At 44.1% G+C, this 72,089-nt stretch overlaps 1 protein-coding gene across 1 annotated transcript; it reads right to left on the bottom strand.

Moving 5' to 3' along the window:
• Positions 1–33,304: 33,304 nt before the first annotated feature.
• Positions 33,305–70,619, bottom strand: TNNI1 (troponin I1, slow skeletal type). The gene is made up of 6 exons (XM_086923154.1): positions 70,584–70,619; positions 44,193–44,324; positions 41,134–41,223; positions 40,574–40,750; positions 38,615–38,726; positions 33,305–34,575 (listed from the first exon to the last, which is right to left on the bottom strand). Exons 4-5 carry the CDS (start codon positions 40,733–40,735, stop codon positions 38,619–38,621), a joined length of 270 nt encoding a protein of 89 aa, XP_086779280.1. The 5' UTR covers positions 40,736–40,750; positions 41,134–41,223; positions 44,193–44,324; positions 70,584–70,619; the 3' UTR covers positions 33,305–34,575; positions 38,615–38,618.
• Positions 70,620–72,089: the final 1,470 nt, after the last annotated feature.

The raw sequence follows: 72,089 nt of genomic DNA, 5'->3' as shown, positions 1-72,089 counted from the left end.
CGCCAATATCGCGAACGAAAACATGATCGTGACGTATCGCGTAGCCGCTACCGCGTGATACGCAAGGCGTAAAAGCACCCGGAAGGACTCGAGCAAATACGATCGCGCAACGTAAACATCTGACGCGCTTACGCGACGCGACCCGGGGCGCGCCCGGGGGCGCGTCCGTAAGCGCGTCGGTCATGTGACCTGAAAATAACACTTCTCATTGGTTGAGGCCTTTTTTTTTTCCAAATGATGAAAGACCCCACCTTGTTCCTTATTCTGACTTTGTCCTTTGACTTAGGAAGACCTGTTTGTACCTCTCTGTACCTTTTTGATCTTTATAATGGCTTCAGTAGCAGCAGCAGCTGGTGCATCTGCACCACCACCACCACCACAACCACCAAGAGGACCACCACTAGATATCATTGGTGGTCTACAAGAGGAGGAAGAGGAGGAGGAGGACGAGGAAGAAGGGAGAAGATGGCTTGATGAACAAAATACCTCATACCAGCCAAGACCCCACATTATATGGGAGTTTTTTTCCATCCCACAGGGGAAGAAAAAAGTAAATGCAGCCAAGGTAACTTGCAAAATCTGTGGCATGGAACTTTCCAGGGGAAGCCCGAACAAGAAATATTCATTTGGAAACAACACGATGATACGCCACATGCAGCGCAAACATCCAATAAATTATTCTGCTGAAGAGATGAAATGAATGAAATGAATGAAACTTATATGAATGAAACTTATATAGCGCACGACTTACCCTGGGGCATCTCAGCGCTTGCTTAGGGAATGAGGGAACTGGCCAGTAACCCTCCCCAATCCACAAGCACCACCTAAAAAAAGGAAGCAACCCACTTCGTCTGCACCAGAGGAAAGTGAGACGATGCCGTGCATTCAGCCACGATTTGCAGATTTCAGAATTATCTGTAAATATTGTGGGAAGACCATCTCCTACGGAGAACAAAGCGTAAAGCTCATCGTCCTTGCTGGGGACAACCATAAATGCCCCAATAAACCCTAATTATTTATTTTCTTTTTTTTTTGCTCCAGTTGAGCCATTTTCAATTCCCTGTTTTTTCGTTTCTCCCCATGAAAAATACAAAAAAAATATAAAACTGTTCCGAAAACCCCAAAAAAGTACAAAATGTTCAAAAAAACAATAAAAAAATATAAAACAAAAAGAAAAAAAACAGTTCTTTTTAAAACTACCTCCAATTTATTAAAAAGGCTACATTTTTTTAAAACTCTATTATTCATTTTTCCCCCTGGGACGCTCCCCGGTCCGCTCCCCGGTGCGCGTACCGGGCGCTCCCCCCGCGCAAATCAAAAATAATTTTTTTTTTTATGCCCCGCTGGGCCCTTTTATGGCCCCCACATCAAACCTAGGGGGTCAGGGGGGGTCTATCCCTGCCCCCTTATGGTCATTTCCCCCTTTGATTTTTCCACCTCTTATGTCTCGATTTTACCGAGACACGAGATGGCGGCCGCTCCGGACTGTTTCGAATGTTTACAGACACCCGAGAGCCAATCAGCTTTCTGTGCGCAAGTCGCGTGGCGCGCCCGGAGCGCTCCCCGGAGCGCGTACTGGGGCGCTGCCATAGATATATATATTTTTTTGAACCTAAATTACTCAAAATCCACTGGAGCACATATCTTGAGTCATAGCAAAGGCACATCGGGCTACCAGTCCCTACAATTTTGCCAAGTTTTGTGGGAATCCATTCAGCCGTTCGGGCTAAAAGTAAGTTCGACCGCCCTATGGAAATTAACATGGGGAAAACGCGTTATGGGACCCCCCTTTTATCTCGGCCCCTGCTTGATGCATCCCCCCAAACCTTCAGGGAAGGATCGGAGCTCGACGAGGCCATTTTGAGGAAATTTTCAGGCAGATTCGTCAACCGGCGCCAAAGTTATTCCAAATAGAATTTTGAGATTTTGCATTGAAAAAAATCCTAACTATAACTACCTACTGGCGACCGCCAGTAGGTAATATATATATATGTATGTATATATATATTACCTACTGGCGGTCGCCAGTAGGTATATATAGTTAGGATTTTTTGTCTATGGAACTTTTGAAAATTCTATGTCTAATAACTTTGGCGTTTGTGGACGGAATCGGCTGAAATTTTCAGGAAAATGGCACATTTTGTTTCTGAGCAGCCCCTGAAAATTTGGGGGGTTCTGTCAAGGGGGGGCCGAGAAAAAAGGGGGGTCCCAAAACGCATTTTTCCCATTCATTTTTCCATAGGGCCTTTGGCCTCACTTTTAGCTCGAATGGCTGAATGGATTTACACGAAACTTGGCAAAATTGTAGGGACTGTTAGCCCGATGTGCCTTTGCTGGGTCTCAATATATGTGCTCCAGTGGATTTTGAGAAATTAACGTTTAAAAAAACAGATATATCTGTGACAGCGTCCCAGATAGCGCTCCAGATCGCGTACTTTTCGCGTAACGGAGCTTTGCAAAGCGAAGCTGATTGGCTCTCCGGTGTCTGTCAACATTCTAAACAGTCCGGTGCGGCCGCCATCTTGTCTCTCGGTAGGATCGAGAGACAAGAGGAGGAGAAAAACGAAGGGGGAATTTAATGAAAGGGGGCAAGGTAGACCCCTCTTGACCCCCTAGGAATGATGTTGGGGTTATTAAAGGGTCCCGTGGCGCAAATAAAAAAAATTGATTTTTGGCGGTAGAAGCGCTTCTCGGTTCGCGAACCGGGTCGCAAACTGGTAGCGAAACGTGAATTCGCCATTTTGTGTTTCGATTTAATTAAATTACTAGATGGAGGAAAAGCAATGTGATTATTGGGTATAAAGGGGTATGGGAGACATATCCTGACCCCCTATGTTTTCTGAGGGTGGTTGAGGAGGCTCATATATGTTGATACTTGTCTTCCAGCGGTTGCGCGTGAGCGTTTTTTTTTTGTTTTCTTTTGCCGCTTGACTTCTGTTAACGTTCGATTTGAAGGAAATTATTTTCTATTTTTATTTCTATTTAGGGGGTTTTGTAAAGCGCATGGTGACGCAACAACGGCGTGTCCCCGCGCTGAGGAGCTACTTTATTACTGGACCATACAAAAACGGCACACCTACTAAGCGAATAGAGCAGTTTTGAGCTTAGCTCTAAAAATTGACTCAGATGGCTCTAGTCGTAACGCCATGAGCAGCTTGTTCCATCTAGCGGCTGCAAGGCATCTAAAAGATCTTCCCCCCATCCGTGCTCTGGATACCTTAGGGACAACCAGGAGTCCAGAGCCGGAAGATCTCAGAGAACGGGGAGGCTCATAAGGTGTCAAGAGTCCTTGTAGAGGGAGAGGGGATCTCCCATTAATGATCCGATGGCACGTACAAAGTGCTTTAAATTCTACCCTGCTTCTCACCGTGAGCCAGTGCAAGGACCGGAGAGCCGCTGCAGAAGCAGCTCTTCTGGGTAATCTAAGCACCAATCGTGCAGCAGCGTTCTATAGGACCTGTAAGCGGCTGAGATTCTTCTCCAGGGTACCTAAATAGAGAAGGTTGCCATAGTCCATCCTCGATGTGACTAGTGCATGTACCAAGGTCTGTCGGGCTCTCACAGGCAAGAACTTCAGCGTCTTTCTGAGGCTTTTAAGGGTTCCAAAGCATAGTCCGACCATTAGGAAGTGTTGATCGCCATTTTGACACTGCGAGTAAATATATTGTTAAAAATAATTGTTATAAATTAATCCGTATTGATAAACATTGTGTGCGCCATCTTGCTTTTTTTCCAATGCCACACTTTTGTCGTGCACGGCAGCCATTTAAGATTCCTTGACCAGACCCACTCTCTGTACGCCGCAGATCCTCAGCATGTCTCCCCACCCTCGCAAGCATCTCCTCCACGCACTGGTCACCCCTGCTCTCTCTCTCATGCATGGGCCATAAACTTCCCCCCATCTGCGCTGCTCTTCCCTGAGTATCACACCCTGTGCCCGCCCGACACCTCCCTTTCACCCTATTCACTACCGCACCCTCTGACACTCCTCTTCCTCTGTGTCCGATTGTCCAGGCCGGTCCCAGGCTATCACCTAGCCCTGCGGATGTAGTTTATGGCCCCAACTGTAAAGAATCACGCCTGTTCAAAGGAGTTACAGTAGATCAAGGTCGCCACCTCATGAGATCCGTCACACCACACGTGTTCCTACTATCTGATAACGATCCTGTATTGTGATTGGGGAGGGGATTCTCACTGTAAGGGTGTGTGGGACCTAGCCTGAAGCGGAAGATTCCAGGGATGCCTTTTTGTACATCAAAGTCTTCACAATTATGTGTCACATTAAAAATATATAGCACTCCAACAAAGTAGTAGGATTATAACACTTTAATAACTTATAAATATATACAACGCTCCAACAAAGTAAACACGTTAAAAAAAAACTTTTTAAACAACTATTTATATGACATTGCTTTAACCAGGATAGACAAAGAAATGACACAGTGATGTAAAAGTTTCTGAAAGAAATGCCAAGAACGTCCCATGTGAAAGTGAATTTTATCTGGCAATTTTTTTCTTTTCCTTCTCATGAAAAGAAAGTTAATGCCAGGTTCGTTACCTGCCTCATCTGCAAAAAAAAAACTCTCGAGAGGGACCGAAAAAAAATATAGCTATGGTAATCAAACCATGCATCGGCACATGGAGAGGTGGCACCCTCTTAATTATTCTAAAGCACAACTTTGAGATTTGGTGGATAATCCCCTTTCGGCAAAAACATCCATCAATGACTTAGCAATAAGTGAGTCAGAGGCAAGGGAAACGGTCCCAAATCTGCAAAAGAACTTTGGGCAGATGAGATTGACTTGTGTAGCATGTTGAAAATTAATTTCATGCGGAGAGATGAGTATTACTTTAATAAATAGATCATATGAAAATCATCAATGTCCAAAACGTCCTAGAAAGTAATTTTTGTCATTTTTGAGGAAGAGAGATAACCTTTAGTGGTACGGGGTAGTTTTCGTTCGAACTAGGGGGGCCAGGTGACATTCCTTCGGGGTGGCTTAGGGGCATTTAAAACAACTTCCCTGATACAGGTAGCATATAAAGTAGAGGGTAAATACCAGGATCTTTATCGATTGCTTTATGCTGTACAAAAATGAAAAACACATACAACAAACCTGGACCATTCATATTTTCAATGTTTCTGCGTACTATACTTTTTAACCCTTAACTAATTGAGCTGCTTGATTTCACCTGCTTTTTAAAAAAAAAAAAAAAAAATCAGAAACAGTGGCTATTTCTTCGAAACTTACCAATCTACGCGTTACAACTACGTTTGCTTTTTCAAAAACCTTTAATAAAAATGTTGGTGCCCAAATACGGGCCTACAACCCAGTGGGCCGGCCACGGAGCAGGCTGGAACTGTAAATGGGGGGGTATTTATTTGTGGAAAACATAACAGAGTCAGTGGTCGTTGATTTCATAGTAAAAAGTGCGACAAGTGCAACAAAATCATATCGATAATTCATTGTGAGCAAGTACCATTAGTGTCGACAATTCCAACCTTCAATAATAAATACAGTAATCAATGATGCATTAGAACTTAATATCAATTCATTGTTCGAACGTGTAATCAGTCTTATCCCATATCAATTCATGTGCTAAAAACTGCATACATATCTCATGATATCAAGGCTGAGCAATCGGGGCACAACAAGGAGTTGAGAGTTTCATTTGTACCGGCGCCATTTTGGGTGAGGTCAGGAAGGTCCAAGTATAGTCAAAATGTCTCCACCAACTCGTGGTTGGACCGGGACCTCTTTCGGCAGTCCAAAAGTTTTCGTTGAAGGGTAGCAGAGGGGACTGCCGACATGAACCATCAGTCAAAGTGGGGTGGGAGGCAACAATCTCTCCTACCGGGTCATACTGGTGTCCCACCGGAACTGATCAAGTTGGTAGTCTTGCAGGATTTTGGTGATTTCAAGACTAAGGCCGGCGCCGGCATGAGCGCGCCGACGTCCCGCGGCTACGTCTTGGTCGTTCCGTGGGTGATCATGGCAGTCATTCCCCATCGGGGGTCGGGGGCTCCCGTGGCTCTTATAGAATCTTCAAAGTTGAGGAGAACGTTTCTGGACGCAGGAAACTACAAGCGTCGTTGCACAGCAACAGTGGACGAGACCCCCGCTGGGTGAGCGGAGCATCATTGCCTCGCAATAGTGGACGAGACCTTTTGTCGGGTGAGTGCAGCGCCGCTGCATCGCAAGAGTGGAGGAACCCTTTTGTTGGGTGAGTGGAGCGTTGGGGGTGCAGCTTGTTCGCGCCGCCTCTCCCTCCCAGCGCACCCCACGCCGACACCTGGCGTTGATATCCGTGATGTCCGGACTAGGCGATAAGAGGGGGGGGGGAGTCGGAGGCAGAGGCAAGACATCCCTCCCCGTGGCCTGCAGGGCGCCGCTTCAGGACCGAACGGGGAGCCCGGGGCCAGACCAGGAGATACGAGGGGAGGGTCGGTGGCATTTGCAAGACATTCCTCTCCAGTGTTGTCGCAGCTATAGTTCCCGTCGGCCTCGGCTCCTCTCCTGGTGCACCTTACGCGACGACCCTTTTGATGGGTGAGTGGAGCGTTGGGGGTGCAGCTGAGGGGCCCCCACCTTGGGGGGTGGGAGAGGCTCGTTCGCGCCGCCTCTCCCTCCCAGCGCACCCCATGCCGACACCTGGCGTTGATATCCGTGATGTCCGGACCAGGCGATAAGAAGGGGGGGGGTCGGAGGCAGAGGCAAGACATCCCCCCCCCGTGGCCTGCAAGGCGGAAGAAGAAGGGAATCGGGAGACCAGTACATTTCGGCCCATCCACGCCACGGCTGATGGCGGTTAGCTGGGCTCCGCCCTGCACGTGTCGAGGCCTCATCTTCCGGATGGGCGTAACCGTGGCCCTGTTGCACTTCGGGAGTTTCCGGAATGGGGGTAGGTATCTGCTGATTTGTATCTATTTCATGTTACCGTTAATGGGCGTGGCGGGCGGTGGGACAGACATGCTTGGAGCAGTGGGGGGGTGGCGGAGCCTAGCTACCTCGTGGCTGCCGTAACGTCAAGCTTGGCTTTTTTCACCACTTCCATGTTTCTTATTTCTAGCGAAGTCAAAAACTCATCAGTGGCCTACTGATTTTGTTTGATTTCTTTCCCTTTCTTTTCAAGTGTATTTCATGCTAAAGTTTCTGTTTAACAGGATATAGTGATTACTTCGTTTTTTACATATGTCTTCTTTATTAGGGGTACTCTCCGGTTGAGCCAGATGATGTACCTCTAATAAATGGTCCGGGTGGAACTAGTTTCTCAATCAGTGGGGAGTAGATGGGTATGACAGGTTACAACGGGGGAAAAAGGTCCGCATTACCCACCCTTCACTACTTGCAAAGACTAGACAGAATATTTCTATTCCACGTTATTTACAAACAAAGAATACCTCGAGAGAACTATTCCTTGAACAATAAATGTCCAGCCAATCAATCAATCAGTGGGGAGAAAAACAGGTATGACGGATTACAACGGGGGACAAAAGTCCGCATTACCTATCCTTCACTATCTGCAAAGGGAGACAGAATATTCCTATTCTTCTCTGTTTGTAGACAGGGAATATCTCAAAGAGTAATAATCAATAAAAAATTAACAACTTTAAGGTAAATACTCACAATAAGACTACTCAACGAAGTTAAAAAGTAACGGATATAGGTACTTGAGAGGTTTTCGGTGGCAGATAATCTACAATATACACTTGTACATATGAGTCTGATACAGGGCGGATCTCTGTATAACTATGGATAATTAGATATTAGGATGGCATACAAAGCTCCCAACCTTCTTACTTTTTCTCTTAAAGAGTTTCAAATTGGGGACAAATATTAGGCTGTGCTCTAGAGGTTGACGGTGTTGCTCCACTGGTACTCGGGCCTTCTCATGAAGCAGAAGGAGCCGCTCTCAATCTCCTTAACTCTTCCCTTGCAAAGTTGACCGGATTCTTAGTCTGCAACTGCTTCAGCATACTTGCAGTTCCACACAAGTCCTTTTTATTGGGGTCTCCTCTTGAAAGCAGTCTTGCATATGCGGCAAGTAACTTTTCTTGCATTCACCTTTTTTAAGACTTGTGAAAATTAATTTCAAAACATTCAATAAATACGGTGTTACTATGCATTGTGTCATATGCTTTATTAAAAATATGCAGACAATGTTCCCTTTATTTGTTGTTAAGGTCTTTACAAGAGAATTTGAAAGGAGAAAGTAGGAGATGAATAACACATGTAGGACGTTATATGTCAAACTGCAAAAATTGATAAAGAGGGTGGACCAAAGTCTGCATGTACAATGCCAGTGGAAGCTTTCCGGCACACTGCGAAGATTTAAAAAAATATAAATATTGTCAAGTTTTACTTTGACTTGTGATGTTTGATCTCATTTAGTCACTTCAATCTAAATTTAAACACTAATTTTCTTTTTGTTTTGCAGATTAACTACAAAACTTATTTTGGACTCCATATTATACGTTGTTTATTATATTGTTTTGTTACTTATAGTTCTAGTTATTTATTGTAGTGTTATATTTTAGTTATAGTTCCAGTTATTGTTTTAATAAAAGTTAATTAAAAAAGTACATACGTCTGTTTTTTGTGGGGGTAGCAGTCATCAATAGAAATTATATTTATAATTTGAAGTATAATGCTGAAGCTCACTCATTAGCAACATATTGTGGTGAAATGTTTAACCTATGTGCTGACGTAAGTGTTCCATAAACTACTACTATGGTAACAGGCAAAATACTGTTTGGGGGTAGGGTATAATGTGCAGGAATGCTGTAAAAATAAATGGGCAAGGGCTGTTTTGTTTTCCACTGTTGCAACATAAAGTGATCGATAAAAATCCGATAATCAGGCCTATCAGCGACTAAGACAGCAGGTCGAGTCTCTTTTGCTCAACGGCTCCCTCATGGGACGAAGAAACGCCCTTTTTCACGAAATAGGAATATTTTACTTGCAGGACAGTTGTTAATTTCCTGTGAAAATACATTAGCCTGGAACATTGTTAGTGATAAACGGTAAATGCATCTGGGTCCTTTGCTTAAAAAAAAAATATAAAATATATTTGTGAAATAGAATAAGAATATATGTTACAGCTATAGATATTTGCTATTAAAAAACCATTGAAATTCACTGAAAAAACCATAGGTTTTAGGCCATATATAGTTAGGGATTAGCATTTACAAAACCTTAATTTACTCGCACAAAACCATTGAAATTCGCATATATAGTAAGATGCAATAACTATATATCGCGCACCCGCAATCCACTGCTGATGATGTCACATATTACATCATTCATGACATGGTCAGTGACATCACTGATGACATCACTGATGACAACTCAAATGACATCACTGATGATAACTCAAATGACATCACTGACAACATCACTGATAACATCAATCATGTGATAATACGATCAACCTCTTCAGACTCTAATCTAACCTTAGATACACTCAGAGTAAACAGACACTCACAGACTGTCACTCATCCATGGAGTTACTCACACACCTAGTCAGTCATGCACTGAATCAATCACATCTCCATTTCCTCAACTATACAGTTATACACACCTTACTTATTCAAACATATTCTAACACATATTTACTCTCTTATACAATCACTGATACAAGTTTTCAATGATCCATTCAGCCACTCACACATTCACTGGCTCTTGTACACAGTAATTTATATATGTGAACTCTCACATGTACTGTGTTTTACATATGTACTTACTTTGACATGTAGCACTGAGATATCCATTCACTCACCAATACACTCGTACACAGTCAACCACCCATACAGCTGTTTCCACATACAGTTTTGAACCCATAGATCTAGTGAATCAACTGTTCACACATGTATGCACAGAGTCACACACCCCCCACCCACCCCCACACACACACTCACTCTCCCATACAAATACTTGGGCAACCAATCAATAACCCATATAGTTACTCATATAGCTACTGATCAACACATGCAGCAGTTCATAGAACAACAGATATAATGATGCACAAATTAAGACAGTTTAGTCACTAACCCATGCACTCAGTGAGACACATTTAATCACTCTCTCATACAGTCAGTCATGCACCTACTAAATCCTTCATCCAGACACTTATACATCCACTCATTCTTTAATATGTAAGACATATTTTAACTTTACAGAAACATACAGTCACTGGATCATGTCATCAGTGATGTCATCAGTGATGTCACTGACCATGTCATGAATGATGTAATATGTGACATCATCAGCAGTGGATTGCGGGTGCGCGATATATAGTTATTGCATCTAACTATATATGCGAATTTCAATGGTTTTGTGCGAGTAAATTAAGGTTTTGTAAATGCTAATCCCTAACTATATATGGCCTAAAACCTATGGTTTTTTCAGTGAATATATATATATATATATATATATATATATATATATATATATATATATATATATATATATATACATTTCACTCAGTTTTTATCCATCAACAGGGACCCCAAGTTTAAAAAAAAAATATATATATATATATATACATATATATATATATGATCAAGGACACCACCGGAAAAGAGATGAGGGCCAACCCAGGAAATGCAGGTGAGAATTATTTTATTTCGATTTTCAGCAGCCTGCCAGCATAACGTTTCACGTTCCCAGAGGCCTTGGTCACACAATGCCATTGGAGGAGCAGGAGGATTTTAAAGTGCAAAGTGCAAAAAAAACTGTAACATGATTGGTTTACACAAAGCCAAATGCATGGGCAATGAAGAAATACTCATAGTTTAAAAACGGACGTTAAAAACCACATAATTATAAGTATGCACTGCACATATCAAAATACCTTATTTTTAAAAAAGAGAGCAATTGGAGCAATCCTTTAAAACAATTATATAACGTATAAAAATATTACTGAATAAATTCATTGTAAATTACTTTTCTAATATGTGCAAAGTAAATACAACTGTGCAATAAATGGAGCAGCATGCATGAACAATAAGACCCAAGTGGGTCCACAACCCTAATCCTTAGAGTAAGAGACAATCATGCCCATGAGGTAATTTAGTGCAATCAAAAAAGTACAGTATGTGCAAAACATGTGCGAAGTGAATCAAAAACGTGAAAGAGCAAATTCTTGTTTATTTTTAAAAATCCATCAAAAAAACAGATGATTAAAAACACTGTACTGTGCGAAGAAGTCAGTCTAACACCATAGCCATGGGGATGTTTTTCAAAAAATTATTCAGCTCACAATGGTACTACTGTAATGGGGGGTTATCGATACTAGAGACAGGTATGAAAATCTTCGCTAGCGTTCAGGCCAAGAGGGGACTTGCAATCTAATTCCACAAAATACCTTGTTTCTAGAGCACGTAGGATGGCCTTACGATTTCCTCCCCTTCTGAGGGGGGTGGACTGCGTCTATGACAAAGTATTGTAACAAGTGACTTTTGTTCTCATGATGGTCCTTGAAATGACGTGCGAGTGGGTAGGCGGCGTCACTGGTGTTGATGTCCCTAATGTGCTAGAGTATCCATTTATGAACCTGCAACTTGGTGCTCCCAACATATTGCAGGCCACACGGACACTCCAGCACATACACCGCAAACTCAGTCTTACACATCAGCTGTTTGTGGATGGCACTGGGTATATCAGAGAAAGGTGTAGTATACTCTGTCCTGCTCACCACCGTGTAATTGTAATTGTAATTGTAAAGGCATTTGTAGAGCAGATGGCTACCCTGAGGCCTCCCAGCACTGTGGACTCTGGACTGTGAATGTTTCATTTAGCTTGATGGAAATAGCATTGTTTTCAATAGTTTGCGGAAAACCTGGTGGTCGTCCACCAGTCCGATGTGGTCTGGGAGGGTGTTCCAACTTCTGGACGCCACATAGGAGAAGCGCTGGCCTCAATCAATCAATCAATCAATCAATCAATCAAGGCATTTATAGAGCGCCCTACTCCCCCGGAGGGTCTCAAGGCGCTTGGGGGGGGGGGGTGGTGCCGCTACTGCTCGAACAGCCAGGTCTTGAGCTTCTTTCTGAAGGAGAGGTCGTCTTGGGTCAGGCGACGGTCGGGAGGGAGGGTGTTCCAGGTCTTGGCGGCCAGGTAGGAGAAGGACCTTCCTCCTGTTGTCGCTCTTCGGATGCGGGGGACGGCGGCGAGGGCGTGGTTGGTCGATCGGAGGTGGCGTTTGGGAGCGTAGAAGTTGAGGCGGTTGTTGAGGTAGCTCGGGCCTTGGCCGTGTAGGGCTTTGTGTGCGTGGGTGAGGAGACGGAAGTTGATTCTCTTGTTGACGGGGAGCCAGTGCAGGTCTCTCAGATGTCCGGAGATGTGGCTGCGTCGGGGGATGTCGAGGATGAGTCTGGCTGAGGCGTTCTGGATCCGCTGGAGTCTCTTCTGGAGCTTGGCGGTGGTTCCGGCGTAGAGGGCGTTGCCGTAGTCCAGTCGGCTGGTGACGAGGGCCTGGGTGACCGTCTTCCTGGTGTCGGTGGGGATCCACCAGAAGATCTTCCGTAGCATGCGCAGGATGTTGAAACAGGACGCGGAGACGGCTTTGACTTGTCTGGTCATGGAGAGGGAGGAGTCCAGGATGAAGCCCAGGTTGCGTGCGTGGTCTGTCGGTTTGGGTGCGGTACTCAGGGCGGGGGGCCACCAGGAGTCGTCCCAGGCGGAGGGCGAGGAGCCCAGGATGAGGACTTCTGTCTTGTCTGAGTTCAGCTTCAGGCGGCTGGTCGTCATCCACTCGGCTACGTCTTTCATCCCTTCGTGGAGGTTGGTTCTGGCGGCGGCGGGGCCTCCACTTCTTGTTTTCAAAATGTTGGGAATTATTGCAAGGCGTTTGTTGCCAGAGCGAAGAGTTCTATTAGGATGGTAAGGGAAAATCGTTGCCTGAAGTATTGGAGGGCATTTTGCAGTCAGGATCTTTTGGGTGACACAGAGGGCTTTGAACTGGATCCTTTCTGCCACAGGGAGCCAATGCAAAGAGGCTATAGCGCTTCTGGCTGATTCTCTGCGGGGGATGTTCATGAGAAGTCTAGATGCACAATTCTGCACCACCTGGAGACTCATTATTGTGGACCGTGGTGAACCAGCATAAAGAGCATTTGCGTAGTCCAGGCGTGAGAGAATTAGTGCTTGGACCACTAATTTCCTGGAATCCCGTGATAGCAGTGGGCGGACTTTCCTCTTCATTCTGATTAATCCAAAGCAGCATCCTGCAACTTTCAATGCTTGGACTTTCATATTAAGTTTTTTGTCCAGCCATACTCCCAGGGATTTAATTTGATCTTTAAGAGTTGGAGCTTTACCTAGACACTTAGGCCAAAGGGTGATGGCCCCCTCTAGAAGTGGTTTACCCAGGAGCATCAATTCGGTTTTGGTTCCATTAAGTTGTAAAAAGGAGCTTTCCATCCAGGTCGAAATTGTTTTCATACAATTGGCTAGATTATCTGGACTATTTCCTGGTTGTTTGAGGGAAGCTATCAATTGGGTGTCATCAGTGTAAGTAATTATTCGAATTTCAAAGGGTTCAACAATTTTGGCCAGAGGACTCATATAAATGTTAAAGAGTATGGGGCTCAGGGAAGAGCCCTGCGGAACCCCACATCTCAAAGGCATGCTCCTAGATGTACAGTTTCCCTCATAAACCTGGAAAGATCGGCCCTCCAGAAAGGACTTCAGCCATCCCAGTGTAACCCCCATCACCCCTGCTTCTCTAGTCCTAGAGATAAGCAGATGATGGTTAACGGTATCGAAGGCTGCATTCAGGTCCAGTAGAAGGATGGCTGCTGAACCTCCAGCATCCATGATCCTTCCAGTTTCCTCGGTCACGGCAATTAGAGCTGTTTCTGTGCCTTGTTGGGGTCTAAAACCTATTTGTGTAGGGTGAAGGTGACCGTTCTCCTCATGGAATGCTGAAAGTACAGCATTTACATGCTTTTCTGTGATTTTGGCAATACCTGGCAGTAGGGATATAGGTCTGTAGTTCGAGAGGATATCGGGGTCGGATCCTACTTTTTTCAGCAATGCCTTCACCATGGCTTGTTTCCAGGGTGAGGGGACATTGCCAGTACTTAATGACAGGTTTATGTGTTCTTGTATGGTGGGTCCCACTAGGTGAGAGACTTGATTTAGGACGTTGGGTGGAGCTGCGTCTTCTGGGAAGCCAGATTTTAAATTGTTGAGATAGGACTTTAAGGTTTCCAGATTCATAGGTTGAAAAGCCTCCAGGGCTTTTACAGTCCTACTCTCATTGGTGTCCAACTGAGTGGAGTTTGGAGGAATGGTAGGAGGAGGAAAGGTGCAATGGATGGATTTAATTTTAGTGTGGAAGAATTCCGCTAAATCATTACATCGTTTAAGTGTATTCTCTGCTGGAGGTGAGGGAGGAACCGGGGTAGTGATTGCTTTGAAAATTCTAGAAATTTCACGCAGGGCATTAGCGGCTGAGGAGATTTTAGATTCATAGTAGTTCGCTTGGGGTTTGCATATTTCTAATTTGTAAATTTTTATGGCCTCTCTGTAGATTTGTTTTTTTTCTTTTGAGAAATCTTTACTCCATTGTCTCTCTGTTTGTTTACACTTGAGTTTGAGTTCTCTAAGGGTTGGAGTGTACCAGGCTATCTTTTTTAGGCCTTTCTTCTCATTCCTAAGTTTCCTAGGGGCCGCCAGGTCCAGGGATGCTTCAAGCCAGCCATTAAAATCCTCATTGGCTGATTCTGGATCCCCTTTCAGTGATGGTCGGGAGTTACTCAGGATGTCTGACCAGGACTCGACACTAATCTTGGCCCAATTACGTCTAAATGTTTTCGTAGTCGATCGATACCTAGTTTTATATACCCAGGTAAAGGGTAAAAGATAATGATCACTCCAGGGTAAGGAAATTGGGTTATCAGCTATTACATTGGTGTTTGTAAAGATGGGATCTAATAAGTGTCCTTTAAGGTGGGTTGGGCCGTTTACTTTTAGATCAAGGGCTAGGGCTCCTAGGTTATCCACCAGTTTCTTAGTGCTGGCAGAGGAAGCATCATCGAAATGGATATTAAGGTCCCCAAATATCGAGAAGTTAGACAGGGAACTAGTTAAAGTGGCTATGTTTTCAGGGAGATCCAAGTTGAATTTTCCCGGAGGTCCAGGGGGACGATAAATTAGAACCCCGGAGAAGGTGCATATCTGTGAAAAACCAATGGCGAATACTAGGCTTTCACAGTCACGAATCAACCCCTCATTCACGCGGCAGCTAAAAGTGTCTCTATAAATAATGGCAAGACCTCCCCCTCTGTTAAGCGGGCGGTCTTGCCTTTGTATGCTGTATCCTGGTGGAAGGGCCCGGACAATATCTGGATCAGACCCGTCCCTGAGCCAGGTTTCTGTCAGGAACAGCACATCTGGGTCCCTTTCCTCCAGGATCAGCCTAATTTCTGTAGCATGTTTAGGCATTGAGCGGCAGTTCAGCATTAGCATTTTGAATTCTTGGGCGGGAGGAGGAGTTTTAATAATTGTCCTGCTAGCGTTCAGGACTACAAAGCAAAGAGGGCAATTGTTGGAAATAAAAGGAGGCCCAAGTTTGTGTTGACAGACGTGAGTATCCCTGAGGCTAGTTAATTGTGCAGCTGAGTATGGTTGAGATGGCCGCTTCGGAAAATCAGGAGTCGTGGCCCCTGGTCCCGGCCAGGCGGTATGGGTGCAGACGGGCTTGCCTTTGGCACGCCTTCAGCGTGCCAGTGGCGCGCCCACTGCGCGCTCGTTTCATGGAGGTATTAATATTCATTTCCCTGCCATCTAGCAATGAGGCATCTGATGTGCCAGGGGGTGTGTCAGGCCGTGCGTGTCCGCCCTCCACTCAATCAGCGTCAGCTGTGGTGGACCGGGGCTGGAGCACACGAGCCTGCTGCGGACTAACTAAAGTGCCAAGTGCAATAGTGAATCACAATAAGGTAAACTACAGTTTTAAAAGAGGTTTCCAAGTATTTTAAAAACAGCGCAGCGCTCGCAGCGCTCACAGATATGTCCGCTGCGCGCTCGTTCCTGCCGTCTTAATATTCGTTTCCCTGCCGTCTAGCAATGAGGCGTCTGACCTGCCAAGGGGTGTGTCAGGCCATGCGTGTCCGCCCTCCACTCAATTAGCATCAGCTGTGGTGGACCGGGGCCGGAGCACATGAGCCTGCTGCGGACTAACTAAAGTGCCAAGTGCAATAGTGAATCACAATAAGGTAAAATACAGTTTTAAAAGAGGTTTCCAAGTTTTTTAAAAACAGTGCGGCGCTCGCAGCACTCACAGTTATGTCCGCTGCACGCTCGTTCCTGCCGTCTTAATATTCGTTTCCCTGCCGACTAGCAATGAGGCATCTGACGTGCCAGGGGGTGTGTCAGGCCGTGCGTGTCCGCCCTCCACTCAATCAGCGTCAGCTGTGGTGGACCGGGGCTGGAGCACACGAGCCTGCTGCGGACTAACTAAAGTGCCAAGTGCAATAGTGAATCACAATAAGGTAAAATACAGTTTTAAAAGAGGTTTCCAAGTATTTTAAAAACAATGCGGCGCTCGCAGAACTCACAGATATGTGTTTGCAAGCTTTACAAGAAGAGCATTTTCTAAATCCCCTACTGGCCTGCAACCAAGTTGTATTCGTTGCCACCTCAGGACTAGACTTGACCAGAGAAATTTCAGGTTTAACTGACATAGAACTATATATAAAAAATATATATAAATATATATATAAAAAGCTCAGTCCATGAATATTGTTTTTAAATCACTTTTTATGCACAGGAGGACTTTACACAGGTTGGGTGAAATTCAAAAGGGAGGAAATTAGTACTGAATAGAACATACACACATAGTATACAAGATTGCTGACAAATTGACAAAGTGTTCTAATGTTTACCTTTGGGGATTTAACCCAGGAGTTTTATGTTTTCATCAAGAAGTGTGGCAATGTTTCATTGTTCGCATATGGGGATTTAACCCAGTATTTTTTGTCAATCTTTAGGGATTTATCCTGATATTTTATATGGTTCAGCATGATGTAATGATTGCATACGTCACTGTAAATAGTTGTAAATATCGTACTACCTCAACAACATAGTCCATTAACTATGTTTGCCAAAATGTTGGAAATTTTAAATGAACCAATCACAAACAAGCACTGTGCACTTTAAATACGCTTGAGAAATGTGGTTACGCTGTCATGTGATGAAGGCTTTGTGCCGAAACGTTATGGTGACAGCTGAATAAACTTTAACAACCAGCATCTAAATTTTGGTCCGTGTCTGTTTCCAGCGCGATCGAGAGCTAAGGCGATTGCGACAGGAGAACGGAGGTTGGTGTATATATATATATATAATATATTGAAACGAACACCTCCTCTCAAAGAAAGAAGCAGAAGCCACAGTGGGGATTGAAAGACAGCACCGTTTATTTCAGTAGAGTGGCGAATGCATTTCGGCCGGTATGGCCTTCGTCAGCGCCTGCGGTGAATGAAAAGGAAGTCCTGACGTTCTGCGGTTCAAATGTACCAAACCGCACTCTGATAGGTGCATAATGTCAGTTCCGCCCCTCAGCGATGATTTTCTCAGGTAGTAATCCAGCCGGTCCGAGAAAGTCTGTGGACTCCGTTTCCCAGGATGCACCAGTGGCTCCCAGGTGAGTGTTGCTGAGGGACGTTCTTGGTGTGGTCCAAGAAATTAGCGGGGGATGGGTGCTCTGCAAAACGTTGTAGAAACCCGCAAAAGAAACTGGTGGTGCTGCCTCGGGTCCCCATACCTCACCAACCGATAGTTCGAGTGACAAATTAGCATGTGCAGGAGGACAGTGCATCCCACCCTGGCAGAGGCAATGTCTCAATAAGCCGCTTCAGATTGCTCGGACTTCCGGCGAGCCTGGAGATTTTCACAAACATGAAGAAACAAGCAAGTGCCGAGGCAGGAACCAGATTCTCCAGGCCACTTGTGATGAGTGAGCTTCTGAACGCGCTTCTGGAACACGCGTGACATTAATGAAACGAACACCTCCTCTCAAAGAAAGAAGCAGAAGCCACAGTGGGGATTGAAAGACAGCACCGTTTATTTCAGTAGAGTGGCGAATGCATTTCGGCCGGTATGGCCTTCGTCAGCGCCTGCGGTGAATGAAAAGGAAGCCCTGACGTTCTGCAGTTCAAATGTACCAAACCGCACTCTGATAGGTGCATAATGTCAGCTCCGCCCCTCAGCGATGATTTTCTCAGGTAGTAATCCAGCCGGTCCGAGAAAGTCTGCGGACTCCGTTTCCCAGGATGCACCAGTGGCTCCCAGGTGAGTGTTGCTGAGGGACGTTCTTGGTGTGGTCCAAGAAATTAGCGGGGGATGGGTGCTCTGCAAAACGTTGTAGAAACCCGCAAAAGAAACTGGTGGTGCTGCCTCGGGTCCCCGTACCTCACCAACCGATAGTTCGAGTGACAAATTAGCATGGGCAGGAGGACAGTGCATCCCGCCCTGGCTGAGGCAATGTCTCAATAAGCCGCTTCAGATTGCTCGGACTGCCGGCGAGCCTGGAGATTTTCACAAACATGAAGAAAGAAGCAAGTGCCGAGGCAGGAACCAGATTCTCCAGGCCATTTGTGATGAGTGAGCTTCTGAACGCGCTTCTGGAACACACGTGACATTAATGAAACGAACACCTCCTCTCAAAGAAAAAAGCAGAAGCCACAGTGGGGATTGAAACACAGCCCCGTTTATTTCAGTAGAGTGGCGAATGCATTTTGGCCGGTATGGCCTTCGTCAGCGCCTGCGGTGAATGAAAAGGAAGTCCTGACGTTCTGCAGTTCAAATGTACCAAACCGCACTCTGATAGGTGCATAATGTCAGCTCCGCCCCTCAGCGATGATTTTCTCAGGTAGTAATCCAGCCGGTCCGAGAAAGTCTGCGGACTCCGTTTCCCAGGATGCACCAGTGGCTCCCAGGTGAGTGTTGCTGAGGGACGTTCTTGGTGTGGTCCAAGAAATTAGCGGGGGATGGGTGCTCTGCAAAACATTGTAGAAACCCGCAAAAGAAACTGGTGGTGCTGCCTCGGGTCCCCGTACCTCACCAACCGATAGTTCGAGTGACAAATTAGCATGGGCAGGAGGACAGTGCATCCCGCCCTGGCTGAGGCAATGTCTCAATAAGCCGCTTCAGATTGCTTGGACTGCCGGCGAGCCTGGAGATTTTCATAAACATGAAGAAACAAGCAAGTGCCGAAATATATATATTGCCAAATGTGTAGACCCCGGCGCTCTTTGCTGGGGCGGTGCATTTCAACCGGCAGGGTCACGCCGGTAAACATTCGAAACAGTATTCTACCTCTCAGTAGAAAAGATGAAACGCACTCACTTGTATTCAGAAGTAGTGGCGGTTTTATTTACAAAACTCTCACCATGCCCTATGCTTTTCGCCTTTTCATAAGGCTTGTTCACGGGATGTAATCACAAATTAATGAGACTTCTTTTATTTTAATAGGCACACAGTTACTTCCTGTTTGGTTATTACAGTGCATTGTGGTAGTGGTAGTGAAACGTTTGGACAAAACTTATAACTATAAGTTTATCAGTGAAACAAGTGCTCATTTTTGTGTGATTTAAAAACATTTTACATTTAGTCCTTTGATTCGGGCAATATATGCTTCTTAGCCCTTCATATTACAATTGTTCTTTGCTCTCTGGTGAGCTATTCGTCAAATACTGATTTTTACGCCATTTCTAGTAATGGTTCGCATTGTGTCACTTTATTTATCTAGACGTTCTTTCTCTCCCTGTTGACCTTCTCTCTGGTGAGATTTTATTTGGGAGATATTTGATGTTTTTATTCTTGAGTGTTGTCTTAGAGTTATACATAGAGTTCTTCATTTTGATTGAGACCTCTCGGTTCTAAAGTACGGAAAGTTAGTATGTGCTTTGATTCTCGTTGTCTCAGAGTTTTCCTACTATCTCCTCCTCTTTCCGTTGTTGGGACTCCCACTTGCCTTCATGGAATGCTTCCATATGTTTGGCTATGGCATTTGTGCGGTCCTTGTGGTTTGTGGCTCTGATGTGTTCGAGAATTCGTTTTTTGACTTCAAAGATGGTGCTGCCTATGTATCTCAATGAACAAGTGTACTCAACCATGTAGACTACAAAGCCGCTTTTGCATGTGAGATGTTGTTTAATTTGCTATTTTTTGCCCTCTGTGATGATTACGTCACGTTTATGCTTAGCGATTTTGCATACTTTGCAGTGTTTGCACGGCCAGAAGCCTTCTCTCTGCAGCCAAGTTGTTACTGGTGCTTGTTGAAAATTACTATGGACTATTTTGTCTCCTATGTTTCTCGCTCGTCGGTATGTAATGCTTGGGTGATCGCCAATGATTGCTTTCAAGGTTGGATCCAATTGTAAAATACCCCAGTGTTTTTTTATCAGTTGTCAGGCTCCCGTTTTCAGCACTGTAAGCTGTTATTAGTCTTATTGTTTTATCCAATTCTTCTAATTGTTGTTTGTTCCCCTCGTTGTTGATTTGAGGCTCTTTGTAGACTTGTTTCTTTGCTATGTTTAGAAAATTCTGCTTCAGTTGAGCAATTCCGCCTTAGTCTTAAAATTTCCCCGTATGGGATGCTCCATTTGAGTGATTGGTTATGGAAGCTTTCTCCATGTAGTACGGCATTTGTGGGTGTTTTTTTACGATGCAAGGTTGTTTGTAGGGAATTGTTTTCTACGTAGATGTTTGTGTCTAAGAATGTCACTTGTGTTTTACTGATGTCATACTTGAATTTGAGTTTTGACACATTGTTAAGTTTCTCAAATGAATTTTTGAATTCTTGTTCCGTTCCATCCCAGATGATCAAAAGATCATCTATGAACCGCAGTCATAGAATGACCTTTTGTAGAGACTTTTTGTTGGAACCATCCCATGGTTAGGTTCGCATAGTTGGGGGAAAAGGAGAAGCCCATGGCGCATCCTTTCATTTGCTTATATAGCTGTTTATTAAATTGAAAGATGTTATTATTGAGGCAGATGGAGATCATTTCATTTAGCATGATGAGATGCTCATGATATTTGCTGTTCCGTTTTCCTAAGAAGTATTTGCATGCATCTGTGCCAATAGAGTGTTCTATATTTGTGTATAACGAGATTGTGTCCATCGTTATGAGTTTGAAAGTGGGCTGCCATATGATTCCCTCCAATTTTTGTAGGAGATCAGTTGTATCTCTGAGATAGGAGCTAAGGTCTTTTACAAGTGGTGCTAAAAAATAGTCAATGTAGTTAGAAATGGGTTCTAGCAGGGAATTGTTCGCCGACACAATCGGTCTTCCTGGGGGATGTTGTTTGCTTTTGTGAATTTTCGGCAAGCAGTAAAATGTTGCTAATGTTGGATGATTTTGACTCAAGTATTTTTGTTCTTCCTCGTCTATCAATCTCTTTTTACACCAAACTTTGAGTTTCTCCATTAGATTTGCCTGAATTTCCATGGTGGGATCAGATTGCAATTCATTGTAGCATTCCTGATCTGTCAATTGTCTCCTAGCCTCAGCGACATAATCTCTTTTGTCAAGGATAATGATGTTCCCGCCTTTGTCAGCTGGTTTTATTTCAATTGGCTGGTCTTTTTGTAATTTATTCAGGGCTTCTCTTTGTTGTTTAGTTAAATATATATATATATATAATGTTCCTTAATATAGTGCACAATCTGTCAACATGTTTCTTGCCCTATTTAGTATATGACGATCTATGGAATTTTAACAGAAAGCTAGTAACCCAACCTACATAGAGTGGGACCATGATGTAAGTCATAGTGTGTACCCACAGTACTAATTACACCAAATGTGTGTTCACAAGATATTCTACCTCTTTGTAATTCAAAGAGATAATTCAAAACATAAAACCAACTACAGAAATAAAAGAAAAAGACATATAAAAGAAATATTGCATAAAAATGTGAGGAAAATATCACAGATCAGAGACCAATATAATCTTCTCACATATCGAAAGAGGGTCACTGGTCATCAGTCAAAGTTATCCCACAATAGGTATCACACCAGTGTACAACATATCACATAAATGTTATCCACGCCAATTGGCATATGCTTGAACCATATCCACAAAGTTTGTCATAAGCAAATGTGCCATACATATAGGTGAGATCCAACAAGAACATTACATTACAAAATGTCCTACCCCAATCTTCATTTTAATCAGGCCCCTTGGGACACCTGAGCTTTCACAGCCACTCTATTCTAATTTCTAGGTTAAATGATAAAACATTTGATGGCATTGAAAATACAGACTACAAATCATTCCTACGTCTTTGAGCCCCGAGAGATACTCATAGCAACCTCTCGTGTACACCTCCATTATCCTACCCCATTTCCACGGTCCCAATGTACTGGTGTAGATGGGCAAGCAGTGTTTCTACCTTTCAACACGTGGGCCACATGACACATAACTGATGTGATCACGTGACCAAGGTGTGACATCAATTCTTCAAGGCAGTAGAGATTGGTAACTCAGCATCTGCACCATATTGGAAATTCTGATTACATTAGTACCAGGGTTCATAACGCTGCAGAACGAGCCATAGTATGTTGATTCATACATATGGTTCAGTACCAAAATAAATATGAGGAATAGTCTCCTGTATGACTGATAATCCCTATATGAATATATTGAAATGCCCGCGACAGATGTTTTTTTGCCTGAAGTGTGTACAGTGTTCCAGCCAAAATCATCACAATGACATCATTAAGTGGTGATTAATATATTGTGTAATCATAACTATTATTTCTCATTTAAGAAGTAGTGTATACAATTTACATGAGAGGGTGATATATGGGGCCAATGGAAAGGATTCCTATAATAGATATCACTTACACATGACTTCGCTCATGGGATCTCATCCTTTAGCCTGTTTATATGTGGTTGTAACCAGAGCAAAACACACAATGTGATGGACGGAATGTTGCACATTGGCAAAACATTCACACCCAGTCACAGATCTGGGTTTAATCCATCGCTATTTTGCTCACCACGCCACCCCAGTTCAGACATGGCCATATGCAAATCAGTCTTGACCCTGTGCCTCATTGGAACAGTCCAGACCAAACTGCCAAGCCATGTCTTCCCTGGAAAGGAATCAAGCATCCCAGGACCGGTTTCTGGCTATCAGCCATCTTCAGCCAGGATAGCTTGACTCCAGTGGCGTAATAAGCACGGGACCCACGTCTGGGCATACCCTTCCCACATGGGGTGAACAGTAAAAGACACAAGGTGATGGACGGAATGTTGCACATTGGCAAAACATTCACCCCCAGTCACAGATCTGGGTTTAATCCATCGTTATTTTGCTCACCACGCCAACACAGTTCAGACATGGCCATATGCATTTCAGTCTTGACCCAGTGTCTCATGGGAACAGTCCAGATCGAACTGCCAAGCCATGTCTTCCCTGGAAAGGAATCAAGCATCCTAGGACCGGTTTCTGGCTATCAGCCGTCTTCAGCCAGGATAGCTTGACTCCAGTGGTGTAGTGTGTTTTGCTGTAACCAGAGCACCCTTTTTTGTTCTCTTAGTAGTAGGACCAAATGTGATTTATCAGTTTTTGTCACTACTTCCAAGATAATCCACTCCATATCATCAGGGGTGTGGTTCATTCAATGAAGTGCAAACTAATTTTTGTTTTGTAGTGGCTTTTTTACATCTGATCCCGCTCCAATGTTTATTAATGACCTGTAACTGGTAGAAGTCCCCATACATATTGCTTTTTTCTGCTTTTATGGGTGGTCTACTATGAACCAGCATGTCTTTTAGGTTCTTATAGGGAAACAACCTTTACATCGCAGATTTTACACAGCGATGCAATCATAACGCAGTAGTTACAACAACCGCGTTGTTACCATGAAGTCCCATTACTACGCAAGTCATAACATCGACTTGCAGTAGATGGCGCTCTAACATAAGGAATAGTATAGTTCACTATTCCAACATCTTCCCTACTGTTACGTAGGTTGGAGTTGGAATAATAAATTATACATTTCTAATGGTATGGCGCCATGTACTGCAAGTCAATGTATTGACTTGCGTAGTAATGGCATTTCGTGGTAACAACGCAGCCGTTGTAACAACCGCGTTGTGAAATACCCCATAGAAAAAGCATGCATTGTAAAGTGCTTAGTCATATAGCATGTGAATGCAAATCAGGGATGATCAAAATCAAGAGAGCGCAGTTCACATTGTTCTACCATTTATTAATAATCTTTTTGATCTTATTTGAATTTGGAGTCAAAGTCGTCACACCGGAAAGTTTTCTTGATGGATCTCATGGTCTGTATTCTAATAACGCATCCCAATTGTTGTTCCTCACTCTTTTACATGCCTTATTAATGATATTTCGGGGGTAATTCCTCTTCATCAATTTTTCTTTTAGTATATTGTATTGTTGTTCAAAATCCTTTAGGTCGCTGCAATTTCTTATGTTCCTTAGAAAACGGCCAAACAACCATGTATTACTTAGTGACTTAGGATGATGGTTGTCAAAAAGAAGCAGACTATTGCAGTCTTTAGGTTTTCTAAAGTTCATGGTTGTCAAGAGGCCATTATGAATGGTGATTTTTAGGTCCAAAAGGGATAGTTCTGTATCTGACACATTCTTGGCACATTTCAAGTATGGGTTTAAAGATTTAACCCATGTTACAAATTCTTCACAAACTTCCTGTTTCCCCTTCCTCACTATGAGGATATCACTACTGTATCACCACAACAAGTGGATGTTGTTCTTGTAAGGATTGCTGTCACACAAAATGAAGGTTTGTTCAAAATGGGACATTTACAAGCAGGCCCAGCGGTGTAAAGTGAGACTCACGGATGTTTGCCTAATGCGAATTTTAACCTGCTTATTTTGTTTTTAAATCGTTGCACTACTATCTAATCACTGCTCCTACCTACACACCCATGACCGCTTGCAATCCTGCATCATTCCCTGTTCCTCCACGGGATTTACCGTTTGTTGTAGAGGGAGTTTAGCGGTAACATCCATTTCCGGGCAGGATGCCGGGGAAGGTGGTGACGTACTTTCAGCAGATCAGCTGCTAAAAGTATTTAAAGCAATGCTAGATGCTCAGCACAGCAGATGCGTGCTGTAAAGTGAGACTTACGGATCTTTGCCTAATGTGAATTTTAACCTGTTTAATTTGTTTTCAAATTGTTGCACTGCCGTGTAATCACTGCTCCTACCTGCATGCTTCTGACCGCTTGCAATTCCGCATCACTCCCTGTTTCACCACCGGATTTCCCGCTTGTTGTGGAGGGAGTTCAGCGGTAACCTCCTTTTCTGGAAAGAAGGCGGGGGAAGGCGGTGATGTACTTCCAGCAGTTCAGCTGCTGAATGTATTTAAAGCAATACTAGACGCTTCGCGCAGCGTACACGCACAGCGAGCACGCCAGCAGCGCACTGAAGGCGTGCTTAAGGCAAGCCCGTCTGCGCCCGTCCGCGTCCTGCCGGGGCCAGGGTCACGACCCCTACACTTTTTACGAGGGACCAAATGATTTATCCATTAAAAGTATGACATGAGCTCCGGCCTAAGCCACAACAGGAATGTATTTCCTTCCAACCAGATACTCATGATTCTACCTGCGCCTGCTGTGGGTTTGCTGTTACCAGACTACCCAGTAGGGAGCTTATATTTAATACCACTGCTTCCACGAACTACAGTACACAGTCACCTTTCCTTGCTTAAAGTAAGGCTACTTAATCAAAGGATTTCACCTTCTATACCATAAACTGTACGTCGCACCCCAAAAATAAGGATGACATCTTTGACCTCTTGTTCAATACACAACCTGATGCTATCTTCCTTACGGAAACTTTGCTTCATGAGAGCTCTGGCCCCGATGTTGCACCGCACTGGCCCCCTAACTATACGATAATTAGAAAGGATCTTGGTGTCCAAACTGGAGGTGGCATTGTACTAATTTTTAATAATGCATACACCATCAAATCGAAGGACCTACCCTTTAAGGGCTGCGAAGTTAGCTCCTTTAAACTCTCCCTCACATCTCAATTCACTTTTTCTGGGATTTTGATTTATCGCCCACCAGGACCAGCAGGGTCATGGACCGAGATCTTTCCTGAACTTATAGCCCCTTTTATGCTCGATGCTGCAAATTTCACCAGATTTAAATATTAATTGCAATGATCCCACATGCACTACAAGTGCTTCTCTGATGGCTGATTTGCCAGCTATGAATATCTTACTCTGTAACTCAGGTCTCACCTATAGGGCTGGCCTCTTGCTAGACCCCATTTTTTCCAGTCTAGGTAGTATCTCATGGTAGGTAGCCCTCCCTATACTTTGGTCCGATCATTTTTTGGTCATATTCAAGGTGAGGTTAGATCTGCAGCGTGATAACCCATCTAGCCTACCTACCAAGTCGGGGTCGAGAAATTGGAGGAAATTAGATATAGACTGTTTTAATCAACATCTCGGGAACAACATTACTGCCATCCCGTTTATCAACTTATCAGATTCGGACACCATCCATACTTGGATTTTGGTATCTATTGATGTGTGTCTTCCAATTTCCATCAATAAAGTAAACAATCATCGACCTCCTGCCCCCTGGTTCTTAGATAGGTTAAAAACAGAGAAAACCAAATGCAAAGTACTGGAAAGACGCTGGAGGAAGGACTACGCGCCTGAACCCAGACAAAAAGGGAATACCACTCTCTCTGTAAATGTGCCCCAGCTGAATACGTAAACAACACCATTACATCGGCCTATAACAGCCCCAAGGTCTTGTTTAAATTAGTCAAAGACCTTTCAGGAGCAGCATGCTAACCTTCCCCCCGTGCTTAATGAAGCCCAATGCGAGGACGTAGCCAAGTTTTTCATTGAATTTATGCAGAAATGAATGTAGTAACAACTAATGGGGGCAGCAAAGGAGGATTTCTCTCCCCACATCAGGCTGAGTTGCTCCACAGGCAAACCAGATCACCACACCTACGAATATGCTATAAAACTGGCAGCCTTTGGACACCACCTCTTTCAGCCGCATCTTAAATAGCCTTACATCTGGTTTGCCCAGAGATCCTCTCCCCATTCCCATTCTTCAAAAACTGGAACCATCCTCACTCAAACTCATTATGGAGCTGATTAATGCGTCTTTGCAAAAAGCAGCTGTTCCAGCGGCATGGAAGCATGCCATGATTCGTCCACTCCTGAAAAAACGTGCGCTGATCCGTCGGAATTATCTAATTTCCCCCAATCTCTTTTCTTCCAGCTTTTTCCCAAAATTTTAGAAAAACATATAAATCAACAATTGACGCAATTTGTGGATTCCTTAAATGTTTGCATGCGTCACAATTGGGTTTTAGAGCTGGGTTCTCTGCAGAAACCACGCTCTTGGGAGTTACAGAAACTCTGCATCAACGCCTTGATACCGTGGATCTCATATTGCTTGATTTGAGTGCTGCCTTCGACATTGTGTCACATACTGCCCTACTTAAAGCTCTTCAATCTGTGGGCATTGTCGGGACAGCCCTCATATGGCTTACTGACTTTCTGACTGACAGGACTTTTAAGGTCTTTTCATCGTCAGCAAGCTCTAAGTCACACACTTCTCCTTATGGAGTGCCACAGGTTCCATCTTCAGCCCAATATTATTCAATATCTACGTTAGACCCCTGGCCACTATAGCAGAAGAGGCTGGGCTATCTATCTATTCATATGCGGATAATACCTAGCTAATCTTCTCTCTGTCCACCTATGAGGCATCTAAGGTATCTTCTCTTCAGGCAGGGCTGCAAAATATAGCTGGTTGGATGTTTACCAAAATGCTAAAACTTAATGGTGGAAAAACAGAGGTCTTAATTCTTGATAAAAAACAAAGACCTTTGGGGCCCCCGCATTGGCCTCCTCAAATGGGTGATTCTCCCCAGCCAATGGAACGAGTCCGCAATCCAGGCATAATCATTGATGACCAGCTATCAATGAGGATTCAAGCAGTCAGGGTCCCCTCAATCTGCTTCACCATCCTAAAATGGCTCAAAAAATACTTTGGATGTTGCCTGGTCTCATACAAAGAACTGTGGTGCAGGCCCTGATTACCTCTAGGCTGTATTATGGCAACTTTCTGTATTTAGGAGCCAAAAAGGAGGTGGGTCGAAAACTGCAGGTAGTACAGAACTCGGCGGCAGGACTGCTTTGCCAGGTGCCTAGAAAGGCATCTATTTTAGGCTCCCTCCTCGACCTCCACTGGTTTAGGATGGAGAACTGCATCAAATTCAAGGCCTTGTGTTATATGCATAAAATTGAAATGGGCACAGCTCCACAGGATTTGAGTGCTTAAGTCCATCCATACCTCCCAACACGTCTTCCCCGATCTTCCACTCAGGCCAAATTCTCAGTACCTAGAATCAGACGGTCACATATAGGTGGCCGGTCTTTTTCTTATATGGCCCACTCACTATGGAACTCACTCCCCACACCACTTCAGCATGAAACCATCGACATGAACTTTCTCAAAGGTCTCAAACATGGCTATTTAACCAATAATGCTTTCCCTCTCTTGTTGCTTTAGTCCGATGGAGACGGGATACCTCTGGGTAGCTGTGAGCCTTATAAAATTAAATTAATAATAATAATAATATTAGGGGCAAAAGTGCTCCTCATCGAAGTCCCTTATATTTGTATATATAGTCTCTTTTTGACTTGGAAGAAATTATTTTACAATGCTATTGATGCACAGTCAATGATGATGTGCATTGGTGTGCAAGGAGTTACTACTTCTCATTACGTTCTCAATTATTTCATGAGTCGTCACTTTAGGGTCGTTGGTATACAATGCCTCAACATCCAATGAAATAAGTAGGTCAGCAGGTCCACTTTGATTGTTGATAAGGTTGAGTACATCCTTTGTGTCTTTTAGAAATGAAGGAGTTCTTTCCACTAATGGTTGTAGAATATGATTGCAGAATTTGGAGAGGGGCTCCAATGAGGAGCCAATACCTGAGACAGTTGTGCGGCCTGGAGGAGGATCTAGGCCTTTTTGTACATTAGGTAATATGCAAATGTACTGTATTTTCAGATATTCAGCAACAGGAAAATGTGCTTATCTTTTCGTAATCCATACCATTACTTCAGCGGCATTCACAAAAGTAAGTTTTTATAGGGTCTTCGGTAATTACTATGTAATACCAAGCATTCCTTTTATCTCTTGATAAATTGGAAAATGGTCCTGTTTCCCTCATATTTTGTATATCATTCAGTACTGCTTCTGCAGAGGTAATGATTGTGTTGGGTATTGTGCTGGTAGGTGGAGTGAAAGTATAGGGGTTTCTCAAGCCAGAATCACCTGCTGCCTCTGGTTCAGCTTTGACTTCAAAGAAGTCCTGGGTTCGGATTTTCCTAAAAAAGTTCTTCAATACACAAAAATGTCTAAATTCATCTTCCTGTTTAAAAATGAAAGATGCCTGCTCCATGTTGAGGATCCTCATTATCACAGCCAATGCCACCATTTGCCAGACGGTAGTCATAGTAGCTTCCATATGATTCAAAGCCCTCTTAAAACCTATTGATGTTTTAAGCAGCTCCGTACTGGACCCTTGCACCACTCTCAACTGACAATTGTAATTCCATCATCCATTCTTTAGTCAAAATAAACACCATGCATCACAGAGATGGCACAAAACACCTGACATCACTTTCATTCTATTTTGTGACATCTGGATGTGGACCCTCTTCGAAATACTTAAGTCTTCAGACAGTACCGTCCTCCCAATCGTCAAAGATGTCACATTTGACAATAATATCCTCTCTATTATTGTGAAAAGCCTCACTGGAGAGGCGCCAACAAAACTTCCCACGATAATTAAAGCCTATCAGGCACAGGGCATCTTCTACAGCACATTAAAAACTGGACGCATCCTTAATATTGTGCCCCAAAGATATAACCCGTTGTAAATCAATTGACACATCTTCAGTTCCTCTGGAAGATCATCAGGAAAGCAGTCAGAATCCAATTAAAAAATCAAGTCAATGACAACTACCTCCTTCAAAGACTAATATTATACATGGTTCTGATTCCAGTGCACCACATAGGCAGCAACTATTTAAGCTGTTGAATGTCTTTCAGGACAAACAATTGTGAGCAGTGCTTTCTGTTCCTGTTTGACCTCTTTGCTGCCGGCTACACCACCCCCATTAGAATATACTGGCAGGAACCATGTGTTTGCCAACTCTGTGAGCTGCAGGATACCCAAGTCAGTCCTCTTACCAGGGGGCTTCGATCTATAATCTCTATTTCTAGTCTGGGTCAATCATGGAATTGACATCGACTAGTACAATAACAACACAGATCTCTAGCTACAAATGTCCTCAAGTGTGGCCATTGACTAACTTAGGACATACCTTAATTTCATCCAGCCCTGAATGTCCAGCACCTATCACAAACTAACCCCAGAAATTCCACATTCATCCTCATCAGCAGCAGAGCACAACAAAGCCAGATCAAAGACTGGATCTCTGAGTTCAAGATCAAAAGATTCACTTCTCATTTAAAATCATCACAAAACTCCAGGCTTCATCACAGACTCACCCACATGGAGTCAAAAGCTCAGGTACAAATTCTTACTCCTGCAAAAAGCGGATGTCAGACCAAAGTCTAACCTGCTTCCATCCAAACCCACCAGCTCCTTTCCCACCTGGTCCAAAACAATGCCCTAATTACTGAAGTTTTATACCTTTTTAGGCCTGAAAGAACAATGTTCTTTATGTCTTTGCTCGCTCATCAGAGGCCCAAGGAAATATGGCTGCAGCACTCTTACTCTAAAGAAACCTCACTGTGGCAGCCCCTACAAGTCGGCATTATTCAAAGCTTCCAGTGTTGCCTGCTAGACAGTAGCACCAAGGCACCACTATACTTAGCTAAAAAACTAGCCATGTGATGAGGGCCACACAACAAAGCCATAACATGAAGAACAGAAATCAAAAAGTGCAAATAAGTCAAGATAGTACCTTTTCTTTGGAATTTAGGGTCTTTAATTTTTTTATCTGTACTCACTAATGACTTCCCAGTCGTTTAGTTCTGTTTTATAGCAAAATAACTGAATATATGTAGAGCCTAGCTATGTGGCATTTGGCACCAAACATAAATAACGACAACAAAAAAAAGCTTGTCAAGTTGCAGAACAAATCTTTGGAGCCCCACTACCCTAACAATAAATAGGTTCTGTGGTTCAGAAAGAATATGATAATGCACCTTTTAAAGGATGATAATTTTACCTCGGATAACAAACCTCAAAATCCTTACCGCACATCATTATCTAGAAAATAAACACTCTTTCTTTCCGTGATGACAATCAAGCATCTAGGCCAGAGCTGTAGACCTTGGTCTGGGGGACCGGGGGGCATATTACCAAGGGGGGCGATAGACAATTATCGCCGATTTAGCAGCCGTTTTCAGCCGCTAAGCGGCAATAATTCTATCTCCCCATTAGCAATCTGTCGCTAACTGATGTTAGCGACAGCTTTTGGGCGATAGCGAGCGGTTTGTGGCCCGCTTTGCATGTCAGCGATGTTTATCGCTAATGACATGCAAAGTGGGCGTACCCAACTCGTTAGCGACTGAAAGCAGTCTATAACGTCGCTATCGCCTATTAACAAGGCAGGCGTAGCGTTGGAAATATTCGCGCTAAGTGCGAATATCTCCAAAAACTAACGCCTGCTCAGACCAGTTCTTAGCCATGTTATCCAATGGGAGGTGGATAACATGGCTAAGAACATTTTGTCGCTAATGCGTGAATATTGCTGTATTCTCAGCGATATTCACGCTATCGCTGGAAAATGTATCGCTTTGGAGATAAACCTTGCTAATAGCAAGTTATCTCAGCGATAATTTCTGGCGATGATTAGCGATAAACAATTTGTTGCAAAGCCTAGTTAGCGATAAATATCGCTAATTGTTGGTAATATGCCCCCAGGTTTGATTCTGGCGTTGTCTCAAAATCCATTGACTCGGGGCAAATTAGATAATCTCACCATACCTAAAGAAAGTTGAATGTGGCCTTGTGTAATGTAACTGGTGCTCATGTAAAGCTCTCCAATAATTTCAGTTCGAATTTGTGTTATATAAAAAATTTACAATATATATATATATATATATATATATATATATATATATATATATATATATATATATATATATATATATACACACACACACACAATTACACACACACACACATATGTGTTAGGCTGCAATAACTAGAATGCACAGTAGCGTAATGAAAACGTGAAAGCAAGGTCTGACTGAAGAACGCTCTCCTGTCCTGTCAGTACAGATGCGACAGGATAGGAAGAAGAGTGCTCTAAAGTACACAGTTAAAGCGGATGCGAAATAAGTCACCTCACCTTCACACTGCTCTCCTTAATAGGCTTACACTTGATGACCCAGAGAGCAGTTTGGTAACAACCGGGGCACACACAGATAATAGCCCTTTAAAAGCACCGCCTGATTGCTAGAATAATTGTTCTCACGAACCGAAGGTGGATTCTTGACAAACACTAGTTAAACATTACACACCGCACCCCCTGCAGAGACTCCTGGCTGGCTGTGGTATGTGGGATGCATGTTGTTCCAGGGAGAGCTAGTTAAGCAGACTTAGGACCTGCCAAGGAAGGGACAGCGACCTCTGCTGGGGCTGGAGTCTCCTCACACCCACGCGCTGTGCAACTCTGTTTTTAGCTGGTGTTTGCTGCGTGTATGCATTGCTGTCAAGCTGCTGCTGCATGCTCTGGGTGAGACACTTAGTCAGTCCTGGATGAACAGGCCACAGCATTTTTAATTCTACGACTCGTCGTTTTCAGTTTCCCATTATCATCACGGAGATCCAAGTGCCAACGTGATGCAGCAGCCATTCGCTAACTCCAGACTCGAAGAAGATTTTACACATGACTTGCAGCACGTGGCAAAAGAAAGCAAGCTCCAGCCCTGATCCCAGTGTGAAGGGTCATGCCGCGGACAGAGCTGCGAGGCTGTACTTATGGCTGAAGGACACACTCAGGATTACATTTAAATGCTTATGTCTAATCCACAAACGCGCTGGATGGAAAGTTATTTGTGGATCACTAAATAATGGGATGCAGGTGCAGCTGAAACTCTTAATAATTTCATGGCATGCGGCAGATCATAAATGAGGTGCATTGGTGGAGCTGTGTGTGGGTGAGGTTTCATGCGAGCCATAAAGTGCATTTCTGCAGCCGTCCCATCATTCAATCCATGTGTAAACATATAACGTATGTTCTTTGATTGTTTTTCTCTTCAGTATTTTATTAACACAGTGTAACATACACAGTTTCTCATGCCACATGCAGATTGTCCAGAATAGTAAAATGGATTGAGTGTCAAGAACAGAAAAGGATGACTGCTGCACGTGAATTTGACCCCGGCGGATGCCCCCCAGGAGAAATAAATCCAGTCCACCAAACAAATGTTTCATAGTCATGCATTTGTGACAGTCTGTCACTTTGCATCATGTGACATTGATCCGCGATTTCCTGTAGAAAAGAAATATTCCCGATTTCCTGTAGAAAAGAAATATTACCAATCCAAGCTAGAATTAAAATGGTTACAGAAAATTAAGCCTGGTTTAGTGAGCTTTGCCAATCTAAGGAGAGAGTGGGTGTACTCTTTCACAGTCTTCCATGTTGACGGATGGGTGGCTCCTGTATCGTAACCTGTAAAACTATTCTCCAGCATTAGTGTTCTTCTGATACAATCCAGTCTGTGGACAAGTGGAGTCAGAGAGAGGGAGATGGACAGCTGGCCAAGTTAGAGGTGACATATATCAAACATGAAGAAGTCCTGGACCATCTGGCTGAAGCTCCGGAGAAGGCAGATATAGCTCACACTCTGAGGGTTATAAGTCAGTTCTAGAGTGAATAAACCCAGGTCTAGCAAGAAGAGCTCCAGTCTGATCAGAAAGCACCTCAGGCCTCCCTGATGTTCTTGGACAGAGGACAATGGGGGTCACTCCCATCAAGGAGAAGCTCTGACCCCATGGTGACATTCAGGCATAGTGGGGGAAGACTGAAGCCTACGCCGTGGTTGGTCTTTGCAAGAGTAGAGGGAACCCTGGAATTGACAGTAGAAGTAACTCAAGACAAGAGGATGATAGTTCAACCCTGGGAGAAATGTCAGGCACAGAAAGGTGCACTCTATGTCAAAACGCTGGTTGAAGGGAGTGGAAAAGGAGCAGGGGGCTATCATGGGCAAAGCGTATAGCCCTGCTACACCTTACATGGGCACCAACAATTTAGGGCCGGGAGATTGACGCAGGTGAGAGCAACTGGCTCATGCTCTTTGCCACAACAGTCATAAATGAGTCCAACAATTGAAAGCTAAACAGCAGTGGAATTTCTGACACTAATTGTGGGGTGTTCTCTAGAATATAAACAACCATTGACAGCCTAGACTCAAAAACAGTCTTTAAATGGTCAGTAGGGTCGGAGTCAGAAAAGACTTGTGGAACTGGCGATTATTGGGGATTGATTGATGAAGTAGTTACGGTGTCAACACAGGCCACTTCCTCCTGAAATAAAATAAAAATAAAAATAAAACTTCAGAACATAGAACAGGTTCATACTGTTCATTTTGTGATGTCACTAAAAACACTTGAGATTTACCTCCCATGGTCTACACTAGTTATTCTGGTTCATGTTTTTGGAGCCTCAACCGACCATGCCTTTTGTGTACATTGGGCTTCCGCTGCAGAACTTTATTGTGAGCATGACACCTAGTCTGCTAATCTTCATTAATAAATATGGTTTGTCTATCTTTATTAAGCGCATTAAAACCTTGGCTTTGCACCTACATTATGAGCCCAGGACCTCTTCTACCAGTCTCAACTATGTGTCTCCATGTTCTATTTGTATTACGTCCGTAGAACCTTCCTTTCTATTACCTCATGTAGCTGTGCACTAGACCTCCACTGCAGACCCGACACCTAATCCTATGGCCCCAGGGGTCCTGGTTGATGGAGTGAGAGGTCAACATGAATGTTCATTTTGATACAGAAAAAGGAACTTTTGCGTCACCAAATTCAGTCAGACCAGTGTGGCCTTTTGCACCCTGTCTCTTCAAAAGGCTTACAACTTGTATGGAGAATCCTGTGATGGTGTATTGGAAAATGAATATTGAAGACTAAAATGTATGCACTTTCGTCAAACTCACATACTAGAGGAAACTCCATCACACAATTCGACCTTGAAAATACCAAGTAAAGCTATAGGGGTTTCACAGTGAATGATGTCCCAGTGTATATCAAAACCTCAGCTGATGTTATCAAAGGAAGGAACATGCTGGAATACTTATCGCTGGGGATAGTTAGCAATTGAGGACTAAATAAAGAGAATGGCCTTTTATTTTTACACTTGATGGCCCCTTTAACTCTCGCAACCATAGACCCCTCGGGACCAAGTGTAAAATAAATAACCTGTAAATCTTACAGAAACAGTGAAATGGAAGGTGCAGGATTCTCCGGGGGATACACAGTGTGACAAATGCAATCCCTGTTGATTGGTAAATGATAAGGGCCATTATTGTGTGTGCTACAAAATGCTTGGTCAGGGCCTATCTACCATTTAAAGATTGGTTGTGTGCAAGAACACCTTCCTGTACAAAAACAATCTTCCAGCTCAATGCAGGCACTCTTGCACTATGGTGCAAGGGCGCCTGTCTTGGAGCTAAGCTGCAAAATTTAGAGCCAGCATGGGGGGAAACGCAGGGCTGCACCATATTGTTGTAAATATGGTGCAGCCCTGTGTTTCAGAAGTGGCGGAGTGTGGTATTAAGCCAAGGAGGCTAACGCCATGCTTTGCCACTTCTCTAGTAAATATGCCCCTGAGAGTGCACCAACTTCATCTTATAACGGAATGAATTACCAAAGTAAAGAGAATGGATAGATCGGAACAAAGAAGACATATGTTTTAAAATTCTGATTTATATTTAATATAAACTAATTCTGTGAGGAAAGAGAATTCATGTTTTTGCCATTAAATTACCTCAAAGACATCTCCAAGTATCTGCTTTAGGCTATCCATAGGAGACTCACTGAGTATCTGATGGTGTGCTCTAAGCTCTTTGCCACGTGTGGATTTGTCTGCGGGCAGAAATTTGTCTTGAAAGGAGTTGAGGTGTCTCTCGTTAGACAGCATGTTAAAACCATGTGAAAGGAATGGAGCCACGCTGGGAAGCAAATTGCACGTTTTGGGAGAAGGGCAGTGATTGGACATGACAGAAAGTAAACAAGGCTCCTTGCACCCTAAGTGCCTTCTGTTCTGGTTCTCGCCTTCATGGCTACTGGCACCGGAAAGAAAGGGCTGTACCACGGCTCCACATGGCATGCACATGGCAGCAGCTCTGACCATGCCCGGCTGAAGGCCATGTGACCTGGGAGTGAGGTCGAGCATGAATCTACGCAGAATTGAATTTAATGTACTTGTAAAATGCAACAATCATCCCATGGGACATAATGGCACTAATTAGATAATAATTATCTCCCAGACATATTAGAATTAAGTTGTTGTAGGGAGCAGCAGTATTTGACAGTTACACAATGGACCACCAAAATAGGACTCAGTCTACAACACTATGTTTTGTCCCCCCTTCTTGGCTGACTGATCATAACTCAAAGATATTTGAGTTGAACTTCAGACCACAGAGATGTCTCTGGATGCTCAACTCTGATATTACATTTCGAGTGATGAGCATATTAACTTGACTGACTCAGTTATAGGATATACACCATTATTTGGTAGAGCGACAATTGCCAAGAATTTACTATTAGTTAAAATATCTGCTATCTTTCAGAAAAATCAGGAATTACAACAGAGAAAAGATGGCTAAATCTCTGGGACTCTTTAAACTGACCAGGTTTGCAGCCTGCTGCAGTCACTGGTTACACCAGCTCGAACGGGTAGATCAGTTCTTTCCCCCCACTCTCCTGTGTGTTCCTGATGGTTCCATACCCATTTCAACGTGCCGAGACGAATGTACAGGAGTAAATGGAATGTTCTGCCTATTAGAATGAATGAATGAATGAATTCGGATTTCTAAAGCGCGGGTAGCTGCCCTGAGGCGTCCAAGCGCTAAGAATATTGCTGAGGTTTAAGTTGGAAGGAAGGCAGATTCAGCTTCATTGATTATGCAGTAAACAGTAGCGTTTTCAGCTGTTTGCGGAAGGAGAGAATGTCAGGGTTTGATCTGAGATGCTGAGGCAAGGCGTTCCACTTTTTTGCGACATTGTAGGAGAAGGAACGGCCTCCGGACCTTGATTTCTTTATTTGCGGCACAGTGGCTAGATTAGCAGAGGTGGAACGCAGCTGTCTAGTGGGTAGGTAGGGTGTGATGAGAGGGAGATTGATAGCCGGGCCTCGAGACCAGAAAGTCTGGTGTGCGATGCAGAGTGATTTGAAATCTACTCTTTCCTTTACGGGGAGCCAGTGCAGTATCCTTAGTCCTGGTTTTACTGAGGATCTGCGGGGGATTTGTAAAAGTGTTCTGGCTGCGCAGTTCTGTATTAATTGTAGTTTGCGTAAAGTGAAGTCAGGAGCTCCGAGATACAATGCGTTTCCATAGTCCAGCCGCGATTGGATCAGGCCCAGGACTACGGTTTTTCTTGCTTCAAAGGGGAGTAGAGGCAGGATCTTCCTGATGACTCTCAAGATGCCGAAGCAAGTGGCAGAAAGTTTTGTTGCCTATTGGTCAAAGGACAGGGACCTGTCGAGCCAGACACCAAGGCTCTTAATAGCGTCTTTGGGAGCTGGAGCCGGACCTAAGCTGGGGGGCCAGAGAGTGTCTATGGTAGATGGTAAAGTGTGACCCAGGAGCATGAGCTCTGTCTTGTCTCCATTAAGTTTGAGACAAGACTTGGTCATCCAGCTTTTGACCGTCTCCAGGCAACCTGCGAGATCTACATTCGCCGAGGGACCGCCTGCCTGTGCCAAGGAGACCACCAGCTGGGTATCGTCCGCGTAGGTAACGATCTTAATACCAAACGGGCGGACGATCTCAGCCAGCGGCCTCATGTAGACGTTAAATAACGTCGGGCTTAGGGATGATCCCTGCGGGACTCCGCACCCCAGAGGCTTGCTGGAGGAGGTGACATTGCCCTCGTACACCTGGAAGGATCTATCGCTCAGGTAGGATTTGAGCCACTCCAGAGCTCTGTCAGATATTCCGATGTCCAGGAGACGCTGCAAGAGGATACCGTGGTTAACGGTATCGAATGCGGCACTTAGATCGAGGAGGATGATTGCCACCGATCCTCCCCGATCTACGATTCTCCTGGACTCCTCCGTGACTGCCAGCAGTGCCGTCTCGGTCCCATGCTTGGGGCGAAAGCCAGTCTGGGATGGATCGAGCAGTTGGTATTGTTCGAGAAAAGTTGTTACTATACTGTTTATGTGTTTCTCCAGGATTTTGGCTGCCCAAGGCAGCAGGGAGATCGGGCGGAAATTGTTGAAGTTCTTGGTGTCAAGGTTAGAAGGGACTGGGATTACTGTGAAATGTGCTGTGTCTTTAGAGCAACATCATCACTGGTCCTGAAGCTACCCCTTACTCATAGTTACCATTTTACTGTCCGGCTGGGACCTTGGCAGCATCGAACATCTTCTTTCTTCCTTCCATGCCTGACATGGCTTCCACATTCTTACGCCAGTCGCTCACCTCAACAGGTCTTTCCTGTGTGCGAAACAGAGTGTAGGAAAAGTATAGAATGATTCAATGGTAGTAAAACATATTGAATAGCTTCACTTGAAAAAAGAGTGATTTAATTAAAAAACATTTTTTAAGAGTTTGTGTTTTTGTATAGACTTTCAAGTTTCCCTCTACTTAGCGTTCTTCTTCGAAGGCACCATCCAGCCGCGCCCTGTTCACAGGTCAGTTAACACAACCCCGACCTCCAGGTTCTGTCCAGCCACATATTCCATCGCACCACTTTTCCTCACACTGCTTACCAGTGACCGCCCGGGCCCAGCAACGTCCTCCAACATCGAAGGCAATTTATTTGCTAAGTTCCTGCACCAAAGTCTTAAACCCCTTCTCTCCCGCTTTCCAGTTTAGTTAAATAAGCACCTCTTAGCTTTAGTAAGGCATCTTTCTCTCCATTAGACTTTGTCTATGTTTTTTCTCTTTGTTAATTTTCTTATAGCCAAAGTGTACTGTGCATTCATTCCAGGGCTTATCCTTCCATCATGCTAACCTTTCTGCCTCAGTAACCGCAAACTATATAATGTTGTCTCTTAACGTCACACAATATTTCTGGGTGAAAAAAAGCTCACTTTCCGCGCACAGAAGTCACAAACTATAAAAATCCATAATGTAGAAATTCAGTTGCCTCCAATTATAAGGGGATCTCCCCTTTTATAATCTTCATAAACATGCAAGACCACATCAGAGCATCTACCAAAGGAGCGAACTCCCAACTGAGCATCCTAAGAACACGTAAACCCTACCTTCCACAAGATGACTTCAAATTCGAGGTGAAAGCACTAGTCATCTCAAGACTTCAATTCAGCAGTGCTCCTCTATGCGGACTTCCAAAACTCAGTTTAGCCCCCCTCAGAGCATCTCTGAATGCTGCGACTTGACTTGTCACCGGTTACGAGAAAATAAACCACATCTCGCCGGACCTGAAATCACTCAACTGGATTCCATTAAAGGCAAGGATCCAGTTAAAAATTGCTTGTATGACCAATAGAGCACTACACTTCAATATCCCTCACTACCTGACAAATAAGCTCGAACTATCGGTTGGCTCCCAGCCCTCAAGAAGCACCAGCCCACTGCTCCCTAAGCCGAATAAATTTATAAAACTGAAAACTTACAGACGTATTTTCTGTTGCATTGCCCAGAGAATCTGGAACTCCCTACCTGTAGACACAAGACTGATTCCCTCAACACTTGCCTTCAAAAGGGAAGTGAAAGCTCTACTGATGAACACTGCGCTGAACTAGAAGCTTCTCTCCTTTTGTCGCCTTGCTTGTTTTCGATGATTTAGCTAGTACCTGGCTTCTGTTACGGCCCGTGTCGGCCGCCATTATGTCATTGTTGTTCCTGATGTATATTGCCTTAATTTTCTCCCGCAGCTATCTATCTATGTCTTCCTCAACCTGCATTTGAAGCGCTCTGATACCCACTTGGGTCATGTTCGTGCTGTACAAAACTTTAAATAAATAATTAAATCACTTCTGAACCCCCCCTTGGCCCCCTACCTCTCTGCTTGTGCCCTCTCCCGTTAGAGCTACATGTTTCTGCACATTTTCCTCTCTTTTTTCCTGACCACTTTCCCCATAAAAAAGTTCCGCTTTAAAACATTGTATTTGCAATTTAATGCAGCGTTCTGATTTTTTTCCGTTTAAAAAAATGGAATATCGAAGAAAAAAAGTTCCTTCCATTCGACTGTAGACTGACAGGGATTCCACACTGGTTGTTACAGATGCAATGTTCTGCTTGATTCTTTAATGGACCAGCTATCACATCCGGAAAGATGCAAAGATTCCTATGTGTATTGCTTTGTACTCACTCACCTTCTCCGTGTCTTCCTTCTTCACCGATTTTAGGTTGGCTCTCAAGTCCATGGACACCTTGTGTTTGGAGCCCAGGAGAGCTCTCAGCATGGCGTCGGCTGAGACGCGCACCCGGCGCAGAGGTGGGCGTTTGAACTTCCCTCTCAGGTCCAGAACTTTCATCCTCAGGGTCTGAATCTAGAGAACGGAAAGGAACAAAGAACCAAAGGCGTGAAATGGCAGAGCTGCCTGCGGTGGATGAAGCAATGGAGGTGAGCAGATCACTCTTGTCACAGGCTCTTGCAATGAAGTCTCTGCGCCTGCATGTTCATTAAGAAGGGGCTTCTGTAGAACCCTGGCCCTTTTTGCATAACCACATATGTTGCATATGAAATGATTCCCAATATAATCTGTTTGCTGACTTGTACAAGGATCACTGGGCTAAGCATACAAAATCAGTATTGCTCTCTAGGCATTCATCCTTGTACCTGCTAAAATACTAAGGGGCTTGTAAATCTGTCCCTAGCTGTACAAACATGGCCACGGGGAGTCTTTTTTTCCTGAACATGCTCTTCCCTCACCTCTCTCTTGTTGTGCAGAACCTTTGCCTCGCAGTCATATCGCTCCTCATCCACAATTGCTCCTTTGGCGTGCAGCTCAGTGCACAGCTCCTAACAGAGGGATAGAAAGTGCATACACAGCAGTCAGTAAGGTGAATTCCTCCAAAATGTTACTTCAACATCTTCCTCTCTTGCCTTGTTTGACACCAGACTCTCTCTATCTCTCTCACACAAACCACACACCGCAAAAAAGTAACACCGATGTGTAGAGCCAGGATCTCACTATTGGTGCCATCACTGGATGGTCAAACGAGTTTACAGCACCAACAGTTTTGTCACAGTATACAGTGTATCTACTCTTGTCCTTCCAGATACAGCTTTATCACAGTAGTAAGCATTACCTTGCCTCTTGTAGCCCATGATATCTACTGCCCATAAGTGTCTGAAGTGCACTCTTGGTTTTACTATCATATGATAGACAAAACAATCCCAAAAATCTAAACCTTAACATCTACAACCTTTATCAAAAATGTCAAAAAAATAAAAGTATTTCAGGGACATATGCCTAGTGGAACAAGGGCAATAGTGAAACAGGTGCTTTAAAAGAACGAAAGAAGAAAGGAACGGGGAATCACTAGTTAGAATATTTTATTTGCTGTTAAGATACCACTGACACTATTGTAGGCACCTTTGGAGCAATCTTTGTGGGTGAGGGAGGCGCTATCAAAGATCTGGGTTGGGAGACAGCATTTCCCAGTTGAAGATTGCTCCTTCAGTAGACATCCAGCTTTGTCAGAAAAGATATTTTTTAGCAGTGTCGACGTGAATCTAAAAAATCCTTTTTCGAGGTGAAGGATTGAGGAAATAAGCTCAAGAACTATTATAATTTCACGCACAACAAACTGCCTTCAATACATTTCTGATTCTGATTCTCTTTTGGGTTGTTGGTTCGGTGTGAATAGGTTTTAAAGGAAGCACGGCAACTCGGAGTACTTTAAGTAAGGTGCATAGTTTTCTGAGTGTAACCCATTGTTGGGAGTCCGTAGAGTGACACCAGTGGTGGTAAGAAAAAGTCTTTGTAGAATGCCAAGATCCTTAGTGATACTGTTTGTTGATTCACAAATGCGAGTGTGTGTCAGAGTTTCCAACGTGAACTGCACAATGATCCTCACATTCTGCACAGATGAGAGATTTCAAGCCAACAGATGGTGAGATACTCTTGAAAGTTAGGATTTTCACCAGTATTTCAACATCCTCCCTATTACCGGTATATATTTGGCTAGATGTGTAGGACTAATCAGGAAGAAATTCAATACACACAATATACGTTTGAGGGGCATTCTGCAATAATTCCCCTTCAAGTATGAATCTCAACAGGACGTAGATGTATCGGAACGAATAATGTACCCCATGAAGCTTGAAGCCTTTGCATTGATTTTATAGTTGGATATATGTGTTAGTCCCGAGGAAGGTGGCAGAATAAATGGAGGTATGTTTCACCGAAACGTGATTAACATGTTTTTTAGTACTCATTGGCTATAACTACCGTCACTTTATAGCTGTGACAATACTAGAGGTGATGCACTGAGATAATTTTTCAGCCAATGGTGCTTTTTAGCTCATGGATGAATGGGTGTGTTTGGCGTATGAGAGGGGATGTGGTTTCTGGGGGGCAGGATGGTTGTACAATGTAATGTCTTTTGGATATGATGGGTTATAATTAGATTTCAAAGTATAAAGGGAAATCACATCTAATGGACTGTAAAACTGTTTGGTACTATTTAAAACTAAAATATTTTTTTCAAAGCATATTGTGCCACCAAGCACAAATAAACCTGGCAAATAATTGTTACAGGTGAGTGGTCTTTCAGTTTAATGTAATTTAGTTAATCCTGTGTCCCCGCCCGTTTAATGTATATTGGGGTATCTTCTTGTCTTCTCATTTCCTTCAGCCCTGCCCAGCTTTCTGGTTTAGCTTGTCACTGGTCCACCCAGAGCAGTGGTCAAAGTACGACCATTGCTCCCAATGACTGACGAAGATTACACAGCGGAACAGTCATTGTAGAAGGGAGGATAAAAGGATGTGGACTAACCACTACCTCTTTCCTGCAATTGGGCACATTCTGGAATTCACATGAAAAAGTCCAAATGTCGCATCAGTAGTGGGTCTTAAAAATAGAATCCCGGGTTGCCCTTTGGTTGAAGACCATCATTTGGGTTATTTCTATGGTGCACAGTGGCTTGCTTGATTAAACAGATTTCTCAATAGGCTTAGCTTTTATTTCAGTGAAAGGCAGCCCTGTCGAAAGTATAGCCTATTTGAAATTGGTTCCTCTTCTGCATGTATTTCATGTTTGTCTATGCAATGCTGGCATCCTAGGTTATCCGAGTTACTACATCCATTTAAAAATAATAAAACGCATTGAAGTGTCCATCTCTCGCTGGTTCGTTCTCCTGTTGTTCACCTTTCTCTGTTGGTTTGACCATTTTAGTAAAGCTGTGGCAAAACATATTACCAGTGCTTGTGCGACCTGCTTAAGATCTCCTTTCGGATGAGTCCTTTAATTGCTTTAATGACTTAGCAGGTGCTGATCACCTTCTACCAATGCTTTAAATGGGTTTCTTGGTTTAGATGTGTTTCTAATGTGCAGCATAGTGATTTGTGAATCTATATCATCTCTGTGTAAAGACCTGTGTGAATCATCTTTGTGCACTTTTTGGTGTCAGGGTTTGAGTCTATTATCAGATATTTAGCTTGATTTGATTTGGTTTAGTTTCTGTCCGGTCATCCAGCTTTATGTGTTGGAAAGTCATTCCTTTCAGTGGCTGATACAGCTTTTGTCATTGGTCCTCACACAAATCTGCATGTGGTCCTCATATTGGTGATATGAAAGGCTGGTGCATCTAAGAACTGCCTAAGAGGCTCAAGAGACACATAAAATAAGGGGGAGGCCATTGGACAATTCTTGGCCTTGCCCTCTTAATCAAGCAGGAATAGCGCAGCGCTGGACATTGTATTCCCAGTAAGTAGCGTGGGAGACACCTTAAATGAGGAAGATTTAAGCACTCGCTTCACTGACCTGAAGTTGACTCAGTGACAAGCCGCTGGTGTTGAGCCTGGGGATTCTCTCCGACAGATACCTATTCTTTTCTTCCTCCCTGTCCACTTGTTCTTGCTCCCATGCATCCTTCGCTCTAGCGAGCAGTAAACTCTACAGGAGAAATAAGTCACCAAAAGATCAGTGATAATGAAGATTAGTTACAGAAGGATTTAATCGCTACAATCATGTTGGGTTCAGGTTCTTGCATTAGTTCACCACTTTGCTCTATCAAAGGCATCAATTCTCCACACCACAGTGTTTATCCGTGACAAGGTATCACCGTACACCACAGAGGGAAAAAGCAGTGCCATGCTTTTGATTTTGGCTTGATAGATTTATATACATAAATAACTCATTTACATAATCAACAGGTATACTGAAAATCTAGCATTTCAATAACACTCCTTTTAACTCTGGAAATTGTGTCAATCTGATGTCATGCATTCAGGTTGATACATTTAAACTGTTTTCCATATGTCATTCTCGCCTCATATGATCATCTGAATGTAGGTTCCACCAGTAAGAAGCGTAGTCAAATCCTTCCAAAGTCTGTTCCTTTGGCACCAGTCCTTATGTTTTCCATTTCATGTGCTTCCTGTCCTGTCCTATCTCTGAAGGTCCCGTCAGGATCAATGTTAGTGATGGCCCTGGGGTGCAGGACCACAGGCCACCCTCAGGCAGGATGCACTGAAGGTCCCATCAGTGACGATTCCATGGCGCTGCAAGACTGCACAGCGTAAGATGGCACATAGATCATTAGTGGCCTACACATGGCAGGAAGGGTTGTGTGGGGTGTGCTGCTGCGGAGAAACACTGTTCGTCTAGGCCGGTTCAGAGGGGAGAATACATGCCGGAAACTAGAGTAGAGCAAGATGTTCCGGTAAGGTGCAGTCTCTGTCGCATTCATGGTCTTCTTAAGACAAAGGTTTGTAGAAGAAGATTCATTTAAGGGAGGTGAGAAATAGTGATCCTTCACCTGAATAAATATCATCAGGGACAGAACTGCTTACCATGATTACCAGAACAATGGTGTCTGGTTTTGCTGCTGATGACAAAGGGAAGCATGTCAGACATTGTCAGCTCCCACAAGTCCAGTCTTTGATTAAGAAGGAGACTATCAACAAAGACGGACAGATATGTCTTGCAAGTGAATGCTAAGGAGATAGTGGCATATGTGTGTAAGAACCTGCGATTACCCATGGTACAAGACTGGGCAGTGGTAGTGGGGGATCACTACAGGTTCTAAGATCAGCTCTTGTCTTCCCAGATAGTAGTTCATCATTTTATATAAACAATGGTTGCAAGAGAACAGTTAGATCCCTAATACAGCATTCTTCGGAATGAATGTCAAAAAAGATAGGCAGTGTGGAACAAAATCATGTCTGAGGTGATGCAAGTAGACGTCTTCCAATCTTGGCTATCCATGGTTATGCCCCAAGGACCCACATGATAAAAAGATGGAATCAGCATTACAAAAGGCCCATGCAGCTTTAATCTATCTAACAGGTCCGGGAAGGACTTTATACATATGTACACAAAAAAGGCTCCCCAAGAATTTTGCAATTTATAGAGATGTGTGATGTATCCCTCCCAACTCTACTCAGTACAAGTGTTGGACATAAAAACAATGGAACCGATTGTCCTCACACACCACCAGGTGTCATGCTTCATCATAGGACAATCCTCGCTCTCCAAAGCCTCCGTTTGATGGAGAGTGAGCCTACACCTGGTGTCAGGGAGGCACTTCTAATTAAGAATGGGTCTGTGAAGTAAGTGTGTTAAAAACCAAAGTGGCATCCTAAAACAGGTTATTTCGCAAGACATGACACTTGTTGAATAAAATCAATTGTGGATATAAGGGGAATTAGTACCCCATCACCACTGTTACCGTCAACTTGTTACTGCCTAGTGGCTCAATTGAGTCTGTGGCTTTCATCAGGACGGGCATATGGAATCATAACGAGGCAATGTGGTTTGCCTCCAAACCAGAGTGACCTGTGTCTACCTCTTAACTAATCTCGCTTTTAATACCTGTGAATAGAAAAGAATATGCTTATCATTCCATGTTCTATATGTAAGGAATGCATCACAATGCTTGTATATTTGAAAGCATGCAAAACTCGCATGCTTCTTGATTTTGTGGTACTTCACACACGAGGTTAAATCATGTCATTATTACAGTTCTGAGACTAGCTCACAATTTTACTCCAATTATGGGTTTTCTACACCCCCATGTAAAAAGGGCACAGGGACCCCTGTAGTCACACTCTAAAGGGTAATGAAAAGGGGGGGGGTCAAGTTTTTAGTGTGCAACATACATGTGCATCCACCTACATGCATATCCAGGGATTTTGTGTCCTTCTGATCTATCAGTCTCTTACTTCATCAAGGTGCGTCCCTTCCGCCAAGCCTAGATGGGTCTGTTCCTTCCTCCCAATGTGTGTAGAGTGGAGCAGAGTGGGGAGAGGGTTTTTATGCTGGGTATCGGATCATTGTATACAAGTGTTCCCCAAAAATGCATCTCGAAGTAGTGGAACACTTTCTTGCAGAAGAGTGGGACTTCTTGACGCCTAGACACTTCATCATGGAATATGCAGAATTGTCACTAACCAAGATCTTCTTTGAATTTGATCGGGTAATATACCATTAAGTACGAGGAACTTCGATGGGGAGGGTCTTTGGCCCCAGTATGGCTTGCCTATCTGTACATCAATTTTAAGTCAGCCATATATTAAGCAAAGAAAATGCCATGCAAAAACCACATTAAATTGTGGTGTGTGAGGACAATCTGATAAATTGTTTTTGTATGCCCAACTCTTGTACTGAGTGGCATTGGGAGAGATGCATCACATATCTCTATAAATTACATAATTCTTGGGGAGCTTATTTTGTGTACAAATGTTGTGTTTGGAGGCCAGCTCACCCTTAAGACCCGAGAACCTCTATTTCCCTACCCAGGGTACCTCCCGGGGGAGTGTGTTTATATGATGACATTATGCAACCATTTTTGAACCACCCTGTGATGAAACATTTCAAAGCTCTCTTTGAATGAAGCAGTGCAGAAGTAAAAGGAACATAGAGACATTAGAGACCTGTTCACCAACAAGGAGCAACAAGTGTATTTGGAATCTGAAGGGCAAGGGACAAGGTTGGGGCAGCAGCATTCGCAAGAGGAGATGCAATCGCTAGAAGGCACATAGGCAGGCTTGGGAATTTGGACCAAAGTGGGCCACTAACAGTCACATGAAAGCACACCTGCCATTTTCTTCAAGGTTGTCAGGTGCAGGTTCCTTGCACAGTAGTCTATACTGTTGGGGGATGGTTCTGATATTTTCCAGAAATAAAGAGTAGGGTAATAAAGGGTGTCTGGCTGTGACAGTGATAGTAAATATTAGTTGTTGATCACATTTTTAGTATTTCCTCCAAAGTGAGGAGTGTTGGAAATTCTAGGGTCCCGAAGACCAGATTGGAAACATATCCTGGAAGATGGATTTCATAATGACCTGGCATCGAACATGCATGAATTCCCAGCGCTGGTCATGACGAAGGTGCTAGCTTCTATTCAATGGGCCGAAGCACTGAAGCAGTGACTGAGGCACAGGAGACTCTATGTTGGTTGCATGTACATGGTCCCCACCTGCTCAGTCATGTAGCTCAGTTCACTTTACACAATATCCTTCACCCCGTGTCTGGTTTTTAAAGGCTTTCCCTATATACCACACATTCCACCAGAATGATATTTGCATTTTACCGGGGTGGGCCCGGCATCCTTCCCCCGGCCTTTAAGGAGGAAGAACCATAAGATGCGAGTGCACATATTCCCTGAACTAAGGTGAGGTGAGCCGGGAGCATGTCTTGGGCCTTGAGCTTTCTATACCTGTACATGCATTTGAAGCACTTTGGTTATCCTTGAATTATTCAGAGAAGAAAACTGTCATCACCACGGAGGTGTGCCTTGAATTCCAGCATTGGGTAGTGGTTGAAACTGCCTAAGAACATTCCCATCTAGGACATGGTGCTTTCAACACCCTAATCTTATCACTTGTTTTTAGGTCTCGCCTAAGCCATCCCGTAGAGATGGTGGGCGAGATTATAGTAAGACTTTTCAAAACTCTACCCAAACTGCGGATCGGGTACAGTGCATGTGAGCACAACCACGCGCATTTCGTGCACGCGTGCCGCGCTCCGCCTCTGCTGCCACTTCAGCTCACCAGGCTGCACACCCCCTCACCCCTCGCTCGCCAATGTCCCTCCCACCCTTCCTTTGATCTCGCCGCGAGTTTTCTCAGTTTAATGGCCCTCCCCCTCCCCCTCACCAGCAAAGAGAGCGCATCGCTTATTTACCTTCTCTCCAACCGCCCAATCTGTGTTGTGTAACTTTATACCCCCCCTCCTTTGTGTTGCTTGTTTATTTGTAGGTTTTGCAGTTTGATATAGCACGAAATATAGCGCTTTACAAGAGCATACATTCATAGATTGTTTGCGGACACAGTGCTGAAACCTCCAAACAAAGCCGCGTCACCACAGCGCTGGCCATCTTACCGCACTGCTGTCCACTGTCTCACATACCTTGCAATACGAAGATGGCTCCAAGGCATGCAGGATCAGAATGACCTAGGCGCCGGAGCCTCCATGCTGCCACCATTGCAAGGACACCGCTTCTGAAAACCTTATCAGACCACGGGGAAGGAGAGATCCAGCAGCGCTGACCTTCTGTCCCTGTGTCACACAAGCCGCTCTTTCTCTCTTCTCTAAATTCCTTTGGCTAGGGCTTTGAGGTACACGACTCACGTGGTTTTTTATTTTTATTTAGGGCAGTTTTATATAGCACTAATTATAGCGCTTTACATGAGCACCCGTTACATTGCACAAGGACACATTCATTTTTGGTAGGCAGCACGGGAGATTAAGTGAATTGCCCAGAATCACACTATGTTGATCCAACGCCAATGCTCGAGCCTGGTTTCCCAAAGTCGGCAGCTCTGGCCATTACACCATCAATAAAAATTACCCTCCCCCAGCACAGAGCATGCATCGCTTGTTTACCTTCTCTCCAACCGCCCAATCTGTGTTGTGTAACTTTATACCCCGCCTCCTTTGTGTTGCTTGTTTATTTGTATTTTTGCAGTTTGATATAGCACGAAATATAGCGCTTTACAAGAGCATCCGTTCATAGATTGTTCGCGGACATGGTGCTGAAACCTCCAAACAAAGCCACGTCACCACAGCGCTGACCATCTTACCGCACTGCTGCCCAGTGTCTTGCATACCTTGCAATCCGAAGATGGCTCCAAGGCATGCAGGATCAGAATGACCTAGGTGCCGGAGCCTCCATGCTGCCACCATTGCAAGGACACTGCTTCTGAAAACCTTATCAGGCCACGGGAAGGAGAGAGCCAGCAGCACTGACCTTCTGTCCCCATGTCACACAAGCCGCTCTTTCTCTCTTCTCTAAATTCCTTTGGCTGGGACTTTGAGGTACACGACTCACGTGCTTTTTTATTTCTGTTTTGTGCAGTTTTATATAGCACGAATTATAGCGCTTTACATGAGCACCCAATACGCTGCACAAGGACACATTTATTTTTGGTAGGCAGCACGGGGAGAGTAAGTGAATTGCCCAGAATCATACTATGTTGATCCAACGCCGATGCTCAAGCCTGGTTTCCCAAAGTTGGCAGCTCTGGTCATGACGCCGTCATTAAAACCTTTCTTGAATCAGACTGTCTCATACCAGTTAAGGACAACATGGCATTGTTCCGATGATTGTATGAGAACGCAAACCGCACCCTTTTTCTCAAATGATCTATAAACTCGCATATCTTTCTATTTGTGATTTTGTCAACAGGTCTATTTGTCGCACACCGTCTACTGGTAAAACTGCATGTCACAGAAGTAAACGTAATGTTGGCTACAAACACAGGACAAGTTGAGGATGCCACACATGACGTGAATCATCTGAGCAGCTGTGCATCTCAGAACACCATTAAAATACAGTCACATATTGCATGAACACTTTAAAACCTAAAGAAAGTTCAACTTAAATCGTACAGTAGATTCTACTGCAGGTTCACTATGAGAAACGTATTCTCACCCCCTTGCAGGACTTGAATGTGAGACTCGCAACAACACGCCAATTTTCATTGATAGTAATGTGGTTTCTAAGTTGAATTGTAGTTCCGCATCACTTAAGCAGGGCCTACTACTGTGAAGCTGTTCCTACTCTCCTGAGGATCACGTTGCTACACACCAAGTCTTTAATGTAAGGTTGGATGGCTGTTGGTGAAAGGAGTCACTAGTGCTGTGGAATGAGCTCTCACTTCATCACCCCTCTAACATATTCATGTCAGAGAGTGATTAAGAGTGAAAATGCGTGCACTTATTGTTGGTTCTCTACAGGGCCTTCTCGCGCACTCCCTGGCTGTAACATCAACTGGACCTGGCTCATCCCCCTTTATTTAACTTGTGTACCTTGATAACATCTCATTCACTCCTCTTCAACACCTTCAAGCATAGCAATGGAGACTCGCTTCTCGTCGGGCCCTTGTGCACCTCAAAAGCGTTTCACTCATTCTATTTATTGACTTATACGTTTCACTTGAAGCATTCAACATCACTACACCACACTTTTCAGCACACTACCTCACTAAACTTTAGACTCCCTTTCCCTTCAGCCTGCCCTTTCTGCAACAACCGCAGCGCGGGTTTCCTCTCTAACCAGTGCTTTTCATTCCCCTCTTCCTCCACCCCACGGGGTCTCCTCCTGGCCTTCTTTGTTGTCAGTTTGCCCTTATCTTAAAAACTTGTGCCCTCCGCTTCCTCTCTCCCCTCTACACCATGGACCCCTTTCTATACCCCCTTCTTTCCTTAGCATGCACTCCCTGTCTCCTCGCCATATGACACCCTCTGTTCCTCTTTCCCCTCAGCCTGTCCCTTTCTTTCAAAACAGTTCCTCTCCGGTCCTCCTCTCCCCTATGCCTCTCCTCTCTCCCGCCAACCCATGTATTATAACTCCTTTCACTGTTTCTGTGTGAACTACGCAAAGCTGTTGGGGCTCGCTCAACCCAGGGGCGTAATGTAGGCCCCTGCAGGGGGCTTAATTTAAGCCGGTGTCTCCCGGGACGCACACGGGCAAATTCTAATTAAACCTGATAGTTTGCGGAAATTATATAAAAGTGCAATGTTATAAGAACACGGAGCATCCTGGCTGTAATTTCTGACAAGGCACAACTTGTTTGAAGTGCCGCAGAACCGGTTTCTAAACGCAAACAATCCTTGACAACAACAGACGGAGCCATCGGCAGCTCTGTTGTGTAAACACAACTATTGTTGCGTGAAGGGGCAGTACCCTCTGAACATTGGGCACCACCACATCCACCACCACCACTTCCACCACCACCGCGTCCACCATGTCCACCACCACCACCATGTCCACCACCACCACCACACCCACCATCACCTCCACCCCCACCACTACGTCCACCACCACGTCCACCACCACCACCACCACCACACCCACAACCACCATGTCCACCACCAGCATGTCCACCACCACCACGTCCTCCATCACCACATCTATCACCAACATGTCCACAACGTCCACCACCCCCACGTCCACCACCACCAAACCCACCACCACCGCCACGTTCACCACCACATCCACCACCACATTCACCACCACCACATCCACCACCACTATGTCCACCACCACCAAGTCCACCACCACCACGTCCTCCACCACCAGCATGTTCACCACCACCATTTCCACCACCACACTCACCACCACCACCACCACGTCCAACACCACCACGTCCACCACCAACACACCCACCACCACCACGTCCAACACCACCACATCCAAAACCGCCACCATGTCCACCACCACCATGTCCACCACATCCAAAACAACGTCCACCACCACCATGTCCACCACCACAAAGCCACCTCACTCTAACTATCTATCGCCCTCACTCTATCTATCTATCGCCCTCACTCTATCTATCTGTCACCCTCACTCTATCTGTCGCCCTCACTCTATCTATCTGTCAACCTCACTCTGTCAATCGCCCTCACTCTATCTATCGCCCTCCCTCTATCTATCTATCTATCGCCCTCACTCTATCTATCCATTTATCGCCCTCACTCTATCCATCTATCACCCTCACTCTATCTATCTATCACCCTCACTCTATCTATCTATCACCCTCACTCTATCTACCGCCCTCACTCTATCTATCACCCTCACTCTATCTATCGCCCTCACTCTATCTATCTATCTAGCTATGGCCCTCACTCTATCTATCGCCCTCACTCTATCTATCTATCTATCTATCTATCTATCTATCTATCTATCTATCTATCTATCTATCTATCTATCTATCTATCTATCTATCTATCTATCTATCTATCTATCTATCTATCTATCCATCCATCTATCTATCTATCTATCTATCTATCTATCTAGCTAGCTAGCTAGCTAGCTATCTATCTGTCTATCTATCTATCGCCCTCACTCTATCTATCTATCGCCCTCTCTTTCTATCTATTGCCCTCCCTCTATCTATCGCCCTCCCTCCCTCTATCTATCTATTGCCCTCACTCTATTTATCTATCGCACTCACTCTATCGCATCACCACATCATCACTCAGCACCACCACAGCATCACTCAGGGGCACCACAAGATCACTATGCGCTGCCACAGCATCACTGAACACCACAACATCACTTGTCGCCACCACAACATCACTCAGCGCCACCACAGCGTCAATCTGTGCAACCATTCAACAACAACTGGTTCAAATATGTTCTCTCAATGTTTCAAGCTTTATTACAAATGTCACAAAAAGATGTTAATATTTCACTTCTGTTCTTAGTTAGATTTTCGTCACAATAAAATGCACTGAACATAATCTTCACAAAAGTTATTTACAAAAGTTTAAGCTATTGCCATAATAAATTACAATACCTTTTATTTAAGTATTAATTATTTAAAAAAATAAAAGCCATTGTTATTTGTAATATCAATACATCTAAGTCAAGTAAATACAACCCATATTGCAGTACAAATGCTATAGGTGTCACATTTGGGAAAGTTAAAACTATTGGCATTGTAAATGACAAAGCTATTAAGTTCGCTATTCTAAAAAACAACACATAAATAAAAAATGTGTCATTTACAATACCAATAGCTCAAACTTTCCTAATGCGAGACCTATTGCATTGCAAATGCTTGTTTTCTTGAGTTACCACCCTAGCCAAATCTCATGTCGGTGATGCAATACATCTACATGATGTTTGGGCTTATTGTGTTGGCTCTGTTGGTGAGCCGGGAGAATGGTTTGCATTCCTGCTTCTGTTACAGAACTCCATACCAGAAGCGAAGAAAGAGTCTGTTGACATGTGGGCAGCATGAGGGGCTGTGTTATGTATTCATGTTATTTCCCCTGATTCCAAGCTTTCTAAATAGATCCAGAGACATAAGGTGGTTTTCTGACAGTTACACTCCGTGAAGGAAGGTTGCGCTTTCCCTGGTGCTATCTCAGAACTTGAAAGGCTAGGACATGGGAGTGTTGGTTCGCCAGGTGATACTGCAGTGCTGCCTCAGAATCCAGGGAGCAGTTTTACCCGCCACTGAATATCCGTTGGGAACTGCACTATGGCTGCGTACAATTTCATGTTCTTTGCAAAATAATCTTCATTTGCTGGTGAATAGGTCCCTGAAGGATCCAGCAGTAGACACTTAGTAGATCATACCAGCATGTAGAGAGCACAGAAGGAGACACACAAGGGTTGAGACAATGGTGTGGTGGTCATTCAAGTGATGCCATAGCCATGGGACCTGCTGCTGGTTTTGAAGTATCTCCATGCTTTCCCTTCAAATCCTGGTGGCTCTTTTGTTATAACTTGTTCCTTTCTTGGCAGCAGGATCTTCAGTGTGGCAGCTGGCAGATTTCTGAGCCTTATTATGCAGACCTCCTTAATTTCAGGGTGTTATCGGATGCCCAGACATTGCCCAATGTTCATTCTGAATATTGCTTGGCAGAGAAGGTGGCTTGCCCTGTTTTTCAGCAACACCCTTCGACTCCAGAAGTCGTGTTGCTTGATGAATTAAAGTCAGGTTAGGAGTACTGATGTATTTGTCAAGGTGTCAGTGCTTGTGCTAATAAGTAACTCTGTTTAGCAGACTAGGAACTCTTCAATTGAATGTAAGCCAACAACAATTACTTCCTGCATATGAATATGTATGGCAGTGGATAAGTTTAAGGATTGAGAAATGGGGCCGAGATTAGTCTGAGATCGGCCCTGGGGTCGAACAGTAGAACCGTCAGCATCCTGTGCAGGTGCTCTGGGGGTGACTACAGTGGATATGTGTACTGAAGTTCTCGGTTGGTTTCTCTTTAGACCTTTAAAGATCACTGTGAGGTGAAGGCTATGGTCTCTGGTAACGAGGAACAGGGGCTTGGTTTTTGCAATCGTCTTCTTTGTAAAATTCCATCAGACAATGCAATAAAGTCTCAGGTATTCTACTGACCCGCCTTCTCTTTCTCACCACAGCCTAAGAGATAAAACTTGAGAAGAAACAAGAGGGTCTCTGGGTGCACAGGTGCAGAAAAAGTACCAGAAATGAGAGCAAACAGAAGTAGGGTTCTGGATCTGTTTTCAGTTTAGGAAGTCCCAGCAAATTAAGGATGTTTTGCACAGAGGCGAGAACTTGGTGTGAAGAAAATTACCAAGAGTAATCACCGCCTTTGAAGCAGCCCAAACCATGCATGTTTTCCATTACAAATCCTAGGCAAACAATTGCCTGAATGTACGGAGTTCTCCCACAACCCACTCAAGCCCAACAACCCTTAAAGCTCCACCATTCCTACCAAGAGCCTCTTAGGATATATAATCAAGTGAACAACACTTCTCCAGTAGCCTACATGAGCTCTTACGTTCTTCCATACTTCTTTGATGGTCTTATTGTTCATTCAAATCCTTGCGACCCTTAGATAAAATTAATCCTGACAATCAACAATGCTCTAGAATTTTGCTTGTTTCGCTGAAGACCTACAACCTCTGAAATCCAACATTTCTCAAATGATCTAACCCCTCAAATGCTGCAGCCATCTGAACTCCGGATGTCTCCCATGAACTACTCAAGCCGAGTGACTGTCTGAAGTTTGATTGGGCCAAAACTTAATTAGAACAATTTACCAAGGTAAACACCCCTTACCACGCATCCATCATCTCTGCATGTTGTTACAACGCAGTAGTTTCAACAACCACTTTGTAACAACCCATACCATTACCCCGCAAGTCATTGCAACGGCTTGCGGAGGGGAGAGAAGGTGTTGGATTTAAAATCCAACACCTTCCCTTCTGTCCACACAGACTGGAGTTGGAATAGTAAATTATACTATTCCAACATCTAGCGCCCCCTCCGCAAGTCGGTGTTACGATTTGCGGGGTAATGGTATGCGTGGTTACAACGAGGTCATTGTAACGACCGTGTTTAACAACATGCGGGGTGAGGGAATGCGGAAAAAAGCGTCTTATTCATTTACCACTAATGTGCCATATCCATCTTAGTATCTTTGTTAATGTCCTGCAATTTTCCAGTGACCCACCCAGCTCACCTGAATGCTAGCAATATCTAGTAAACCACCCAACCCCTCTGAATTGCAGCAATCTGTACCGACCTACAAAACACAAATTCCAGCGACCCACCCAGCTCGTCTAAATGCTACCAATTCGCCAGTGATTCCCCCAACCATCCGCTCTCTAGCAACTCTTCAGTGTCTCACCCATTATGTTTGAATGCAAAACATTTCTGTGTGACCCACACCAACCCATTGGAACTCTTTCATTTCTCCATCGAACACCCCACACAATGTAAACTCAATCAATTTCCATGTGACCAACCAGTGGTGTAACAAAGGCCCCCCCCAGTGCGGGGGTCCCCGAGCATCAGGGGGCCCCCTCTAAGCAGTACCTTGGACTGAGAGCTCCCGAGTAAGTCCGGAAGGGGCCCCTCCATGCGCTTTGCAGGGGGGCCCTCAAGCTTCGTTATCCCACTGTGACCAACCCAACTCCTTTCAACTCATTTCATTTCTATTGATTCTCCATTGACATTCCCTCCTCCAAATTAAGTAAACTATAGCAGTTCTCCAATGCACACTCAATCCCCGGGACCTCAAGGTATTCACCAGTGAGCCACCATACCATTTGGAATTCCAGCGACGTGACTAATTAAAATAGTGAACTAAATTCAAGGAATTGTCCTGTGACCCACCCAATCCACTGGATGCCCGAGGTTAACGCAGCTGGCCACCTTTTATGTTGTATGTTTCTTTAAGTGCACGAGTTAGAATGTAGAATGATCTTACAATGTTGATTCCATGTTAGGAGTCATTCTGTGACTAGCAGTTGATACTGAAGACATCCCTTCCCTGGCTCCCACCTGTTTTATTACTTATCTCATTTTTACCATTAAATCTCCTTTTACTATACTTACTCATCTGGATCTCTTCACTACAAATTGGCGACGAGGGAAACTGGACATTTTAACCTTATTACACTGGATTCTATGTGAAGACCGAGGAAAATATTTTTTTTTTGGGAAAACGGATCGGAAAAGAACTAATCCTGTGAGTTATACGACATTTTTGTTTTTGGATTGTATATGTACCGCTGTTCGTTCTAACTCGTTTTTCTTTGCTGTCGCGCTGTACCTATGGTCACTGGAAACTGTTGAGGTACCGGGTTGCCTGCATCTTTCAACCCGTGTTTGTAATGTAATGTAATGTAATGTAAAAATTACTTATAAAGCGCAGCATACACCGGACGGTTTCTTGGCGCTGTTCAATTATTTGGTGAGAGGCAGAGGGGGAAGTGGGAAAAGCTTAAGTGTAAACACTACGGAAAAGATGGGTTTTGAAGAGAGACCTAAATTGAGAATAAGAGGAAGAGAGTCTGAGTTCCAGTGGGAGAGAGTTCCAAAATGAGGGGGCCAGAAAAGAAAATCTGAGACCTCCATATTTTTTGCGCCTGAATCTGGGTGCCTGGAGGAGTGCATGGTCAGAGGATCGGAGGTGCCTGGAAGGGACATAGCGATGTAGAAGGGAAGAGATGAAGGAAGGGCCGATACCGGCCAGAGATTTGTGAGTAAGGCAACCTAGTTTGAACTTGCAACGTTCTGATACAGGAAGCCAATGAAGGGCTTTAAGCAGAGGGTGGACATGATGATGTTTAGGTTGACGATAGATCAGGCGAGCTGCCTGATTCTGTATCAACTGCAGTCGTTTGATTTGATATTGAGGGATGCCTGCATACAAAGCGTTAGCATAGTCGATCCGAGAGATGACTAGGGCCAGCAGTGCCAGGGTGAGGGCTTCGGTGGTCAAGAAGTGGGCTATTTTTCGGATCTTCCTATGCTGGAAAAAGCAAGAGGATACAGTAGCACTGACCTGATGCTTCATAGAGAGATCGTGGGAGATATAAACCCCCAGGCTTTTCACTTTATCAGCAGGGCGGGGAGGGGGGCCGAGTGAAAGGGGCCAGAAGGTGGAGTTCCAAGGGTTGGATGGGCCTCCGACAAGAACAAGCTCCGTCTTGCCAGGATTAAGCTTGAGATGGTGGGCACCCATCCAATTGCTGATATGGCAGAGGGTGGCTTGGAAATTGTGGGCCGCTTCGTCAGAGGAGTCAAGGTTGAAGACAAGTTGAATGTCGTCTGCATAATTAAATGCAGAGACATTCCTTCCCCGAAGGGAGCGGATCAGAGGGGTGAGGTACAGGTTAAAAAGAAGTGGTGACAAGGACGAACCCTGCGGGACACCGCAGGTAAGCATCCTCCTGTCGGCCGAGAACTGGGAGAGTCGGACGGACTGGTGGCGGTTTGTCAGAAAGGAACGAACCCAATTAAGGGCCGTCCCGCCGATGCCCGCTTCTTTGACACAGTCGACCAAGATGGTGTGGTCGACCGTGTCAAAGGCCGCCGACAAGTCCAAGAGGACCAAGGCTTGGCTGATGTTGGAATCAGCGCCTCTATGGAGTTCCTCCATGACTGAGAGGATAACCGCCTCTGTCGAATGGGCAGGTCTAAACCCGGCTTGCTGGGAATCCAGGAAGTTAGAGTCTTCGATAAAAGAGCTGAATACGCTGGTCACGTGAGTCTCAAGTACCTTGCTCAGGTAAGGGAGAAGGGAGATGGGACAAAAATTACCCATAACCCCGGGATCAGCGTTGGTTTTTTTTAATATAGGAACCACCTTGCCGTTCTGTTCTGCATGCGCCCAGCAAGCGTGAAGAAGACTACGCAATTGAAGGCGCGTCACAACGCATGCGCGAAAGGTGATTGAAGGCGCGTCACAACGCATGCGCGAAAGACGACGCTGGACGTAAGGTCACGCAGCATGACCCAGCGCGGTGGCCATTTTGGAAATTGTTTATTTACCTTTACGAAGAGAGTTAGCACTGTGACAAAAGGATTGACAGCGTGTGGAATTTAACAGCGCAAACCATTTTAGTGACTACATCGTGCATAAGGAGTACATTCCGGTCAAGAGAAATAAAGGAGAAGTAAATGACGAGTATTTCTCTTTGATTATTACAACAGGTGAGGAAGTCGGGAGAAGGTTGTATTTATTTGAATTCATTTTTAAGTGTTTTATAGTGCATGGAAGAAGGTGATTGCACTTTAAGCACTGCTAATAAGGACAGAGACATGGCACAACAGAATTTCTCAATAAGTCCTCCTGAACCATTTTGGGTTAAAGGCACTCAACCCAATATTAAGTGGATAGAGTGGAAAGAATATTTTATTAATTATTTAGAGGCTGTTGATGAAACCAAAAAAATGAAATCCGAACAGAAAAAGAGAATTTTACTACATTCTTTAGGACCCATTGGGTTAAAAACCTTTTCCAGGATGAGTAAATCTGATGACCCCAATTTGGATGAATTTGAGAATGCTATCAGAAATATGAATACATATTTTGCACCCAAAGTGTGTATAGGGGTCATAAGACATAAATTCTTTCAAAGGAAACAAACTAAAGAGGAAACTGTGGATGAGTGGATGGATGACATAAAAAAACTTGCCATTGATTGTAAATTTGACAATTTACATGATGACCTAATACGCGATCAACTAGTGATGCACAACAACAACTCTGCTCTACAAGATCGTCTTTGGGTTAATGGAGACGCACCTCTAGATGACGTGGTAGCCATCATGAGGAAGTCTGAAATGTCTGGGAGGTGCGCTACTGTAGTGAAAGAAACTGAAAAAGACTTGTCCAAGACTTCTGGAACTGTTTGTAAAATTCAGGGTCCTATTAAAAATTTTCGCCAACAGCAACAACAAGGGAAATGGACTAATCAACCTACGAGGGTTCAGAATAGAAGCATAGAGGAGAGAAGATGCTACAGATGCGATGGTAAAGAGCATCTAACTTTTAGTAGACTCTGTCCAGCGTTAAAAAAAAATGTGGTATATGTGGACTTTTAGGTCACTTTAGTAAAATGTGTCGGAGATGTAGTAATATGAAGTACGTGTATGAGGAAGATGTAGAGAGTATGGATGAAGTAGAAACTGAGGATGAATGTTGTGTTAAGAATGTTCGAGGGAACTATGTGATTAACATTTCAGAGGATTCCCTAAAAGGTAAACCAATTTGTGAAATATCTCTTGGTGGAGTAATTGTGAGTGTTTATGCATACACGATTGTGAACGAAGAAGTTTGGAGGAAGAAATTTGTAAATAAAATTGGTGGCCAATTGAATACACCTGATGTTTGCCCAATCAGTTACACAGGAGATAGGATTGGCATGATTGGTTTTAGATGGCTTACTTTTTTATTTAAAGGCAGGTCAACAAGAGGAAAGTTGTATGTGGCAAAAGTAGGACCATCAGTTTTGGAGTGGTTTGACCAGAAAAATGTGCACATTATTTTGGACCCCAATTCAAAAGATAAAGTACTGATTTTGGATGATTGTAGCAAGATGGGGGAAGCATTGTATGAAAGCTTTCCTAAAGTATTTAGCAGTGAACTGGGTGTTTTAAAGGGGTTCGAACATAGAATTATTTTAAAGGCTGATGCACAACCTAAGGTTCACAAAGTAAGACCTATGCCTATACTGATAAGGGAGGAAGTAAAAGGGAGATTCAAGGATTGCTCGCTAAAGGTATTACAGAGGAAATTGAGACGTCTGAATGGATTTCTCCGATTGTGGTTGCCCGGAAACCCAATGGAAAAATCCGTTTATGCATTGATTTACGCCACTTGAACAATAACATCGTGGTTGAGAAATTTCCCTTTCCTAAAAATCAACGAAATGGTATCTTCCCATAGGGGTGCAACGTGGTTCTCCACGGTTGATCTCTCCGCCGCATACCATCAGGTTATGTTAGATCCCGACTCTAAGAACCTTACGGCATTCATAACGCCATTTGGTTGCTACCAGTTCAGGCGTATGCCTTTTGGGCTGGCCTCAGACGCTGCTGTTTTTCAGCGGCTGATGCATAAATTGTTCGGAGACATGGACAAAATTTCGTTTTTTCAGGATGACATTCTGGTGGCTGCGAGCGACAAAGTGGGTCATGATTTAAAATTAAAACAAGTTTTGGAAACCTTACACTCAGCAGGCTTGGCTGTGGAGTTATCCAAATGCAAATTCAGCCAGAGGAGTGTTTCCTATTTAGGACACATTATAAGCAAAGAAGGTGTCAAACCTAAACCTGCATTAGTAGAAAATATTGTAAAGTTTCCTGCACCTGTTTCAAAAGATGAAGTAAGAGCGTTTCTCGGCATGGCTGAGTATTGTGCCAAGTTTATAAAAATATTTGCTGCAAAAGTTTTCAATATACGTGCACTTCTGAAGAAGAATACTAAATTTATGTGGAATGAATTGTGTGAGGAAGAGTTTAAATTGGTTAAGGTCGATTTACAAAACGTGAATGCACTTGCTAGTTTTGACCCAAATATTGACTGCTTGTTAACCACTGATGCAAGTGACAAAGGCCTGGGTGCTGTGTTATCACAATGTGATTTGGATGGTAAAGAAAAGATAATTTTGTTTGCATCTAGGGCTCTTTCCCCTGCTGAGAGTAGGTACCCTATTATTGAGAGGGAAGCTCTAGCGTGTGCGTGGGCTTTGGAACATTTTCGAGCATTTGTTTGGGGCAAGCCTGTGATCATTCGTACTGATCATAAACCGTTGATCCGTATTTTGTCATGTGAGGGTATGTCAGGTGCGTCAGCAAGGTTAGCCAGACTATCTATGCGTATGAAGGAGTACATTTATAAAATGGTCTACCTACCTGGAAGAGATAATCGCATTGCTGATTGCTTATCTAGACTTCCGCCTCCTCTAGAGGAATGTGATGATGATCCCTGGAGTGAATACTGTGTGGCATTGGTATATGATTGTGATGAACCTGCCATAAATAAGACTGAATGGTTGGCTGAACAGGAAAAAGATGTTGTTTTGAAAAATGTATTAGAGTACATTTGCAAAGGTTGGCCCAAGAAGAGAGATATTCCTGGGTTGGATGCTTTTTGGCAGATCCGCATGGAGTTGTCCTCTGAGAATGGTATGCTCTTTAGGGGCGATAGAATTATTCCACCTGTGTCCTTGAGAAGGAAAATTTTGCAACTTTGTCACGAAGGACATTTTGGAATTGTGAGAACCAAGTCTGTTGTTAAAGGAATATTTTGGTGGCCAGGTGTTGACGGTGCAATAGAGGATTTTGTAAGGAAATGTGATGTTTGCATGTCCGCTGATAAGACACTTAGGACCTTTAAACCTAAAATGAGTGATGGTTTGATACCCGATTTTCCTTGGGACACCATTGCGATTGATATTATTGGACCCATTGGAGACTCCAAAGAGTATGGTTTGGTTGCCATCGACCTTTTCTCCAAATGGCCGATTGTCAAGTTTGTTGAAAAAGTTGACACTCAGACTGTGCTTAAATTCTTAGACAAAATTTTTATCATGGAGGGTTTACCTGTTTGTGTTCTGTCTGACAATGGTGTCCAATTTACATCCAAGCAGGCTAAAGAGTATTTTGACAGATGTGGTATCAAACATAAAACCACAGCCTTGTACAACCCTAGTGGGAACGGCACTGTTGAAAGGTTCAACAGAGTGATCAAAGGCATTTTTCAGGCCTCGGTACATGGGAAATTAGATTGGAAAGTGCAAGTACAGAAGGCAATTTGGTCATATAGGATTACTGTGCAAAACAGCACTGGCATGTCCCCGTTCATCATGATGAGAGGCAGAACAGCTAGGTGTAAGTTTAACCCTGGGTGGCTTTTTGATGGAAAAATAGCAAATTGGTCTCCTGTTGATGTTAAGAATAAGTTAGTGTCTACTCACGATAAGAGCAAGGAATTTTATGATTGTCATCACAACACTAAAGATGTTCTTGTCAAGGTTGGAGATTGGGAGAGGGTTAGGAAACCTTTTAAGGTACCTAAAGGCGTGAGTCGCTTTGAACCACCATGTAGGGTTGCAGAAGTTTTAAAGAATTCTGTAAGATTAGACGATGGAAGGGTGTGGAATCTTAAAAGCATTGCCATGAATCCTGATCAAGATTGTGTAGAGGTGTGTTCTAATCCTAGGGATAAAAATGTTGATTGGATTGAGGATCATTTTGAGAATAGTCATGTACAATCTCAACTTGCTCATGATTCTATGTCTGTTTCTGAACAGAGGAATTTCAGACAACCCAGTTCTTCTTTGTGTGATGAGGGGGGAATGGGCGAAGGTTGCAGTTCTTATGTCCAGACAACTACTCGTTTGGATGTATGTGATACTCTTCAAGGTAGTTGACGTCCTACCTGATAAAAGAACTAGAGTTTTGCCTGGTTGGCTTAAGGGGTTTGTTATGTAAATCTATTGTCTTGTTTTATTGCTCTTGTATTTTTTTTGTTTTATCTTTATTTTTTTTATTTTTTTATTTTCCTTCCATTGTATAGGGGGGGGGGGGTGTTATGTTGTATGTTTCTTTAAGTGCACGAGTTAGAATGTAGAATGATCTTACAATGTTGATTCCATGTTACGGGTCATTCTGTGACTAGCAGTTGATACTGAAGACATCGCTTCCCTGGCTCCCACCTGTTTTATTACTTATCTCATTTTTACCATTAAATCTCCTTTTACTATACTTACTCGTCTGGATCTCTTCACTACACCACCCAATCCATCTGTCCTTTACACCTTATTAACCTTATGGATTCTCTTTCTATCTACCAATGCACCTGGCAAGTATTTCTACCGCCACACCACCCACTTGGGTATTAAAACTTGATAAATTCTTCAGGGGCCCGAGGAAGCCACCTGAGGCCCTGACAGCGGTTCTCCAGTGACCAACCAGGCAAAGGGGCCCTCTGTTCTGTAAGTATGGACGACGTACGCCCTGCTGTGAGCCCTTACACGGCCTATGCAGAAACATGCCGGATACTTGCTAACCTCTTATTCCCTGCTGGTCCATTCTTACCCCGTACCGTAAATTTCACATATTTGGCTCTCGAAAATGAATTCACCTCTTTCCCCTTGAGAAGAACATAACCACAATTTTGATGCATGAAACTGAAAGAAGGGCAACAACATTCTCATTAGGAAGCATGCCTGTTAACCATAGAGTAGGAATAACACACTATGAGCCCGAAGATAGGTGTTTTGCTGCCATCTTGTGGCAATGTTTAACAGCGACACACGGGTGCCACTCACAGAATCCGTGCTACTGCTGCTCTGAAGGACGTTTGGAAGCGGACTAGCGCCAAATTGCCTGGAGAAGCCCTTTGAGGTCGCGCTGCTGGTGGGAGCTCCTCCTTGATCGACGGAGTGTCCAACAGCTCCCAGCGTGCGCTAGACCCCACTCTGGTTGGCTGCCTGCACCGGGGGACTGCGAGGACCAGAAGCCTTTGCTTCCACCACCTGGTGCCTCTTCCCCCGGCGGTAACGCCCATCACCTGCCGTTCCCTATTTACCTTTCGTGACACCCGCTTCGCGGGTGCCACTCACAGAATTCGTGCTACTGCTGCTCTGAAGGACGTTTGGAAGCGGACTAGCGCCAAATTGCCTGGAGAAACCCTTTGAGGTCGCGCTGCTGGTGGGAGCTCCTCCTTGATCGACGGAGTGTCCAACAGCTCCCAGCGTGCGCTAGACCCCACTCTGGTTGGCTGCCTGCACCGGGGGACTGCGAGGACCAGAAGCCTTTGCTTCCACCACCTGGTGCCTCTTCCCCCGGCGGTAACGCCCTTTCGCCCTTTCACCCTCCCATTAAATTAAACCATACTCCACGCAACGCGGGACGCGCGCGTGGAGAAGCGCGAGGCGAAGCCCGGGCCAAGGGCGGGCCCGTTTCAGCCCGTTACAGACTGTGCAGGACTGGACTGGGCCACGGTATTTCTATTTTTGTCATTGTGTTTATATTTCTCTCCGCCCACCTGCTGCTTTGTGTGGTCAATATTAGTGGGACCTCATATTCTAGTTGTAACAGCGATACTAGTTTTGCTCGCGATCCACAAGTTATTACCCCTGTGACGCAGAGCGCCCAATTATGTCCAGAGTCACTAGAAGCAAAAAAACAGACAAAACCACTGACATAACGGGTCCACTTGACCTATTCCTACACAAGGCCAATGCAGCCATTGACAATACTATCCAATTGTTAGATCGACGGGTGTCTCACGAACTGGAGATGGCCAGAAAAAGATCGTCTATGGGCCCGCTGGCCTCAGCACAAACCCCTATACAAAAGGGGCCGATCATACCCCTGCTGAATCCAACAAGTGCATTAGTTCACACAGTTCCAAACACTGTGGATTTGTCAGCAACACAGTTGTCACTAGGTTCCGATCCTGATTCTAGGGAGGATCTGGAAAAAACACCAGATTTACAACTCCTACATAATCATGAAATAGCCACAGAATCCAACACCACGGGGGCCAGGGAGGGTGCCATACCTAAGAGGTTAAACAAGGGGTCGAACCCACATGTGCATTCATTAGCTCCACCAAATGGTGGGATTCCCAGCAACCTGAACATAAACAGTAACAACACCGTAGTGTTGCAAACACCATCACCAACCAATAGTGTGATTCTAAACACGCCTCCACGGAACATCACGCCACTGGGGAACCTAGATACACTAGGCGCAGTAGGGGGCTTACAAAAACCCTGTACCTCATGTGTGACACTACACGATTTTCTCACAAACAGCATGGGGGAACTGTTAAAATACCATCTGAAACCCCTGGAGAAAAGCATAAGGGTAATTGAAAAACAACTCGCCAAACTAAATACTCCTGCATTCATGCAGAAGTCACTTAGCACCCTAGACATGGGGGTGGGGAAGACCAAACAACCAAGTAAACCGGCCAAATTGGCTAAACCAACTCAACCATCCACAACACCAGCTGTCTGCCCAAAGCCCTGTGGACCAGATAAAGAAGGGAACATCCAGACTATTAAAAATGTCAAACAGAATCCACAAAACACTCCTAAACCCCAAACTGTAGAGGGAAAGGGCCAACTCGTCACCACTAGTGATAACGCACAACCCACCCCAGCCCTAGTAGCCCTAAATACTCAGCTAGCAAACCTAAAGGAGAATACACAAAAACTCCAAAAATCTCAGCCCTCTCAGCCCTCTCAAGCTCAGGGGAAACAGAGGACGGGATCTAGACCTAGACGGCCGTTCCATCTTCCACCTGAGGCCACCCCGTTCACTGTTGTCCTAACAGGGGTCTCAGAATTACCAGAGGGCTCGGATGAGCCCCAGTGGTCACTGAGAAACAAAGTTCTGCAATGGCTTAGCCAAAACAGACCTATACAGCCATCGCATCATAGCAGAATCAATTCAGTTAGAAGAGTGTTTTGGATTGGGGATACTAAAAAAAGCTTACAGGGTGACTGCGTTATAGTCAACTGTGACGATCCCGCCATGGCTGACTATATCTCTTCCTGGCCAGCACTTGAAAAAAGGGGAGGGGTGGATGTACAGCGCCTTTCCTTCTTTTATCCTCCGTTAAATACCCCGAATTACGAAAACAGAACTGGATGGGATGATGTTCAGGATTGGCCCTGGACACAGGTGGGGTACACTAATAGAAATAGAAATAGGAATAACAATAATAATGGATGGAACAGAGGCTGGAATTCCCGCCCCTGGTACCATAGCAGAGGCAACCCAAATTTCGATTACTGGGAGGGGGTTCCCATGAGGAACAGATTCGACTGTTTAGACATGGTCGATTGACCAATAAAGGTTACCACAGGGGTCTTAGAAGTCACTGCTCCCCTACATAAGATCCATGATGTCCCTTCCCTAGTAGAAAATAATAATCCCGCGATGTCAGAGATTATACTAGTGCAAGACACGCGTGGAGGAAACCGGCTAAGCCAGCAGTTAACAGAAAGATCCAGCAGGTCATGGACCGAGAACGGTACTGGGTCCATAACTGAAATTACCAACATAAAACCATATCTGAGTACAGTAGATAGGACTAAGACCCAACTCGATAACGAGATTGAAGCCTTGCAAGAGGGCATGGTCTCACAACTTAGGCAGGAAGAACCCTGCCCCATCACTGAGGGGTTTTGTCTGCTAAAGATATCTTCCTGGAATATTGCTGGGCTTGCGAAAAAAGCGCGTGACCAGCTATTCCTAACCTTCATGGAAAAGCAGGATATAGTCTGCCTACAGGAGTGTTGGGACCCATATGAGACATCAGTAGAGGGTTTTAGCACTTTCTACGTTCCCTCGATCCAGGGTAATCGAGGCAGGGGCTCGGGGGGACTTTGTATCTTTACCTCTAACCTCTGTAACATAGAACAGAACATGTATGAGGCAAATGGGCCAAAAGCAGGTGTAGGGAGTTCACTACAAGGATTGTTTTTTAAATTAAATGGGCGCTCCTTCTTTCTGATAAACCTTTATAATAATATGCCAAAAGTAGAGGTAAAAATTCTAATAGCGGAACTGGATTCACTGCTAAAGAGAGGCGGCCAGGCGGCAGACTGCTTACTTATAGCAGGGGATTTTAATTGCCACCTATGTCCCTATAGCCAAACAAAAAATTGTGGCATTTTTGACTCACAAGGGGATCCCACCACACATTTTGAACACTCCTTAGGGGGAAATCTGCTAAATCAATTTATGCATGAATGGGATTTGGCTTTTGCAAATGAACTCTGCCAGCCACCCGTAGTGTTTCAAACAACCTTTTTTGGTCATGGGGCAGGTACTGTAATAGACTTTATCCTAGTCTCAAATAGGAACCAAGGTTGGGTGGGCGGGTTTGAAACGGAGGGCCTAGCAATAAGTGACCACTTTCCCATTAGTATTTCCCTTAAACTAGGGAAACCTGGCACTCAAAAAATAAGCACCACGGATATATTGCATGGCCGTTCAGTGGCACTGGCCAAGAAAAATGGCTATGCCATTAAATGGGCAAAAATTGAACCCACGAACTTTCTGAAAGATCTATTACAGAAAGAAACTAGACAATTTAACACCTGCCTGGAACTAAGCACTAACCCAGAACAAATAATACAGGCCTTCGATGAGATTAAAGCCGAAATAAACGCTAAGCTAACCAAAAAATTAAAGGCAAGGGAGGAAACGAGAATATATGGCTGGTTTAACCGAGCCTGCACAAGTGCTCATAAAGCACTTTTACAGGCATTAAAGACTATACACAGGGATAGCAGCCAAGTCAAGGAGGCTAGACAAGCTTACAAGCTGACTCTCCTGACAAGGAAGAAAGAACTTAAAAATGCAGCTTGGGAAGCCTTGATAAAGGCAAGCGCACTAAGGGATAATACGTCCTTCTGGAAAGAGGTAAATGCCCCCTTTTTTCTAGATAGGAAGGTAGACACCATGGAAATTGGCATAGCTGAAGATGTCTGGGTCAAGCATTTTACTGCCCTTTACAAGAAAGACTCACTTGTGTTGACCTCACAAGAGGAGTTGGCTGAGGGGAGTGAGATCCTTCTACAACCACAGGGAAATTTCCCATTAAAAGTAATGTTCACCCCTGCAGACCTGGAACAAGCGATTTCTCAGAGTGCAAGCCTAAAGGCTCCAGGGCCTGACGGTATACCCATTGATCTATTTAAAGGGAACGTAGACCTCTGGGCACCCTTACTGGCAAATGTCCTAAATGCTTATACCAAAATAGGTTTCCCCAACACATGGAAGGAAGCGATAGTCATTCCAATATTTAAAAAAGGAGACAGACAAGACCCAAAATGTTATCGCCCCATTTCTCTGTTAGATAATTTAATGAAGGTTGCTGGCAGGGTGCTACTAATCAAACTACAAACCTGGTCCAAGACTAACGGGATACTCTCAAAATTTCAATATGGTTTTAAGTCGGGGGTGGGAACCATAGAGCAGGGCTTAAACCTGTCCCTTATAATAAACAAATATATTGGATCAAAAAAAGGGAACTTGTTCCTGACATTTGTCGACCTAACTTCGGCTTTCGATTGTCTGGATCATGGAACCCTGTGGAAAACCCTGACTAAAATGGGGATAGATAAAAACATCTTAACTTTTATCCAGGAACTTTACAGAGATGCAGGAGCTACGGTGAGATATGGCAAAAACGGCGAGCAAACCAGAAAATTCCCAATTGCAAAGGGCGTTCGCCAGGGCTGCATCCTCGCACCGTTTTTATTTAACCTGTATATAAACGAGGTAGCAGACTCGATGAATGTCCTGGAGGTGGATTACCCCAAGATAAACGGACTCGCAGTCCCGTTATTGTTATATGCTGATGATGCGGTGATTATGGCCCGCACTCAGCGCGGACTCCAAAAGGCACTAACGGGCTTTGCAACCTTTATGAGCTCTAGAGGCCTTATAATAAATGTGGGGAAAACTTTCACGATGTCATGCACAACGAGAAAAAAAGTACCAGACTGCAAAACCTTTGTTAATAATTCAAAGATAGCGATGTCGAAAACTTTTTCTTACCTGGGTATCATTTTTAATAACAGGGGGACATGGTCTGCAGCGATTACCTCCCGAAACCTGGCCTTTGCCTGCGCAATAGGGGCGGTTAAGCAATTTGCTAAAAAACTGTGCGGGAAACCGGTAGACACACTACTTAAGATCTACGCAGCTAAATGTGTGTCCACAGCTGTTTATGGGGCGGGGATTTGGGGACTTGCAGATAGCTCCGAAATCCAAAGGGTGGAGAATGCTTTCCTGAGGTACCTCTTAGGAGTCCCACGTTCCACATCCACTACCATCTGCCACAACGAACTGGATAGATCTCACATTAGTGACATTATAAAGATAGCACCAGTTATGTTGTGGCATAAGATCTGGACATGCGAGGACACGACTTTCAATAGGGAGGTAATTCAGGATTGCCTGCAGCAAGGAAATGGCGCTAAACAACCTTGGCTAGCCTACGTTAAAAAATTCCTGAACTCCATCGGCAACCCAGAATTCTTTTCGGACCCAATATCATGCGCCCAAATCCCCAAAAAAGTATTAAAAGAGACATGTCTTGGCCTATTGGAGGAGAGGAGATATTATCTAGATGGGAATAAGTCCACCATTATAGCCCACCGCCAGATTTTGCATGAATATGGTTTACATCCCTATCTGGCGCCAAATATCTCCCCTTACCATAGAATGCTGTTAGCTCGTCTGAGGACAGACTGTTTTTTCAGGTTAATAACGTTCCCTGCCCCGAATGATTGGTCAGTGAAAATGATTAATTGCCCGTGTGACGGAGTAGCTACTCAGTCTAACATACATTGCATACTCTTTTGCAAGTACTATCAATGGGGTAGGAAAAAACATCTATTGCCTCTGTTAAAACTGTGGGGCCTGAGAAGTTGTAAAGCAGCCCTCCACAGATTGTATCTGCTTCAAGACGAATGTACTACTGGAGTGATGATAAAATTCCTGTCGTTTGTTATAAAATGTAGAGGGTCTATGAGAAGCGATTAGTAGGTTGAGGGTTTGTAGAAGTATTATTCTGTGCCTAATAACACCATATAATACATAAATATGTCATATTTACCTCAACCCTTCTATCATGCAATTGTAACGATACATATATCAATCGCTTTCTAGAAAAAAATTTTTTATAGGGTTTTTAATATTAGATTAATTGAATGACTAGGGTAATGAATATGTATTTTTTGTAACAATCTCCTTTTTAGCATGTAAATGTTTAATTAACGTTGTTTTTAATCGCATTTTTGTAATGTTTGCTTATATGGTGTTTGTCAAATACCGAATAAAGCTATCTTTGAATTGAATTGAACAGCGACACAGCAGACAGTGTAACATTGGGAAGCCGCAGAAAGACGGGCTCTAAAGACAGCGAGGTTGTACTTACCTTCAGCAAGAGTTTGCGAGATGCTGTGATCTTGGATTTCCTCTAAGGACAGATAAAACATTTAATTACAAAAAGTAAGCACACGTTCCGTATTTAGTTATTTCCTCATAACATGCAAGAACACAGGCCTTGAGGACAGTAAATAGGAATCGCTTAGCATAATATGGAGTGGCAGGTATTTCCCAGAATATAATATGTCACATACACACGCCTATGTTTATTCAAATCACATGTTAAAAAGGTTATTTTTGGCTATATTTTTCAGTTGAGGTCCTCATACAGGGGTGGGTTGAGCTACAGGGAATGTTAACGATAGTACTGTGCCCCTGTAAGTCATGTAGACTGACTCCATCTCAGCTCGCCTCGGACGGCCTCGCAGCGTCCACAACCTTTTGCGAAAACTCCCTTTTTTGACCAGGGCCAGTCCTTCTGTTTGGTTATGTAAAGGCTCGTGCTCCCTTTCAGTAAAGATAATGACCCCCCACTGTGACTTCCTAAAGCATACGTTTTGGAAGGTTCTTAATGGTTGACTATGATGTAAGAAGCGGGGGGCGGGGCGTTGGGGGTCAGTGACTGAAACTTAAGGGAAGAAAGGGTGAAGAGAATAGCGGTGGAGCAGGATAGGGAATAGAAAAGAGGATACAATGGTAAAATCAACAAACGAAGTTGCTAGGAACAGACAAAACTATAGAGCGAGATTCAAATTATAACTCACCTCTCTTCATGGTTCATCCGCAGGGGGCAAGCAAAAGGAAGGGACAGAAAGTAAAAATAAATGTTTAGTTTCAAAATGCAAAACCGAAAGTTATAAAGGCACAACTTCTCAAGCAAATACATTTGCAATTATTATAATTTTCATGGAAACATGCCAGCCTATTGTGAGACCGCAATAGCTTCAAAATGAAGAAGTATATTTTACTTAATCTGTATGTGAGTGTCCATGGCCAGGGTACAACTGGTACCCCAAAGAGATGCTTTACAATTCCAGAAACATATCTGCCACTATGCCCATAAAACCAAGGGCCTCAATTATGAAAACTATTGCATTGCTGCATGAAAATAGTGATGCAATAGTTTTCACTGCGCCCTCTTTGCAACATGATTGAAGCATCGTATTTTCTTTATTACTGACATACCTGCCTGTGCAAAAGTAACGCATTGCTGGGGTGTGTCTGAAAATAGATGCAACTCCATCAATGTGTTGTTTCACATGGGGCAAGCCCCATGTGAAAGGGCCTGTGTCAGTCTTACGCCTGCTGTGAGGCAGGCATAAGGGGCCTCATTTATGAGCCCTTGCGTCACTTTTACGCCGCCGGTGAGTCACTTTTTGTGACGCACCAGTGGTGTAAAAAATGCGCCTTGTTGCGCCATGTTTACAAAGTGACGCATCTAGGCAGATGCGTCACTTTGTAAACCCCTGCGCCACATTATACCTGCACCAGGTTTAATGTATGCAAGGGGGGCGTATTGACGCAAGAAAGGTCGTAGAAGTGAAGCAGTGAAATC

Source organism: Lissotriton vulgaris, chromosome 5, assembly GCF_964263255.1.
Source record: "Lissotriton vulgaris chromosome 5, aLisVul1.2, whole genome shotgun sequence".
NCBI classification, from domain to species: Eukaryota; Metazoa; Chordata; class Amphibia; order Caudata; family Salamandridae; genus Lissotriton; species Lissotriton vulgaris.
This window is presented reverse-complemented; position numbering and strand designations above follow the sequence as displayed.

What these genes read in the sequence shown, in the direction of transcription:
- TNNI1 (XM_086923154.1), bottom strand. Translation starts at nt 40,735, where the DNA reads ATGAAAGTTCTGGACCTGAGAGGGAAGTTCAAACGCCCACCTCTGCGC. An exon ending in AGAAGGAAGACACGGAGAAG is followed by an intron (nt 38,727 to 40,573) that starts GTGAGTGAGTAC and finishes TTTCGCACACAG; the next exon opens with GAAAGACCTGTTGAGGTGAG.